The sequence below is a fragment of the Eleutherodactylus coqui genome, unplaced genomic scaffold (assembly GCF_035609145.1).
Source record: "Eleutherodactylus coqui strain aEleCoq1 unplaced genomic scaffold, aEleCoq1.hap1 HAP1_SCAFFOLD_580, whole genome shotgun sequence".
Classification (NCBI taxonomy): Eukaryota; Metazoa; Chordata; class Amphibia; order Anura; family Eleutherodactylidae; genus Eleutherodactylus; species Eleutherodactylus coqui.
Window position 1 is genome coordinate 1 of NW_027102573.1, and position 53196 is coordinate 53196.

The following is a 53196-nucleotide window of genomic DNA, read 5'->3' on the forward strand; positions in this document are numbered from 1 at the left end:
TAGAGACCCTACAGATTATGAAACGCTTGCTCCATAGGCAGCAATAGGATAGGGTGTGGTACTCCATAACATGCTGACTCCCTTGCACCAGTTGCTGGGGAGACAGTGTTGCAAATACAAGAAAGTAAGTCCTGCAATGGGGTTGCTATCCAGTACAGAACCAGCTTCCTGCATACATTTTTTCATAGGGAGCACCATCTGCCCTGTAATACTCCCTATGCCAACTGACACTCTCCACTAGGAAAAAAAGAGTCCCGTCCCCCCCTCAAAATCTGCTTTCTTCCAGAAATAGCACCTCTCTTGTTCATAGGCTGTATCGGGTATTGCAGCATTCAAATGAAGTGGAGTGAGCTGCAATACCAGACTCAGCCTACACACAAGAGTGGCACTGTTTCTTATACAACCCCTTTAAGTTACTGTTTTATTATTAGCATACATGTATGTGGGTTTTCACTGTATGACCTGATCTCGATTTTGGCTGCAGGTCTCAGAAGAAATTAAGCTTTGTGAAGGGGAGGAATGCGCTTTTCTCAGGAACTCCAGGAACAACATGTTAAAGAACATATTGGTAAGAATGTGAATGTGATGCCCACTTGTATTGGATCAAAATCTTTCATCCTGTTGCACACAAGACACATTATCAATAAGATCAATGGTTCGATCCAACCTATACGAAATACCCCAGAGACAGGCAATTACTGTACTTTCAAAGACAGCTCTAAATGGGGTTGTCTTGGGCTTACCAGAGGATCCAACAGTCATTATTCTTGGAGGAGGGACTGGTTTCTATTTTTTAATGTTTGTATTTTTATCTTTTTTTTACTTTTTTTTATTATTTTGCACATTTCACTTTTTTTAGTTACTTTTTTTTATTATGGTGCCACAGGTTACCAGGGAGCACATTGTCTATGTGTTCCCTGCTGTCCCCACATACAGATCATAGTGAGTAGAGGGAATCCCCTCCAACCCCCCCGGTCTTCACAGCAGGGACTGATCCTCCATGCACAAACATGTTGATAGCAGGCTTCCAGCATTTTCTGCAATCTGAAGTACTGCAGTATATGGTATATGCGATGAAATGATCGCAAGTTCAAATCCTTTTAGTGGACTAAAAAAAAAGAAAAATACATGAGAAAAAGTTTTTTCATTGTTGTAAAAGTTTTTTTTTATTGTATCATGGAGAATAAGGCATGCAATATCCACTGTGCCCACTGATCAGATAGCACATAGATGGGTGTCTGTGTGTTGTCTGATGTGAGTTGTGCCCAAAATTCTCGGATGCAACTTACATACAGCCGTGTGAATTTGTAGTTATAGGAAGAAAGCATAAAAGGAAGTTTAGAGAATGGTGAGTCCCAAAGGCAAACAACACTTACACTTAAACCCTACTTAAAGCATGACTATTATCAAAGCGCTATATAGTGACCCTCCGCCATCTTATTTTCTTGCAGGCTGATTTACTGGTGAGGCAGCTGCAGAAGAAGTGACGTTGTAACCGATGATGCTGCGCACTTCACCCAGGACTCCTGTGTTGTTTTGAAGCCATGCCTTGTTTAACATCCCCCTAGACCGGTCGATGCCTGGGTATCATTCACCCATCCTGGGCATTATTTCTGTATGGGTTTACGAGACATTCCTTACTCGCCATATTCTAGGATCCAGTATTTGTAACCAGGGAGAAGTTTTCCTTTTAGGCTTACTGTACCATGACTACTAGCATCAGATGTCCTGTGTTTCTCATACGTCGCCTTCTTCATATGTAGTATTTTGTATTTTACTGAGATTTTCGTAAATAATTTTATTGTATTTAGCTAGATGACGCTAGGGGGTTAAAAGTTGGACATCTTGAAATAAAATCCACGGGTCACAAAACCATTGTGTTCATTTTGAATACAATTCAGTATTTGCATACCATGGGGGAGGGGCACAATTGCAAGGAAAAGTAAGTGAATCTTTGAATCTAATAACCTGTATATCCCCTTTAACAGCAATCACCTCTACCAAATATTTCCTCTAGTTGCAAATAGGATTTGCACAACGTTGAGAAGAGATTTTGAACCATTCCTTCCAGCAAATGTTTTTCAGTTCATCAATATTTCTGGGATGCCTTGTGTGCACGGACCTGTTCAAGTCATGCCACAGCATTTCTATATAGTTAAAGGGATTGTCCAAGTGGTAGAATGTCTGCACATCCAGCTTCCCATATACTCACCTCTCCCTGCTCCTGGTGTGTCCCGCATTGGTGTCCGGTCCTCCATGGCTGTTGTTGTTTGTAGGCTGCAGTCCCGTCCGGTTTATGGGACGTCACATATGTTTGATTTGTTACGTTAAAGCATGGGGAGCTGGTTGTACAGATATTCTACAACTATGAAAGCCCCTTCAAGGTCAGGACTCTGACTTGTCTATTCTGAAACACAAATCTTTTTCTTCTACCACTCTTTAGTAGATTTTCTTGTGTGCTTTGGGTAATTGTCTTGTTGAACTACCCAACGTCTCTTCAACTTGAGGTCAAAGACAGCTACCTTGCTATTCTCCGAGTAAGGAATCTCTAAAGTTCTGATCCCCCTTAGAATTAACTGTTCCATCAATGATCACAAGATGTCTAGGCTCTGAGGCAGCAAAGCAGCCCCAAACCCTGATGTTCTCTTTATTACACTTCGTGGTTTGATAAGGTTTTGGTGTTGGTGTGTGGCATTCTTTTTTACTTTCAAACATAGTGTGGTGCATTTGTGTTGAAAAGCTCCACTTCGCAATGCTTTTGTAGTCTTCTCTATCCTCATGTATCTCTATAACACATCTTCTGAGGTCTTCTGAAAGTTGTTTGCATCAACGTCTTGTTGACACTAACCAATCTTTACTGAGAGGAACAGATCGGTCAGAAACCAGGCTTTGTGTGCCTTTATTTTATGGGCTAACCACCTGAGAAACTTGTACTTCCAATCTCATCTCCTTAACTGAAATGCTTAATTGTAAAAAGAAGAAAATTGTGGACCATGGGCGCAACCTTTGTAATGTAAAGCATGTAAAGGCAAGGGATTAACCCGATTTCTTCTTTATTAATTATCTGACAGCAGCACAAATAATGCATTTCGGGAAAGTAGATCCTTCTTCAGAAATGTCTGGAAAGCGTACACAGATGTTACTGGATATGCTTGTACTGTACTCCCAGGAAAGAAGAAATTCCGGGTTCTTCTCTTGGATCTTCCTAACTGAAACACTTTTTGCCATTTAGCTCTTAGAACTTAACACAAAGGTTCACTTACTTTTTCTCCCAGCACTGTGGCTGATTACTCAGTGTGCTCAATAAAAGACATGAACGATACAACTGTGTGTTATTAGTAACATTATGTTTGTCTATAATTGTGACTTACACAACAATCGGACCACATGAAATGCAGGTAATGCCAAAAGGGTTCACTTACTTTTTCTTGCAACTGTGTATTATTGGATGAGGGCTGAGAAGAGCACAACACAGATGTGGAAACATGTTCTATCCGATAAATATATGGACATCTCCTGCCCAACACTAGGGGGAGCTATGGAGCTTGCTGCATACAGTTGTATTCTTGAGCTCAATTTATTATTCAGTGGTGGGCACCCATTACATTATGGGGGCCTCGGGTACTGCTCTTAATTGTACATTCTACCCAGAAACATCTCCATGCACTAGTAAAAGTGATGTAGCTACTATACATGCCCCCAGGAAATGGTGCCGCCACATATCCCCAAGAAACACTACATCTCCTTGCCCACAAGGTATGACCTAGCTACAAAAGAAGATGCAGTTGCGGTGTCTCCCAACACACCACACAGATACAGATTCAAGCCCCCCAAAAAACGCACAGCTACATGCACACACAAAATTAGCAAAACCGCATGCCCCACAACAATCAGTAGAGGGTAGCATGCCCCCCAGAAACTGCCAAGCTACATATCCCCTAAGAAACATGACAGCTATGATTCTATGGGCCCCCTGCTTCCAAAAAAATTGCAAAAACATGAGCCTCTTATGAAACAGTATCGCTTCATGCCCACAAGGTATGGCACAGCTGCATGCCCTCAAAGAATGATGCAACCAAATGCCCTCAAGTAACAACAGTCATGTACCAATCCCGTCCCCCCCTAAAAAAAAAAAGAATACAGCAGCATGCCCCCTAAGAAGGAGTTAATTCACATGCCCCCATCCCTACATTGATGTATAGTACCCACTACGCTCTCCTTCTGCCAGATCCTCTGTGTGACACTGCCACCTGCAGTCTGCATTAATTATGTCTCAAGTAAAATTCTTGGCGTTTGCTGAGTTGAGTAGACAGGTCACTAGTTGCCCTCTACTAATATAGCTAGTATGCAGTAAGCTTATAGGCTCCCCCTAGTGGTGGCTGCAGTTAGCAAGACTTTTATCATTTTGAGTTAAAGTGTTTGCTTACTGCTTATTATTACTATTGGTTGGGACCACAAATGGGGGCAGTATTACTACTGTGGCCACTACTACTGTTAAGGTCACTGAGGGGGCACTATTACTATTGGAGCCATGGAGAGGGGACACTATTAATATTGGGGACACTACTATATGTTGCGGCCACAGACAGGGCACTATTACTAGTTTGGGCCACAGAGGTGAACACTATTACCAGTTGGGGCTCACTGTAAGGGGCACTACGGTTGGGACAAATTCTACCATGCGATAGCACAGAGCAGGAAATTACCTTATCTTAACCCATTAAAAGCTATTGTTCTCTTAACACAAAAAAACATTGTAAAGTAATGCAAAGTGTAAATAAACCACCCTGTAAAGATTCAGGCTAAAGAATAACCCATCTGCATTACTAGTTGGAGCTGCTAAAGGGGCACTATTACTAGTTAGGGTCATTGAGAGGGGCACTATTAGTAGTCGGGGCTACAGAGGGGGACACTATTATGAGTTGGAAGCACTATTAGTTGGGGGCCTTATCACTTTGTGGGGCCACTAATAATAGGGGGAGATTACTAAGAGGTTCACTGGGAGTAGAGGCAGGATAGAGAGGTACAAGTCCTGGCTGCAAGCAGTCTTCATGGTGTTAACGGGTAGTTTCCCAATATGGGAGTTGTTTACAGCTGACACCACATTCATTACAGGGCCATCTCCAGCGGGTATATGATACAGGCTGACTATGGCCTCTTGAACTAAGACTGGGACCTTAGTACATGAGGCCTTAGAGTGTGGGCACCACAATATAAGAAGGATACCAGCGAGGTGACAGTTTATCCATATGTTTCCAGGTGGAATAATGCAGCAATATCCTGATTAGTCATGCCTCTAAACCATGCCCATTTTACCTTGGCCGGTATTTTTTGCCAACAAAGGTGGTAACCCTACATTCAGGGCCAGCGCGTACCACAGCTATCACTTTCAGTTTTTTGCTGTCACACAAGTGCAAATGGGAATCAGTTTGGGTGATATCACGTTGACAATGAACTATGTTACACATTAAGGTAATCGTAGTTGAGGTTTGTGATGCCAAATTGTAGTACGCCAGAGTGAAGGGCAGCTTGGTACTCCCACCCGGTTAGATTACAAATAAAGTAATGGTGGTTGTTGTGGTTCTTGTTCGTGACGCCAGTTTCCTGCAGCATCCAGACACCCTGGTTGATATCGTGTTGGATGACTGAGGTGTTCAGCATAGGACCAGGAAGATAGTTGCTGCAATGAATAGCAAACCAGCAATGAACTAGTCCAATCACTGAGAGGAAACTCCTTTTAGGAGAAAAATATATCAGCAGTAAACTAAGCTTGTAAGCCCTAATAGTGATGGAGTGCAACAGTAAACCGATAGCGCCTCTGGCCTTGATGGTAGGTCGGAGGCTGTAATGTCAGATTGGAATTGCCCAAGCATTATAGCAGTCTAAGCCCGTCCACAAGATGGAGGTATAGTCAAAGGACCAATCGGACGTCTGCTGGAGTAGGCATCAATACAGGGCCGCGCCTACCATAGCGCCGAACCCTGAAGTCACCCCGCTCTCAGCACCATAACCACTCCTAATTAAAAGTCCATAGAATAATTAGAAAGCCCCCTCAGATACCAGGAAGCGATCGTTGTTTATCCCACACGATCATCCATAGAATAGCAGGACAAGCGCTTATGTACCGTATGCATATGATCTGCTAATGATGTCGACTCTTTTCTTCTTATGTTCCCCACATGACCCATGATGTGTCGGCGGAACTCTTGGATAGTCTTGCCCACGTAATTTCTTGGGCAGGGGCATGTGGCCATATAGACAATATTTTTGGTGTGGCAATTGATGAATTCACGATTCTGAAAAATCTGTTGAGTAGAGGCGCTGGTAGAAGAGCTACTCCTGTGTATGAAGATGCAAGCAACACATTAAGCGCATGGAAAGATGCTGGGCGGTCTACAAATTGGTAACCATGAGTCAGAACAAGAGATGGGATGTAGATGGCTCCTGACAAGATGATCCCTAAGATTCCACCCCCTTCTAAATGTAATAGAAGGTTCATCTGGGATGAATTCCTTTAGGTCAGCATCGTTCTTTAAAATATCCCAGAAACACATTACCACAAATCACATCTCCAATGTATATCTCTGTACGAGCCCGGGGAGCTCTTTGGTATATAGCGATTATCGCTCAAAAGATGGTTTTTCAACTAAATTTAAGTCGTTAACGCTCCAGGGCGAACATTTACATCCTGGGGGTTAGGTGTTTCTACAGAGGGGGAACGGGAGTCGATCCCGCGCCATACTATGCAGGTGCTGGCTTCTTCTTAGAGATAACATCTGCCCGCAACAGCTCTGATCAGCATGCCGCAATGAAATTACGGGGTGCCGTTCAGTTGCCATGGCAGCTGGGGGCCTTCTGAAAGCCCCTAGGGTTACCATTGCAGATTACCTATCAGGTTTGCCTGTCAGATTGCGGTATAATGTAACACTATGGTATTATATCGTACTGCAGGAGCGATCAAAGCCTCGCAAGTTCATATGGGGACTAAAAAAATGTCATAGTCAGTCTAAAAATTTTTTATTAATTATTTAAAAAAAAATAATAAAAGGTAATAAAAGCAAAAAAAAACAACACCTTTTTGCTATATCTATATATATAAAGACGAAAGCCCTCACTGACTCACTGACTGACTAGCCACTAATTCTCCAACTTCCCGATGTCGTAGAAACATGAAATTTGGCACAATAATAGATTATCTCCAAAATAGGAAAAGCTAATGGGTCCCAACTCGATTACTCATTTCTAGCGCAAAAGAATTAGCGCCCAAATTTTTCGTACGGAATCTAATTCTCTCACTTCCTGATGTCGTAGAAACATGAAATTGGGCACAAGCATTGATGATGTCCAAAATAGGAACAGTCCATAACAGTCCAATCTATCAGAGTAATGCCTCCATGAAAAAATGAAGCAAAAAGCAATCAAAAAGAATTCCAATGAACCCCCACGGAACTATGTCGACGCAAAGATAAAAAAGTCACGGCAGTCAGAAGGTGGCAGTAGAAAAAATAAATGTATTTTTTACCAAAGATATTTTAAAAGTAGTACAGCAAAAAAAAATAATAATAATAAATGATGTATGGTAGTAATCGTACGGACCGACAGAAGGACGCTACCGTGTCTGTATACTGCAGAAATAAGAGCCTCCCAAAGATGGCGGAATTGCGCTTTTTTTCCCATCTCACTCCGCTTGGAAGTTTTTCATTCCATTATATAGTACATTACATACTACCACAGAAAAATACATCTCGTCCCGCGAAACACAAGCGGCAGACAGCGACGGCGAACAACAGACTTATGGTTTGTAAAATGTGGCACGGAAAAACTGAAAATGAAAAAAAAAAGGGCCGTGTCCTTAAGGGGTTAATCTACAAGTGAATAAATATGATAACATGTCTCTCATATGCCCTCTGATAGTCCAGAAAGTGTCAGAATCTGCAGAGAACAGGAAATAATCGGGAATGTCACAAAAACCATATAAATGACCCAAAATAAAAGAACCTCTTTGTTGCCAATAACAACCAATTAGAGCTCATCTTTCATTTGTTTTCTGCCCATGACAAACAGAAGCTACGCTGTGATTGGTTGCTATTAGCAACTAATGCACAAAGACTAGAGACTCCTGAGAACACTGGGCATCATTAGTCAACATTTATTAAATGGTTTTGTTGGATGTTAGTGTGGTGCCATCTGGTGGCACACTTGCTGTGTAGAGCACCCTAATATATATTTTATTTTCTGCCTCTGTGATGCAATTTTAGGGCCCATATTTTCTAATTTTGTGTGAAAAAGCAAAACTGAACTTGTTGCCCATAGCAACGAATCACAGTGCAGCTTTCATTTTACCTCAGCAGTATAAGAAATAACAACCAATCACAGTGCAGCTTTCATGTTACCTCAGCAGTATAAGAAATAACAACCAATCAAAGCACAGCTTTCGTTTTACCTCAGCAGGTTCAGCAATAAAAGCTGAGCTGTGAGTGGTTGGTCTGGTCAGTAAGGATATCGCGGGATTGGAGGATCACTACTGACTGGCCCCTCCCACATTAGTTTGTAACATTCTTCTGGCTTCGCACTCACAGATTCAGCCTGCACTAAGGCTAGTCTTGTAGCTCCGCCCACTTACTGGCATGGTTCTATGTCCTCCCACTCGCTGGCACGACGCTGTGCTAGTTACGTCACGCCAGAGTCGAACACGCCTCCAGCTGTGTGACATTGCGTACGTCATCAATGTGCGCCGCCGGATTGCGTTTCTTCCCAGTGCATGGACAGGCGCTGATAGAGGAGAGCGGAGCTGGTATGTCTGCCTGCCTGCATAGACGGGGCCATTGCGCTGCTAGGTTACAGTATATACGGTTGAGGCTTCAGTCGGGTTATGCCTCCCATATAGCCGCCTGTAGAGGACGTGTGTGTCTATAGTCAAAGGGGCGTGTGTATAAAAACTGCCTATCATATAAAGACGTCTTGTTACCTCTAACAACCAATCAGAATACAGCTCTCATTTTCCCCTAGCGGCATTGGGAATAAAAGCTGGACTGTGATTGGTTGTTTAGGAGGAGGACTGTGATGGCTGCACAGTAGGAAGTGATACCAACCTGTTGTTATTATTGCACTTGTATTATAAGTAGAGCAGCCGGGACGCACGGCGTGAGATGGTGGAGCGTGCTGCTGTTCGCTGTGCGGAAAGCTATGGAATGAGTGCTGGCCTCAGGCTGGTGCCTTCTGGGAATTCTCTCTATGAAGGCTCATAACAAAAATTAAATTGCCTGATGAGCGATCTGCCTGTAATCTGCTTGTGCAGCAAAATAACGGCATACCGACGCCAGAACCAGGCTCATAGCAGAAATACAGCGCCAGCACCAGGCTCGTAGCAAAAATACAGCGCCAGCACCAGGCTCGTAGCAGAAATACGGCGCCAGCACCAGGCTCGTAGCAGAAATACGGCGCCAGCACCAGGCTCGTAGCAGAAATACGGCGCCAGAACCAGGCTCGTAGCAGAAATACGGCGCCAGAACCAGGCTCGTAGCAGAAATACGGCGCCAGAACCAGGCTCGTAGCAGAAATACGGCGCCAGCACCAGGCTCGTAGCAGAAATACGGCGCCAGAACCAGGCTCGTAGCAGAAATACGGCGCCAGAACCAGGCTCGTAGCAGAAATACGGCGCCAGAACCAGGCTCGTAGCAGAAGTACGGCGCCGGGACCAGGCTCATGGCAGAAGTGCGGCGCCGGGACCAGGCTCATGGCAGGAGTGCGGCGCCGGGACCAGGCTCATGGCAGGAGTGCGGCGCCGGGACCAGGCTCATGGCAGGAGTGCGGCGCCGGGACCAGGCTCATGGCAGGAGTGCGGCGCCGGGACCAGGCTCATGGCAGGAGTGCGGCGCCGGGACCAGGCTCATGGCAGGAGTGCGGCGCCGGGACCAGGCTCATGGCAGGAGTGCGGCGCCGGGACCAGGCTCATGGCAGGAGTGCGGCGCCGGGACCAGGCTCATGGCAGGAGTGCGGCGCCGGGACCAGGCTCATGGCAGGAGTGCGGCGCCGGGACCAGGCTCATGGCAGGAGTGCGGCGCCGGGACCAGGCTCATGGCAGGAATGCGGCGCCGGGACCAGGCTCATGGCAGGAGTGCGGCGCCGGGACCAGGCTCATGGCAGGAGTGCGGCGCCGGGACCAGGCTCATGGCAGGAGTGCGGCGCCGGGACCAGGCTCATGGCAGGAGTGCGGCGCCGGGACCAGGCTCATGGCAGGAGTGCGGCGCCGGGACCAGGCTCATGGCAGGAGTGCGGCGCCGGGACCAGGCTCATGGCAGGAGTGCGGCGCCGGGACCAGGCTCATGGCAGGAGTGCGGCGCCGGGACCAGGCTCATGGCAGGAGTGCGGCGCCGGGACCAGGCTCATGGCAGGAGTGCGGCGCCGGGACCAGGCTCATGGCAGGAGTGCGGCGCCGGGACCAGGCTCATGGCAGGAGTGCGGCGCCGGGACCAGGCTCATGGCAGGAGTGCGGCGCCGGGACCAGGCTCCAAACATAAAAATTACGCCAGAACCAAGCTCGTAATGTAAATGTAGCACAAGAACCAAACTCGGCACAATTATACAATGCCAGAATCTAGCTCATAACATGAATAGAGTAGCAGAACTAAATGATTGTGTTGTGGGGCGCCGGTGGACCTAAGGGGGATATCACCCCTGATGTACATACATCAACTTGATGTTCACTTACAAGCTGGTACCGGGCACCCTGTGGACACCACTCTTCGCTGCGGCTGGCCATGTGCATGAGGTTGTAATTTTAATATGCCAGTGTCCATATAATGTTTGCTACATCTGTAGACGCGGGCTCCAGTGATGGAAAAGTCCATTTGTGATTTCCCTGGCGCTCGTTAGTTACTATTGTGGTGTTGTGGGACATTACACGTTCTTAAAATATGACTCCTCCTATAAGTCCTTAAAGGGGTTTTTTGGGCAGAAATTATTAATGATGTATCCACATGATAGGTGATCAGTAGTTAACCACTCAGGATCCCCAGCGATCAGCCCATCCTTGGGGATCCCGAGCAGCGGCTCCCCAGCAATTAACTACCGATGACCTATCCTGTGGATCCTGGATAACGCAGTCTATGCCAGCAGCACCCCCTCCATAGTAAGCCAGGATCAATCATGCAGAGCCACCCAATGGTCCAGAACCCAAAGAACCAGAATAGCACTTTAAAAAAGGGACACGTGACAGCATAAAGGGGCAAAAATTGCAAAAGTTGGATTTATTCCTCCATCACCAAAAGGAATTTTTCAATCAGGTTATGCTGGACAAAGACCGATAGATCAAAAGGTTGTTGCTGGTGATGGAGGAAGAAGTCCAGCTTTTGCTATTTTTGCACCTCTATGCTGTCACATGTCCTTTTTTAAAGTGCTGTCCCATGGATACATCAGCAATAGTTTTTGAAAACCCCCTTTAAATGTTGATTCCCATCAGTGGGGTTCTGACTCTCAGCCCTCACATTACAGTGTTACAGCGCTGCAACCTTTTTATTGTATGCCAAGTGCGGCGCTCTGCCTGGTATTGCAACTTAGTAATATTCAGTTAAATGGGACTGCCTTGTGACCAAAGAAGAGGGCATCGCACCTGCCCAAGTGTTGTCAAGGGTGCCAGGAGGCGGCTCGACGCCAATCTAATATTGATGATCTTTGCTAAAGGTTATGAATATGTGAATGAGTCGGGAATATTAACCCTTTCCAATCCAGTTTGTATCCTGGTTTTCCTAGGGGGCTTACTCTTTTTCTGCCGTTATAAAACAGCGCTATCTGCTGGCTAAAGCCAGTACTGCATGAGGTGACACGTTGGATTGGCTCCGACTGCAGAGAGGCTGGCAATATACAGTAAGAGAACCCTGACAGATGTCTTCAAACATCGGAGCTGTACAACCTTAAATCATGTCTTTAGACGTCAGACAGTGGATTGGAAAGGGTTAAATGGTGGTGTGGTCTCTATGACTCCGGTCCTGGAAGTAGCTCTAGCAGCCACGTGCCGTTCATGGCAGTATCGCCGTCGAAGCCTATGGTTGGCTGAGCGGCCCCACGCACAATGAACGCTTGACCGCTGCAGCTTCTTCTGGGATCGGAGCAGCTAAGTACTGCTTATACTCGTGAGAACGGAACAATCCCCTGCATTGTCTCCCCAGTTACTATTTTTTTCCCCCTTTATCATGTATTTCTCTTTTTTACAATGGTTTTCTTGGAAGTGTAATTGACTATAAGTTTCCATTTAACGCCTTCTATCGTGAAGTGAATGGACACAAGCAGTCCGGAGTATGTTGAGCTTCTCTGCTGTAGCTTTCGATGGACTGTCATGCCCAGCTGCCTGTGTTTTTACTGCGCTTTTGGGCCTCTCTCTGTCTTGGCCCTTGTGGATATTTTTCATCTAATTGTGTTTTTGTGCATCGTTAATGATATCGCTGGAAGACACTTATCTTCGTTCTTCATCTGCCCTTTTTTCAGTACTTGACGACCCCTCCGATTTGATATCTCAAGAACCATGGCTACTGCACTATGTCGAGGATGGCAAAGAGGCGTTTTCCGTGCAGCTACATTTTCATCCCTTACTAGATGGACAAACACTAAAACTCCACGTACGTTTAGTACAACTAACGATGTGCTTGATTCTTATTTGAAGAAAGAAGATGGCGGTGCCGAAGAACTTCAAGATGCCAACAAACCTTCAGTATGTTCCAGAACCAACGACATCAAGAAGGGACGACCAGAACGTGACTGCAACCAGCAGTATTCCAAGCAGGACAAAAAGGAAACCATTCGGCCAAGAGTTAAAAAACTAATTAAACGTCTTCCAGAGCAATCAAAGAGGTTTTCAGAGGTTTATAAGAAACCCTCAGGCATGTACGATGATGTAGAATCCTACGATACCAAGATGGATCCAAGAATCTTCCAACAAAGTAGACCAGAGTACAAATCTCTATGCTACAACTTCCAAACTACTATGGAGATTTCCTTGGAGGAAGGCAAGACCCTTTTACAGAAAGTGGCTTGTAATGATGATCTAGCGCCCGCAGAAATTCCTAACTTTTTGGAGAAACTAAGTTGTCTACCCGAAGACCACATCAACAGACTAACATCAAGTGAAGAGTTTACAAGATTATGTAGCAGCAACATTAAATCCCTTCATGTTTACACCCATGAAGACTTAATTCGTGTCCTTGCTGCCTTTGTTCGACTCAACGTTCCCAAAGAGCACCCCATACTAAAAGCTTATGAACGAGAGTTGAGTCGTCGGGTGCGTTTCCTTTCTACCAATGAATTACTGCTGGTGGCAGATATGTTTAGGTGCCTGTCTTTTCGTACCGACAGATTTGTGGACACAATGTACATTTACATGGACTTGTGTTGTATGGATCTCAGTTTATCTCAGGCCGTCCAATTAATATACCTTATTGGTGAAAAAAGATATGCCCCTGAAGATTTGATGAGGAAACTTGAGGCAGTGGTATTGAGAGATGTCCAGACCATCACCCTCGATGAAATTGGTACAGTTTGTTTAGGCTTTTTCAAAAGTGGTCATGGATTATCACCGCACCTAATGAGAACATTTGGCGATATGATCATGGAAAACTCCGACAACATAAGCAACTTCTCTTTAGTGAGCGTTCTTAAAATGTTCCGGTTCACACGTGTTAACCATATAGACTTTTTTAGGCAGATTGGGCAGGAGGCCCATAAACGAATACCTAATATGGGCATTCAGGGGATCATGCATGTTACCCTTTGCTTCTCTTCCTTCCGTATTCTGAACGAAAACCTCATGAATGCGGTAGCATCGATTATTCCAGATCGAGTATCTTACTGTAGGAGCAAAGACATTGCCAAATTGCTATGGTCCTTTGGTAGGCTGAACTACGATCCACCGAATGCTGACATTTTTTACTCTGCCTTAATTACGGAAATTTCCAAAAATCTTGAGGAATTTCTGGACTTTCCTGAACATTTCCTGACTTGTCTAATGGGCCTTGCTTTCTGTCAGAGATTCCCACTAGATCTGATTGAGGTGGCTTTAAGTGAAGAATTTATCAGAAGTTCTTTAAAGAGAACCATGTTCGAACTTAAGAAGGACCTGTTCACTATAGCTGGTAGTGTAGAGATCGAATGCCCTGAGTACACCGGAGAAAACATATCACCCGAACTCCGCCAAGAAGTAACAGAAATGCTTGTGAGTTTTTCAAAACAGGACATTCATATAAGGGAGGAGGAACTCAACGCTGTCTCAACATTAGAAATCTTGTTGGGAGGACCAGAGTTTGTAAAGTACCACATGATTTTGCCTCATACTAGATCGAAAGATGTGGAAGTCCACTTGGATATTAACAATAAGCCTATCGCGCTAAATTCAAATATTGCTCAAGCCAAACAATCTAAGGAGGGACTCGTTGCCGTTCAAGTTACCGATGATCTCATCGGTCAATTACTCAATAAATCCCTAAACCAAACTCCTGAGGATGCTCACAATGGTCTGAAGGCCAGCCCCAAACCGAAGAGTTCTGCCAAAATCACCGAAGGCCTGTTGACCCAGCTGACCAATAAGAAACCTGCAACTGAGATTACTAAACTGGCTCTTCAGGTTACTAACCCTACTTACTATTCTGGACAGAATCGACTCTTGGGTCTTCCAAACCTAAAAAGAAGGCAACTGCAGAAGTTGGGTTATGTAGTGGTGGAGGTGCCGTACTGGGAGTGGTATCCATTATTAAACTCTTCACCATCGCAAAAACTTTCATATTTGCATGACAAAGTGTTTGGGACTCTGAAATGCGTGAGATGATTACCTGTTATGTGTTGCGTCTAGATGATGCGATTTAGTATCGGTTCATCGATGATCAACTAACGCATTAGACTGAATCGATTTGGGTCTACAAGAAATTTCCTGAGTTTTTTTTTTTTTTTTTTTTTTTTAAAGCCATGTTGCCACAAGCAAATTATACAATTACCTGGTTCCCTGATGCCATGTGAGTGGCTTTCAATGTGAATAAAAAGGCTACTGGATAGATTATATTTGTCTGCGTCGCATCACTTTTTTCATTTTTCAGGATATGAAATTATTACTGCCGGTTTTTAGGTGCATTTTAAGTTCAAATTTAAAAAAAGCTTATATGTTAAAGGGGTTTTCTGATATTTTTAAACACTTGTGGCAGTGGGTGGGGGGGTGACGTAGATATAAAAAAACCTCACCTCTCTGCTGCTCTCTTGCCGCCGCTGATCCTGTCCTCCAGTGCCTTGTTTACTTGCTGTGCAGCGGTCAGGTAGCTTTTTCACCCACGTAACTGCTGCAATGGATAGGAGGCCCGACAAAAACGTCATCAGTGACGTCCCGTAAACCTGCCGGGCTTCTACATTTGAGACCACATGACAGGTTTATGGGATGTCACCGGGTCTTCTGCTACAGTGACGTCTGGTTCTGTGGTGCCGCCCACAGTGTATTGATTTTATATAGTTTGGGGCATGGGGGGCACAAAACTATATGAAAAAAGTGGTAAACCCCTCAGATCAATTGCCTTCTGTGAGAAAGGGGGAGTAAAACTAGTTATAAACACTTGAATTTAATTCCTGCAGTGACTGATTTTTCAAATTTTCTGACTAAGGCCGGCCGCACACGACTGTATTTGAATTGCGGAATCCGCGGTATTCCGCGCACGTGGAAAGAATAGAGCGTTCGCATATCCGCTCACATAAGTGGCAGCACTAATTTGCACAGTGAAACCTTCTTCGTTGGGCTCGATGGGATTCCCAGAGGTCGAAACTCTACTTATTATAGAAGTAGCATATCCTAGTGTTATGCCATCACTTGACAAGATGGCAACAACACATGAAAGGAATTGCACTGTAATCCTAATTTCTTCCTTCAGATTTACACGTACAGCGGATGTTGTGTATCAATGTATGAGGTGGGCTCGGGAGCCTAGTCTGCTCCAGACGTGGCAAGTGTCTGCAGATGGTTGACGTGTGGCTGCAATGACCAGCGTCAGATAACCCCAATGTTGACTGTTTAGTTATTAAGATGTCCCTACTGAAAGCAGCATTTATTAAAGGGCCTGACAGAGGAAGGAGTCTCACAAATTACCACCCCATATGAGATCGCGGGGTTGTCTTCGGTTACCATAACAGCCTGTGGTCTTCTGAATTCCCCCAGGCCTGCCATACATGTCCCCCTATTAAACCCTGCCTGTGCCAGGGCTCAATAGGAAGACATTAACTGAACAATATACTGCAATACTTAACTATTTCAGTATATTGTACATGCTATTAGACAGATTCGCAGCTTATAAAGGTCTTCACGCTACAGACCAATGATTTTGAAGCTACTTCCAACATCCCAGCTTTCTGAGTGTATTGGCAGGGTGGAGCGTCATTGGACTTAAATATTGAAATTTTTGGTTTATGGTAGAGTTGCGCTTTAGTTTTAACAAATTTTGTATCTGTACCGTCTTTCGTTTATTTCTTTTCCGTGTATGACCTATCAATCTTTATACTAAATTAAAAAAAAGCAAAAATCCCCGCAACATTATTATCTGTTTAGGCTTGCGTGTCCTGATTTTAGAGGCTGCGAGTCGTTTAAATAAATGTGTACACCGTCGCCAGTGATATATATCTGCAAGCATCATCAATGTTTTTGATATTTTAGATTTTGCTGTAACTACTGTTGACCACCAGGTGGTGCTGCTGTTCTTCAGAACAGATCTTTGCTTCTTTTTTGCATCGATCAGTAGCGAGGTAGCAACAGGTCCCCTCGAATCGCAGCGGGAAATCTGTAGTTTAACTTTTTTGGTAAGTAATGGTATTTTGGCCAAACACCACCCGCCTTTTCCTCCATACACATACACCGCTGTACTTTCGTACAACTCCCGAGTATCACCAAGTGGCCAGTGTGCCTAGAGTCTTAATACTGCTTAACTTCAGTTATGTTGTATCCATATGTTTAAACGTTCTGGTTTGCTGGGCCAATAAAATAGATTAGCTCTTGGCGTGCCTCCGCCTGGCTCCTCGCTTTACTGTATACTTCCAGGCACCCAATGTGATGTAGGACTGCTCCGTAATAGGACCAAGGACATGGCCAATGTCCAAGACCTCCGACTTCAGTTTTTAAGCATTTTAATATATACCTTTGGTCTCCAGGTGTTTCTGCGTGGAAACCGAACAGGATATTCCGTCAGGATGGTTGTAAATCTCTGCCTTCCACAGTTCAAGCCGCGAGTCCTTTGTAACAAGGTAATTTTGGGGTTTCCTTTAATTGTTATAAAATGTTAATATTTGTCCTACAGGAATTTGTAATGATGAATACCTACTGCTCAGATAAATTTCGGGAGCACTTGATGGTCCTAGTATGTCACACTTCATGGTTTTCAATCTATCCAGTGAGGAAGCAGAAACTAATGGGAATAACTTGACCTACTTTAGTGCAAATGAAAGTGACACAAGACACCCCCAACAAGGCAATGAAGACTACTCCTCTCTCCTTCCTGACTGTTTCTTCTCTAGTTCTGTTTTGCTAGTGTCCTTGTCACTGCTGGTACCTGCAGCCCAATTGGGTCGTACAAGTAGTCCTGCTCCTCCAGGTTAGTACATCCATATGTGCTGTCGCAAGAAGTGTTGCTGTATCTCCCAGCAAAGTCTAAAGAGCATGGAGCAGATACCAGGACAAAGTCTATTACATGAGAAAAGGTGGACAGGGCGGTAGAAGGGCATCAACCCAACATCGGGACTGGAAGAACAAGAGGAGCTCTGCCAGAGGCCTATAAAATGACTTCCAGCAAGCTCACAAGCCTGAGGGCACGACACCCTATAGTAGAATCCAGCACTGTGCAACTCTGTTGGCATTCGCCAGAGAACATCAGAATTGGCAGGTCTGCCATTGGCGCCCCGTTGTTTTCACGGATGAGAGCAGGTTCTCACGGAGCACATGTAACACGTGAAGAGTCTGGAGATGTTGGGATGAGTTCTATCCAGAATAAAGGTGAAGAGGAAGGGGGTTGTGGCCCGCTCCTCTGCCGGTTGACTGTTAACCAAGCCAACCGTCAGATCATCAGGTAACTCTACAACAGCACACGCACCTATCCAGGAAGTTAGCATCTACCCTTTTACACATTTCAAGGCTGGACGGGCCTCTTTGTCAGGTTAGTCACCATGCTATGGTGGGTGGTGACTTACCGAAGAAAAGGCCCGTCCCATTTGTGTTGCCCCTGCTGTGAAAAAAAGTGTAGATACTTGGGTTGGTGTGTGTTGTTGTAGAGCTCAGGGACTTATCTGATGTGGTGAATGCTATGTTGCCTGTGATTTTAGCGTTCCCTAGTCTAGTTATGGCTTTAAAGTTTGGTAGCCAAAGGACTGATTCATGGCTAAAGCTGTCTTATAGATGGTATATGTGGGACATAGAAGCCCTTGACTGTAACCCATTGAAACCAAAGAAACCATCTCATCCGGAACACATTTGGATGTTGTACTTTGACAGACCACTATGCACTACAGTAGATTATATTTCTTTTCTTTAAGTTGCCTAAATATCTTTTTCTCTTTTTAGATTAGTGCTGATGGCTACGAAGTAGAGAATCTGGTCTCCGAAGACCTCGCTAAAAGGAATCGTGGTTTTCGCTGTGAATATTTCATTAAGCCTCCTATACACATCACCTTCTCTTTTCCATTTAATATAGATATATGTAGGATTAATATAGACACCTCCTCCGGGGGGCACCAGCACTTTTCAGGAATGGACATTTATACAGCTACCTCCACCAACAAAATGTCTTGGAATAACCACGAGGCGAACCAGCTGGGCGGCCAGGCACTGGACAAAGAAGTCTTTGCTTTGGTGGGGAAAGTTGTGCTAAAGAATCAAAGCAAGGCTACATTTAATAACAGAGGCTTCAAACCAAGACACCCATTCCATCAAACCGATAACGTAATGTCTTACCATGGGTCGTCTTGCCAAGATCTGTGGAATAAAGGGCAGCATTCTTTAAGTAACGTTACCCACCTGAAGATCTGTATAACGCATGTAGCTGGAGGTACGCCTTGTAATATAAAGAGGGTGGAGGTTTGGGGACAGCCTGCAAAGACTTGCCCTAAGGAAGTGGTGGATAATATTTACCAAATTGCTTGCTTAAGTCTTCCCCATGGCTTCGGGCAACAGCGTCCCGCGTCGCCTATGGAAAGTAACCACGTGTCTTATAGCAACTCAGAAAATACACAGCACAGCCTGAGCGAGCTTACAAATATCCTCCAAGATGTCCCAGAGGAGTTTCTGGACCCAATTACATTAGAGGTCATGACTTTACCCATAATCCTTCCATCGGGGAAAGTCATTGACCAAAGCACACTTGATAAATGCAACCAAAGTGAAGTATCATGGGGCAGGATGCCAAGTGACCCCTTTACGGGTGTTCCTTATACTCCACACTCCCAGCCTCTCCCTCATCCGTCCCTCAAAGCTAGGATAGACTACTTCCTTTTACAGCACAATATTCCTGGCTCCAACCTCTTGGGAAGAGCGCGAGTTGGTGCCACAGTGACTCCTTCTGCCATAGCTTTGTCCTCCATGAAGAGGAAAGTAGAATGGATGGAGGACTCGGCCAATGATGGCGATAATGTAGACACTTACTTTTCCGCAGTGACTGGTCTCTCGTCTACCTCAGAGTTGGGAACGAAGAAGATGAAAATGGAAAACGACGGTCACACGTCACAGATGGATTGCTCAAATTCAGGTATTCCCATCATTCTGTCTCCTACAAGCCAAACAGTATAAAATCAAGCACTACAAAAGTGGGACGGGAAGTTCCTGTGATTGGGGGCCCCTTATTCTACGGTTCAGAGAAACACTCGGTGGCATTCGTTTCTGTGGGAAACCAACAATACTATGGTTTTCTGCCAGGAAAAATTGCATTTATACTGTGGCTACCAATGACTTGGATCCACTTCAAATCTGCGCGATTGTTATTTGGTTATCCTGCCTACCGGGCTCAGTTCACGCTTAGCTTTTGTTTTCTATCGCAGGTACAGGTCAGGAGAAGGATGCAATGCATGCCACTCTATAGATAAAAACCACCCCTCAGGATCGGTGGGTCATTCATCTACAGGTGGGATGGTTATAGGGGCGCCATCACATAGCTTTGATATGCTGGGGCTGAGGGTGGCAGAGCAAACGCAGGTTGGAATTGTAGGCAACTCTGGGTGTAACATATTCACGAGACAGATCAGCAGACAACACTGTGATGCTGGCACACAAACTTTAAGATAAAAAGGAAAGTCCCCTGGTTCAAGCACCGAGTCGTGACCGACTCTGAGAGTGATGTCGTTTTACCGACCTCAGAAGGATGGAAGGCTGAGTCAACCTCGAGCCAGCTACCTGAACCTTTCGGGGATTGAACCCGCAACCTTCAGGTCAAGAGTGAGAGCTTAGGACTGCATTCTGCGAGGCTCTATACACAAACTTTACTGGTACACAATAGTAACAAGTCCTTTGGCAACTGTGGTACCACTTCCTGCTGAGCCAGAGAGGTTGTCGCTGCCGGGGATGAGGGCCTGATCCTTCCTCCAACTGCAGTGAGTGTGATCCTTGTCCCGTAGAAGCTGTGTCCTTCACTGGATGCTAAGACAGCAGATGTGCCTTTCCTGCCCACACTCCACTACACTCTGAGGGCTCGGGCTGTAAGTCCCTATATCCCCTCTTACCACGTGACTTCTCACATTGCGGGAACCACCAATGCGAGTGATTAAAGGAGCCAACTTGGAAAACTTTACATAGTAACTTCAGCGCCCTAACCTAAGTTTACTGAATCCCGTGACTGTCACGCTGCCGCGGGGACAGAACTCGTATCACTTTCACAATTTCATAATTGTGCATTACTGACGTGAATTAATCACTTGGTATTACCGATGAGATTTGACGGTAATAAAGCCAATCTAATCCTATGGGAACCAGTTCTGTTAAGAGAAATACTGAATTTGACACTGCTAGCGGTGCACGTCAATAGTCCCCTTTAATGTCGCCATGAATGATGACACTTATGACATCATCACCCAGGTTTTGCAACAGGAAAAGGCTCCCCTGGCTCATATTAAAGGGGTTTTCCAAGAAAATACTATTGATGACCTATCCTTGGCATAGGTCATCAATAGTTGATTGGCTGGGGTCCGTCGCTCGGGACCCTAACTGATTAGCTGAGCAGGCACCTGCCTTATACACTGGGGTCGGAGCAGAAGCTGCCGCTCCAACCCATGTGCCGACTGGCACTTGTATCCCATTGATTTCAATGAGAGTTGTGCCTGCAATTACAAGCTCCGTCCCCTACACGGGTCTGAGCCACGGCTTGCATTCCGAACCCGTATATTTGCAGCAGTGACAGCGGGCGCTCGCTCAGCTAATCAGTCAGGTTTAGCGTCAGACCACGGCCAATCAACTATTGATGATCTGTCCTGAGGATAGGTCATCAATAGTATTTTCCCCGGATAACCCCTTTAAGACATGACCTGCTAATACATTTCCTCCGCATACACACACACACAACTGCCATAGTCAGATAAGATAAACATATTGATACATTTGGTGATTTGTATCAAACTATGGTCTTCATGTTGACTGCATTTAAAGAAACTCTGTATGGGGCTGGACAACCAAGATGGCCAAACCCTACTACTTGATTGGCAGTCTAAGACACTGCAGGCTGCTCTGATTGGTTAGTGCTAATCATGGGAGCTGTGATGGTCAATCAGAGTAGCCTGTAGTGTCTTAAACTACCAATAGTGATGAGCGAGGATACTCGTTAAGGGTAATTGCTCAAGCGAGCATTGCCCTTAGCGAGTACCTGCCCACTCGAGAGAAAAGGTTCGGGTGCCGGCGGCGGGCAGGGAGCTGTGGAGAGGAACGGAGGGGAGATCTCTCTCTCCCCCCCGCTCCCCCCTGCTGACTGCTGCAACTCACCGCTCCCCCGCGCCGGCACGCGGACCTTCTCTCTCGAGCAGGCAGGTACTCGCTAAGGGCAATGCTCGCTCGAGCAATTGCCCTTAGTGAGTATGCTCGCTCATCTCTAACTACCAATACAAAGTGTGCATCAGGTAGTCAGAGAAGCGGTGCAGCATCTTGGTTTGTCTGGGATCGGAGGGCCACTTTAACAGAGATTAGAAACGGACATGTTCTGCTAATCTCTCAGTAGTGCAGCCCAAGGATTCAGGGTAGAAACTTCAAAGAGTTGTACACTATCCTACCAAAGTAATTAGACAGCTGAGCAAGAATCACAAGTAGTATTTATATCCATATGCTAATACTTAGTGGGGCTCCTTTGGCCCTAATGACATTGGGTACTCTCCATGCCACACTTTCTACTAACATCTGATACATTTCAGCTGGTATTTCCCTCTATTCAGCCTGAAAACGTCTGGTGAGATCTCTCAAGCAAGATGGACTCCGTTCTTATTTTCTGACCTGACGTTCCAGTTCGCCCCAAAGATCTTCCATAGGGTTCAGGTGCAGCCAGTCCAGTTGTGGAGCAGGCATATCCTCAAGCCAATGTAAAACAGTGTGAGATTTGTGACAAGGCGCATTGTCTTGTTGGAAGTATGGCCGACCATTCCCAGAGTATTGCCACAATGTCAACAGCACATTCTCATCTAGAATGTCAAAGTATACTTACAGATTCATGGAACTTGCCACTACGACCAATGGACTGAGACCATGCATGTAAAACATTCCCAGACCATTATACAGCCCTGCTGTAACTGTCGGCACAACACACTCAGGCCTCGGTCACACAGGCGGTTTTTCCTGCGATTTGCGGATCGTATAACGGATGCGCATCCGCAAATCGCGTGACCGGGGCCGACGATTCGTTGAAAAAGCTGCACCTAGCAGCGTTTTCAGTGAAACTGCCCCGCACTGCCCGCTATCGCAGAGGAGAACGATGTTCGCTCATGGAATTCAATGGAGCCGGCTCCATTGAAAGCAATGGGCTGCTGGCGAGCGCGGGATTAATTTTCGGGAAGGGCTTAAAAATATAAGCCCTTCCCTGAAAACCATCCTAAAATGTGTAAAAATAAAAAAAATGTATACTCACCTTTTCCCTGCAGCCGGAGTTCAGCCGCGTTTGGCCGGCAGTTCTCCTGAACTGCTCTGTGTAGTATTCAGTAGGCGGGGATTTAAAATCCCCACCTGCTGAATGGGCTGCTCACCAATCAGAGGCAGCTCTCACTCACTCATTCATGGGTGAGTGAGTGCTGCCTCTGATTTGGCTGAGCGCAGGGACCAATCAGAGGCAGCTCTCAGCTGTCATTCAATAGCCAAAAACTGGTCGTGTGACCGAGGCCTTAGGCAGAAGGAGTTCCCCAGGATCCTCTACACCCAGGTAGCTCCATCTGATGTGAAGATGGAGTAGTGTGGTTCATCACTACATAGTTCAACTGTCCAATGACGACATTTTTTGCATCACTGTAGATGAGCTGATGCGTCTTTGAGAGAACTCGACAGCCGTTTGCAGGATGAATGGAGGGAAATACCAGCTGGAGTGTATCAGACGTTAGTAGAAAGTATGTCAGGGAGAGTATATGAAAGAATAACATATGGAAATAAATACTACCTTTGATTCTTTCTCAGGTGTCCAATTACTTTTGTTATGATAGTATATCTTAGCATGGAGGTAAGACATTAAAGCAGTCCTTCGATCCTGGACAAAGATGGCCGAGCGCTGATCTGACAGTGCTTATTGGACTGGACAGGTTCCATTTAAAAATTTGGCTTTCACGTTTCATGTAGACCAAAGTGACTTTATGAAGATGTGGAAGATAACTGAGCAAGTGGGATGTGAAGCTGCTGCAGGGACCGGGGACAGTTAGTGTAGGAGTCTAGGAGACCCTTCTTGAGGTCGATTTTTGTTTTTGTACACAGAGTCCATATCCCATGAACAGAGACTGACACAAAGTCTGGACCAGGCGCTCACCACGGCCCTGGGCTCCATGCCCTCATACACAGCCAAGTTTATGAAAAGTCAACAGCAAGGCTTTCATATGGAGAGCGCCGGGAGCTCGCCCTGGACCACCGCTTCCACAGGTATGGTTGTAGTCAAGGTATTAAAGGGATATTCCGGGCACAGGCTAACACTAATGTACATGATCATGTCATTCTGTAATTGGTTCACTGGACCCGGTCTAGCTACTTTCTTCATTTTCTATCTATGTCGTGACCCTCAATATAAAAAATATCTCCACTTCCTCCGACACCTTGTCTACATTTGCTACTTCCTCCCCTCTCCATAGCCTCCATCATCCTGTGAGCAGTGCATGATGGGAGGACAGAGTGGTAAGCACTGCAGTGTTATGCTCATACAGTTCAGTGTGCTGGAAGCTCCTCTCTGCTTCATCAGGGTCTAAGTGGGAGGGAGGTTGGTAAGTTGTAGGACCCGTGAGCAATGATGCACATATTTAGATCTGCAAGAAGGACATACTGTATCTTCCCTGCATCTTTAGCACCTTGTATACCCTCCATATTTGACAGTTCTTGGTATGATGTTTACCCTTAAATGTATACATGTAGCAAAGTTTAAAGGGTTTTTCCAGTTAAATACTATTGATCTATCATCAGGTTAGGTCATCAATAGTTGATCAGCCGGGGTCCGTCGCTCAGCTGTGCGGGGGCATGCCGTTAGTGCCACAATAATATAGAGGTCAGAGCGGAAGTCTCTGCTGACCTATGCGTAATGGCCGACACTTGTAACTGCAGGCACGGCTCTCATTGAAATCAATGGGAGCCGTGCCTGCAGTTTCAAGCGCCGGCCACTACACAGAGGTCGGAGCAGAAACCTTCGAGCCAACCTCTCATGAAATGGCCAGTGCTTGTAACTGCAGGCACGCTCCCATTGATTTCAATGAGAGCTGTGCCTGCAGTTTCAAGCGCCGGCCACTACACAGAGGTCGGCGCAGAGGCTTACGTGACGACCTCTGTATTTGTATTATTCTGGCGCTGAAAGCACTGACCCCAACCAATCAAGTATTGATGACCCATCCTGATGAGAAGTCCTCAGTAGTATTTAACTGGAAAACCCCTTTAACTTGACTGTGGTGACTTTCTGCAACACGTCCCCTTACCCCAACCCCTTAGTGACTCTCTAATTTTAGACCCTAGTGACCAAACAATCTATTTTTTTTTTTCATCCCCACAGTTCTTAAGCCATAATTTTTACATCTTCCCACCAAGCTAGCCGTATGAGGGCGCCTTATTTTGAGGTTCCAGTTGTATTTTTTAAAGGCATCATTTTGGGGTACATATAGATTGTATAACTTTTATTAATTTAGTTTTTCGGGTGGATTGGAGAAAAAAACAAATTCCGCTGTAGTTTTTTACATTTCATCTTTGCGACGTTCAGCATGTATGATAAATAACATGCCATTATTTTGCGAGTCCCTCTGATCCCAGCAGCACCAAGCTTTTACAGGGTTCTTTATGCTCTGCTCTTATGCTTTTGAGTTGCTGCAGTCCAAGAGGCAGAACATTTTTTAACATTTTGCCTTGGTTTGCTACTTTTTTACGCTTTAAAAAAATTTTTTTTTTTTCTATCGCCGCATTCAGAGACCCATTTTTTCCCATCAATGGTGCTGTGTGAATTTTTGGGGTTTTGTTTTTTTTTTCAGCACTAGCTGTACTTTTTAATAGCATCACTTGGTGAGTCAAATGACTTTTGATCGCTTTCTATTTTCTGAGGCAAAATATGCAAAATTAGCCACTGTATTTTAACTAGGGTTTTTTTCATATATTTTTCTTCACAGCATTCAGTCCGCGAGTTATGTTACCTTTTTTACATGCGGCAATACCAAATTCAGGATTGTTTCTTTTTACATAGTAAGGGTGTTTTTTTTTGGGGGGGGGGGGGGGGGGGGGGGGTTAAACCTTTTTTAAAAAAAACAAAAAAAACTTTTTTTTAACTCATTTTTATCCCACTTAGGGACTTGAATTTAATTAAGAACGATTGTTCTTATAATATACTTCAATACTTTAGTATTGTCATGTATTACATGAGACCATGCCTCTGGTTGGCCTCAGGGGCCACCATAGATGGCAGACCTGGAGGCTACTGTCAAGTCACCGGGTGCCATAGCATTACATTGGCAAACTGCAATGACCTCACGGGAGTCCAATGGGTGACATAGAAAAGCCTATTGTAAAGCAATTGATGGGGCAAATTAAACTGTGGCACAGAAAATTGTCTTAGTGCGTTGAGTCCATCTAACCCTTACTACCTCTGTAGCTTCTTGCTGTACATTTCCCATAGCACTTTGGATAGGAGCCTGAGCCAATTAAATTTCTCCTTACTTGTGCCCCTCCCTTATATTTTCTGTAATATGCTAAATCTGATTCTTTGTAACCTATTGCGTAAGTTTCATACAGTCATGTCACAATTTCAGCTTGTCGTGCTTTCATATGGTGTTCCTAAATGTCGGATCTTCTATTGTAGAGCACACGCGGAGCGGCGCGCTTCAGGGTTGCATATCCTGTATGAGGACATTTTCAGTTTACTGTAAAACCGAACCCATTTACCAGCTGTCTTGCGGCCACCTCATGTGTCGCCCTTGCCTGGCCGAAACTCAAAAGTCGCTGTCTGTGGTCTGCAGAAGTTGCAATCGAACCATCGCTACCCGTGACGTGCTTAGAGTCCACCTGTAAATGGCGCAAACACCAGAGGAGCCAATCACGTTCAGCTTCCTTCCGGGACATAACGCTTCAACGGGACACAACCTTTGCTGCTAATCTCTAGAGACTTGTGCATATTTATTTAGGACGAAAAGGTCAAATTAGGAGTTATAACCGGTGCCGTAGCCTTGGCGTCTCTGCTCTCTCATAGCCGTGCTAGTGAAAAGCCCCCCCAAAAATGATGGGTTTTGTGTTTACAATGGGATTCCATTACTGTGTTACCTTAAACTAGTGTGGACGCCTGGTGGAACCTGATTTGGAATTAAGTGCAATTGTGTATCGTGCCCGTCATGCTTTCCTTCCTCGGTGCCTGGTATGTTTCCCGCGTGGTTTCAGTGCATTGATATGTTGGACAGCATTGTAACACCCTGTATTGTGCCCTGCTGGGCACCTGAACGTATCTGTAGTAAGATAATGGCCGGACTTGGGCTCCCCCTGTGCACAGACCTCCTTCGTCTTCCTTCAGTTGACTTTTGCGGATATGAAATAAACTGGCGCCAAACCTATTCGGAATAGAGCCCTAGTGAAGGGCCAATGTCCAATGCATATTGAGTTATCTTTACGCCTATTGTGTAAACTTCCTGTCACATGATATATTAGTTCACCAAGTTGCAATATGGCTGCTTCCATTCAATAATTGACCATCTCAGGTATCTGTTCAAGAATAGAGATCCATTTCCGGGGTCTTTGTTTTTTGTCAATTGCCAAAACTGTGCATCACCCACTACTCGTTTTCTCAATACTACTGGGGTCATTGCTGCACCTATGGTTAAGGGGAGTCGAATGGACTGATTTTTTTTTTGATTTTTTTTGATATGCCATGCAAATTTTGCATCTTTACCGAGTAGCCCGGATGGCTGCCACCGGTATAGAAGCTTGTGGGACTGAGACTTCCATAGGCTCATACAGCGAAGCTGCATTTACATGGACGATATTCACGCACAGCTTCTGTGTGATTGCAAGGCACACAAGACCAGTGCGTGAAAAGAACTTATTTTCTTCAATGGGTTAATTATACATGAGCAATTTTTTGCTCACACCGATTGGAAAAAATTTCAGCATGTCCTATTTTTGAGTGATTCGCGTCGAGGATCGCCCCTTCTTTCCTATGGGAGCATGAAAAAAAATCGCACTCATATACCATGCAGTTTGCATGAGAGTGCATTGCATTTTTTTTTGCATTTCAGCTATTGGAACAACATGCATTTTTTTTTTTTTTTCTTCACGCACTTGAAAAACGCATGTGCGGTAATGGGAATTGCACATTTTCGAAACAGCAATGCATTCAGAAGCCTGGGAATTGCTGTTTATGAGTGCAATAAAGGTCAGATTCTTTTGGCCCCTTTATTGCATGCATCGGTGTATAAACAGCCTAAGAGAAGTGGTATCTGTAGGGCGGGTACCCTCTTATATAACACTGTGTTAAATAGGTCTTACGGGTTTACAATAATGCTGGACTATTTTCGGACAGGCCATCCATGGCACTGGATTCCCATTGGAAGTAATGGAATGCAGGTGTGGCGTGGAATCGGTGCAGTTACCCTGAACATTCCCTTACGGGGCTTTCACACATAGTGGAAAAATCCATCACAGAAAATTTCACATGAAAATCCGCCTCTCTAATTCTGATTTTGAAATGGATTTGCAGCGTTATTTATGCGGGTGCTGAAGTTTGTGGTGGATTTTTCCACCATGTGTGAGGTCATCCTTACCGTATGTGCAGACACTCACCAATAAGTTGACTCAATGGGCTGCAGCGCTCTCTGGAGTGCTGCATCCTCTTCTTTGCTTATCAGGCACAGTGCCCAACTTTTGGTAGTGGCCGGGCCTGGTATTGCAGCTTACTGCATCTGAGTCACATTCATTCAAGTCCCGCAATTACTAAAATACAGGACTGTGCCTGGTATACAATGATGTGGCATTTGGTGTAGGGCCGTGGCCCTTTCGGTCAACTGATAGGAGGTTGGGAGTCAAGTCCCCACTGCTTTAACCCTTTCCAATCCAATTTTGGATTCAGGGTTTCCTAAAAGGCTTTCTCTTTTTTGCTGTCATACAACGGTGCCATCTGCTGGCTAAAGCCAGTGTGTGTGCGCGCCAGGGGGGCTCTGACAGCTGAGTGGCTGGCAATAGACTGTAAGAATACCCTGTTGGACGTCTTCTGACATTGGAGCTGTACAAGCTTCAATCAGAATGTAGGAAGACGTCAGACACTGGATTGGAAAGGGTTAATACTGATGGCATCTCCTAAGAGACTCTGGAAAGGGTTAATACTGATGGCATCTCCTAAGAGACTCTGGAAAGGGTTAATACTGATGGCCTCTCCTAAGAGACTCCTTTAAAGCAAACCTCAGATTTTGGGACATTATTCTGGCCTGGACTCAGAGGTCAGATACTAGTTCTGCCAGTTCCTGGTGCAGTTTTTGGGCAGCCAAGATGGCCGTTGCTGTTTTTTTGATTACACACTGTGATTGGCTTCCACTGATCACAGGACAGCCCTGGATAATCACAGTACAGGTATAGTGCATTAGTAGTCCTAACACTACCAACGCACTATTGACCATTTAGTAATATAAGGATACCTGTGGCTATCTTAGCTGCCTGAAAATGGGACCTCAAACCAGCGGAACCGAATAACATCCAAGAAAACCAACTACAGCTAATGTACCCCATCACCCCTCCAGATAGACTTTTGACCCAAAACCAAAGGGTCGCTTTAATACAACTACCATGGTTCCGTTTTTGTGGCTGTTTTGGAACAAATGCAATGTACTCGTTAAGGATCCCATAATCATAGGCGTCACTAGATTGTTGAAGGAAAACTGCAGTCAAAGCTGAAAATTGGGCTTGCACACAATGCAAATATGTCCTACTTGACATTACCTTGTAAAGGCCTCATGCTCCATGGATTCCCAGTTACAGTATGGTTTCTACATCACAACAGCTCTTAGTTCTTTCTATGACTCATATCTTCATTGCCAGCAAACATATCCATCAAACTCGTATGTTGTTCTCCTCTGCTGCCGTCAGTGCACACAGTTTTGTAACGAGCTCTGGCCATCTTGGGAAGACTCAAAAGAATTGCAATTGGAAATGATGCAACATAATAAACAATACGGTAAAAAAACAAGACTTCTACATATCCAGTCTACACATCTCAAGCCTGGCCATCCTCGGATTCCTGTAAGAGGTCATTAGTCTAAAAATCGTGATAAGTAGAGTTGTCCTTTTAATACGGACACTGGATTGGCAATTTCATTCTTCTGGTAACTTTTGAACACTGATACATGACCCGCACTGTGCTTTCTTTCTGAGACAATGGCTATGAATGTAAGACAATTATAAATATTTTTGCTTTCCATGAAATTTTTTGAAATACTTTGATTTTAATCAGTTGGCCATTTTGTAAATGTGGGTCCGTAGTGCCCATGGTCCTAACACTGTGCAGGCTGCTGTATTGTGAACTGATTTACTCTTCACTTAAGGAACTATGGGTGTCCACCTTTCAAGTGTTTTTTTTAAGTGTTTTTGTTGACTGTTGGCTAAAATTTGGCTGCTAAATTTTGGATGGAATAGATCGAATCTTGGTAAAGTGAAAAAAAGCATTGACTAATAATTGGTAATTTCTTAAACGGCCTGAAAAGAAGATCCAGATTTACCCCAAAAATCTGATCTAAACACAAACCTTTTGAGAAAATAATTTCCTTTAGGACGAACAGAAAATTTCTGGTGTCCCTTTTTGAAAGCGAGTAGTTTGCAGCCGCCTCCTCCATCCATTGATTTGCATACACATGTTCTGCCGAGATGAACATGCATGTTAATCACAAGCATCGTTACTTTTTTTTACAAATTGCGCCTGTAGCCAACTTGATCAAATAACATGACCTGCAATATTGAGTATCCCTTGTTGTAATGTGAATGTTTACAGATCTCGCCATGTTCTGATGGTCCTTTTTGAAACTTAAAGCCAAGCTTGATGAGTTACGTCAACGCAAGTTCGGCAAAGTTACCATGAGTGGTCTTAGTACAGTTACTAAATGTGTCTTTCAGGATATGTAACGGAACCGAAATTGCCTGTTTTTTTTTGTGCCTTTGTGTAAGTTTAAACTGTGTAAAAATATTAAGCCAACATTAAAAAACAAAAAAAACCACCGGCCAAATACTTTCACAAGCACCTTCTTGTCTTGCCGCAATCTTGAGTAATCCACTGATGGATGAATAATCTGTAGTGCGTTCTAGTTGGGTAACAGCTCATTGATGTAACGTATGCCGCATTAAAGGTTTGGTAATATTTCTGAATGGGGTGTGCTTTATTTACCTTCAAAAAAACTTTTCTGAAGTATATTCAAAAAATGTTTCTGCTTTGAAGATGGGACAAGTGCTAGCGCTGATGGCCTTTTTTTCTCCTTTTTTTTACCCATTACTGCATGTTTTACCTCTTTCTGCTCATGGCTTACCTGGCTGCTTGGTTGTTTTCCAATATTAGTAGTGATCAGTAAACTTTTGAAAACTTCGGTCTGGCCAGTGTGCTGAATTTTGGCCAAAACTTCTGTCCGATCCAAATTAGTTTGAACTGAACCGAAATTGTACCATCAAGGTTTGTTCACAGGGGGGACTTAATCGCACAAAAATTCTGCGTGTTTATAAAAATCGCAGATAACTGTACAAAAAACACGTGAATAGACGATTTTCCTCGGTCGAGTCCCGAGCTTCAGTCGTGTAAAAATCACCCATTTGCATGATCTGAATTTGCAGAAAAAATGCGCTGCTGTTCGGAATTGTTCGGAAACAGGAGGGAAGAAAAAAAGGAAGAGGACGAAGAAATTTTAGTGGGTTTGCTTGATATGAACCACTGGTCTCTGGCAGGTAGTGTCAGGGGCAGTACATCTAGAAGATGTGCCTAGCATGCAATATGTCTGCAAGATACAGATACACTGGAGTGTCACAGCATCCTTGGCAAGTTTTCGTGGCACACCAGCTGGGAATTGCTGTAGTAGTTGAAATATTGTTCATCAACTAGTCAGGTGGTGTGACGTTCTTGGGCGGGCACATTGACCCCTCCCCTAACATATGCTTTTTGGTTACCAAATTCAATGGACACGCATAAGTATATGCAAGTGCCCTTCAAATTAACGCTCATTGCTGCAAGAGGCTGCAGCATCAAGCTTTCTGTTGAAGGTCAAACCAGCGAGAGCCCACAACAGTAATCTTTAATATATCATTTAAGACCAAAACCGACTGGAGACTGTAATAGTGAGTGTTCTTTCAAAGACCAGTATTTGCGTGTCTTTGGGAGCCAATGAGCATTTAGTGGGAGGGCAAAATGTTCAAAAAAGGCTGGAGCCAATCAGCATTCGGTAAGAGGCACATGTTGAATAAGCACCTGCTTCCCAATTTTTTGGACAGTCAAAGAGCAATACTTATGGTACATTGTGTGACAGATCCATTTCTCCATCCATATCTATACACTTAAATGCTTTTATTTTAAATATGAGCACAAAATTGCTGGAATATACAAATTTTATGATCCATGTTGTACCATGAGATGGAAAAATATGCAAACTGGAGTCTCCGATACAGTTAGGAACCATACAGATAGTTTATATGATGCAATATAATAAGTTATTGATGCAAATCTGTTCCCAAGGTCAAAAAGAAGGAATTTTACAGACCAAAGAGGGACTTGGGTCACAAATAGGGACTGTCCCTCCAAAAAAGGGACCATTGTAACATATGCACACCTCCCTGCAAAGTTGTTGGCTCTTGGTGGAAAGAACAATTACCTGCTTACACCTTACTTAGGCTAAATGATGAATAATATGAAAACTATCCAGATACTTTTTGGGGACAACCCTTAGTGGAAATGGTCTAAAATTGGCAAATGGGCCCTCTGCCACCTCTTTTGTAATTTCAGTTCTCACAAAGTCATGATGCGAATCAACAGACTTTAAAGTTTTAATCCATGAATAACTTGAACTAAGGAACAGAAAACCCGTACTGAAAACCCAAATTAATTGGCCTTCAGATGGCCGGCAAGACTTCTAGCCGGGGAAGCATTCTTGAAAGTCTTACTGGTCTCAAGGCTTTTGGGTAAGAATTCTTTACCAGAGGAATGGACGTTAAGCTGGGATGCGTCTCACCACAAAGGGACTATTTATGGTGGTATCTACAATTCTGTATCCACTTGCATTGGTCTTCGTTAAAGGTGAAGCAGACACCTTTACAAAAGCCAAGCAAAGTAGTGGCAGAAGACTGCATTTAAAATTATACGTTGGCCTTCCAGAGAGCATTAAGCTCAACCAGAGGCCATCACCCTTGACACGCCATTTAATACTCAGATAAACTGCTCGTCATCTACATTTTTATTGGACTTTGTGGCAAACTCCTGCTGACGGTAATAAGGACAGCAGTTCCACAAATTCACCTCTCCATGTTTTTTTTTTAACTCTTACGGGACCAAGTCACACATCAGCGCCTCCTTCCTACACACCTGCCCAACACCTGCACTCCTCTCTAAACTGAGTCTAACAGAAACAGGTTCCCAGGCTGGACCTGAACCTCCATTTGACCGCCTAGAAACAGTAGATGTACTGGTTGTTACCCTAGCCCCACTCCCTGCATTTCCTAGCAGGCCATAGTCCATGTGATGTGACAGGAGCGGCAGCCTGCTGTGGTCAGCTTGGCTTCCTGCGGACAGCATTGTGGTAAGAAGCGCCTCTGTTATCTCCTGGATCTCTTTTCAGCACGGTCGCTGCAGATATCATCTACTTCTGGTTCCAGGTCACCAACCTCTGCGACATCCTCGCGCTTTCTAGTTTCAGTTCTGATGCTTTCCTGCAGAGGAAGTGGGGTGCTGCTAAGCACCGTTTCAGCCATTCTTAACCACCAGCTTCATCAGTGCAGATGATCAGCTACTGGAGGAGGTTCTCCATCGCAGTGTAAGACGTCTGGTCTTCAATCAGTATCTGGATGCTGGGGTCCCACTTCTCCTTTTCTTATAGGTTCCAGATCTTCCCATCAGCCGCTGGACAGCCAATCCAGCGCTCACACCAAGCCACCTGATTCGCCAGGAAAATGATGTGGAAAGTGCTCCTCAGCTGACCCTGAAATGTCCTCTCACCATAGGTGAGTTACACAAGCACCATCTTAAGAGAAGGAAACGCCAACCATATTAACTATTTATCGCCGGATCCCATGGGGCCTGTTGACTTGTTTTTTTCCTAGCTACCGAAGTTGGGAGGCGAAACCGCACTACTTGCATGACGAGTGACCGTACAAAAAAGGACTTCAGTTTACATAAGGTGCCCAGACACCCCGATTAAGGTGGGACAGTTCTGCTTTGGGACCCTGTGTCCCACTTTCCCCAGGGTCTCTAAGCGGGACAGCCTTTTGTCCCATTTTCGGGACTTTTGGTCACCATGAAGGTCATTACCAACCGTGGTGCCACGGCTTACAATCTACTTATTTACGATGCTGCGGGATGCACATACTGATGTCCATGTGTGTACCCGGGATCCTCCTCCCCTGATCTCTCCTCCTGCGGAACCAAGGAGGAGAGGAGAATGGAGGAAGCATTTGGACGCACACACTTCTGCCCGCAGCAGCATCAAGCAAAGGAGCAGCAGCACTTTGAAGACAAGGAGTGGGTAAGTATATCATTCTCAGGGGGGAAACTGTGGGAGTCACTATTAATACTATGGCTGATATAGGGGACACTATTACTAATGAGGCCACTGTGGGGGCCAACTATTACTACTGGGGCCACTATAGGGGACACTATTACTACTGAGGCCAATTTGGGGGGCAACTGTTACTAATGGGCAGAGGTGTAACTTGAAGCTTCTGGGCCCCAATGCAAAATCTGTAACGGGGCCCCCAACTATAATGCTTTAGTCATAGTACTAAGCTCCCTATTTGGAAAAGAGAAGCCTTATGGGCCCCCTAAGGCTCATGCGCCCAGGTGCAATCGCATCCTCTGCATCCCGTATAGTTATGCCCCTGCTACTGGGCCAATATAGGGGATACTATTTCTACTGAGGCCACTGTGGGGGACACTTGCTACTGGAGCTAATATAGGGGACACTTACTACTGAGGCCACTGTGGGGGACACGATTACTACTGAGTCCACTGTAGGGGTCACTATTGCTACTGAGGCTAATATAGGGGACACTATGAGGTCATTATGGGGACACTAGTATAGGAGACACTATTACTGAGGTCACTGTGGAGGTCACTATTAGTACTGGGGTCGATATAGGGGACACTATTACTACTGAGGCCACCCTGCACATGGCAGCATACCTCAAGTTGACTTAGGGTATGTTTACATGTGGTGGAAATGCTGCAGAAGTTTTCAAGGTAAATTACGCAGCATTTCTGCATCCAAAAACCTGTCAACATATGCACCATTGCTCCAGGGGTGTGGCTGGATATCCCATATGGCCCAATAAAAATTAAGTCAGGAGAGTTATTGCCATCTTACATCCAGCAGGGCCCCTACCCATTATTCTAGAGGAGTGGCGTCAAATTCTTCTTACCTGAGTGCCACATTAGCATTATGGTTGCCTTCAAAGGGCTGATTGTAATTGTGAGACTGTTTAGTAATAGTGACCCCACCATAGTGGCCGCGGCTATAATAATGACCCCCATAGTGGCCACAGTAGTAATATTGACCCCAGAAATAATAGTGACCTCAGTAGTAATAGTGTCCCCCATAGTGATTCCAGTAGTAGTAGTGCCCATATAGTGGCTACAGTAGTAAAAATGGCCATTGTAGTGACTCCAGTAATAATAGTAACACCCATAGTTAATCCAGTAGTAATAGTGACCCCCATAGTGTCCTTTGAAATAATAGTGACCCAGTAGTAATAGTGACCCCGATAGTGTCCCTAGAAATAATAGTGACCCAGTAGTGATAGTGACCCCCATAGTGTCCCTAGAAATAATAGTGACGCAGTAGTAATAGTGACCCCCATAGTGTCCCTAGAAATAATAGTGACCCAGTAGTAATAGTGACTCCCATAGTGATCCCAGCAGTAGTAGTTGTGATATAGAAAAAAGTAGGCTGTCAGCCATTTTGCGTGTGTCAGGCCTTAGGCCTATCTTAGCTTTCATTTTTTATCAGTCCATTCAGGCCTGGCTATATTGTCATCCATTTTGTGTGTAGTTAGATTGCATGTGTAGCTTTCAGTTGACCCTTCACCCATTTACTCATTCCTGACTGTTGATATTCGCATTAAGAAAGGCCATTGTCTCACCTTTCCCTGTACAAGAGTTGTGATGTGAGTAATTAACTTTCTTTCTCCTCCCACCTGTATCTGTTGGTGTAGAATTAGCATGAGTAAACCAGATTAGGAGCTGGCTTCTCGCGAACACCCCAGAGCCGAAATTCAAATTAGGGAAAAATCTTTTAACAAGGGTTATTGGTCGTGTGTAGGTCCTAGCCCGCTATGAATTATATTTTCATAATTGGGCGGGGCAGCTGAACAAAACGCGCAGAACACCCCCAAATGGCGTATCTACGTATATGGTTATAATTTACGTGTCATGCTTGATATCACTGAATGGATAAAATCATGACCGGAAATATGACAGGCATATATTCCTGATTGGAGGATTTCCTGTGAAGATATGGCCGAAATGCAGAATTGTGGTTTTTCCACAGGCCCATAAGCATTTACCCCACCCTTTTCTGAATGACCTCCGGGGGAAAGTGTGTTCTGGGAAAACTTTAAAACTAAGGGTCTCAGAAAGCCCCAGTGTCAGATCTTTGGAGATACGCCCAACGTAAGGACTTTCCCATTGCTACAGTGGCTCTGCATAATCAGTGTTTTGTTTTAAAAATACTGTCTTGTTATGCTGTTATACTCCAGTGTAACAACCTTTTTGTATATCCTTTGTATGTATATATATAATATATATATATATATATATATATATATATATATATACACTGCTAGTCTTTTTTGGAATAGATCTGCAATTTATTAGTTAAGCCTTGTCCGTTTTAAAACGAGCCATAACTCCGAAGTTTTTGTGCATAATTCATAAGTCTAGGTTCCAGCTTACCTTTAAAACTTGATGGGGGCAGCATGTGTGTGAGCGGCATTATGGAGTGCTGGGGTGCATGTGGCAGGCCCCCGTGAAAGCTGGTTACAAATCCACCTGTAGTCTGGCGACTCCACACTCACAATCTCGCTAGAGTGATTGGACTTTGCCATGACAAACTGGATGCAATGATTAGAGCGATAATTTCTCCCCTCCCTATCAGTGACAGTATTGCCCCATAGTTACCCCAGTACAAAATGACAAAGTGTATCAGCAGCACCATAAAAACCCAATCTGGGTAGGGCCACCAAATGCAACAGCCAGATAAGAGTCCAAACCGCACTTCCACAGAAGTCCACGTAATGTAGAAGAAAATCCTGGCAGCATGTAGAGGTGCTATATAAAATGTACCCTTTATTCGGCTGGATTCGGCCCGCAGTCCTTAACTTTAACTCGTGTGTTCTAGATTGTCCTCATTCCACCTGGGGAAACCCTCCTCATTGGGAGCCGTTACCTGATGGTGGCCGCTCCCTTCAATAGTATTATATATGTGGAGTGTGACAGATTTTAGGGAAACGTTTTCGTATTTTTGCTCCTTTCAAATTAGCGCATCATGTAATGACTGCATGAATAATGACTCCATTGTGCAAGCGTTGCATTACGGAGAACGAGAGGTGAGAATGGACTTTGAAGAATCCTCATCCTTTGTGTTAGCCCCTTCTGCTTTCTTTGTCTGCGACTCCAAGTCTTGGGCCGTCGGGAGATTTGCCTTTGAAGTAATCAATAGATCTGAAAACCCTGTAATAATTGCATTACTCTAATAGCCTGCCTTGTGACTGGCGGCTTTATTCCCATGCGAGGTCCTTCACTTTTCTTCCACCGCGGCGGCCCTCACCTCATCTGCTGTGCGTTTGTACACAGAGAATGGAGGGAAGTAATAATCGTATAGTCATATTGATCCAGGAGGTAATTTACAAGATGCATGAAAATGAGTGATTCTAATAGCATATTACTGACAGCAGCTTCCCACTCCCGACTTCTCAAAGATCTCCTCAAGGAATAGACCACATAAAGCGGACACTGTGGATTTCTTGATGTGGAAACACGATTTTTTGCATCGGAATTCCACAGGCAGATTTTGCCCACTGATAGGGCGAATTCCGTATGTAGACTTGAGCAAATAACTGTGCCAGAACGACGAGAATTTTGATGCTTTTTTTGAAACTTTTGCGCTGGATTTGGCCATGTGAACACACCCATCTTATGCACCTGGATGAGAAAAAAATCCACATAGAAACTGCAGCATAATTGACATACCGTGCAGATTTTAAATCTGCAGCGCGTCAATTTATGCCGTAGATTGAGCATATGAAATCTGAATTAATATCCATACCAAAATGCGTTAAAAATCCACATATTAAGGTATATTCACACAGGCTTTTTTTTTCTGTGTGCTATTTTCACGCAATTTTTTTTTTTTTGCATTTCTTGGATTTTTCTGCATGATTTTTATCCATTTTGCATCCAATTTCTATGCACATTAAAAAGTGCACGATGGGCGAAATGATGTATTAAAAAAAATAATAATTTTTTTTTGGACAGTGTATTTCAGTCTCTGAAGAGGACTTGAAGTGGGATGTTTTGATTACTCGGATAGTACACCGCATTACTTATGTACTGCATTCTACAATGCCTATGATATCAGCCTATTAGAGTCTACCAAAGGCAGGGTCTATCAGGGTCAGTTACAAGGCAAACACGGAAGCCTTTGTCAGGCCTCCAGCTGCCTTGGGAACCCAATGGTACTTTGCATTTACATTGCAGGGTGCCGATTGGGTGATAAAATGAGCTCCCTCCCCTTGCCATTTGTTATCATGCTGCAGTTGCTATAGATTATGGCATGTAAGGGGTTAAACTGCCAAGATCTTTGGTTTCTCCTTTCCTGGTGGCTAGAGCAGAAGTCTGGCTGTCAGTACTTAGGCAAGCCATTGCCTTAAAAAGATATATGTGTGGGTTTAACCCTTTCCAATCCACTGTCTGACGTCTAAAGACATTCTGATTGAAGGCTGTACAGCTCCGATGTCGGAAGACGCCCGATAGGGTATTCTTACTGTAGATTACTGGCCGCTCTGTTGTCGGGGGCCTCTCCAGCATGTCCCATACAGCAGTACTTGCTCTAGCCAGCAGATAGCGCCATTGTATAATGGCAGAAAGAGAAAGCCCCCTAGGAACCCCTGAATCCAAAATTGGATTGCAAAGGGTTAAAGCCTATTAGTGACTGCTGTAAAAGGCGTATTGGCAGACACTAAGGGGTTAAGGTTTGTCTTATAAGGATCTTTTTAGTACAAGCTGGAATGCTTTATGGTATGAAGGTGCTTAATTATTGTCATTATCACCAGGCCCGTCAGTATTATCAACCTGCCTGCCCCTGAAATTAAATGTTTGTCGCATAAACACGACCCGTCTCCACAGTTGAAAGGTGAAGACAGAAGGATTTATACACAATGAGTACATAAGCCGCACTGAAGGGGACCTACTGCCTCTGGGAAATGACTTATTACAATGCAGGCAAGCGGGTGCAGTCATCACAAATTAGTGCATTTAATGACAAACTGGATTCCGGTCTGATAATTGTATTAAAAAATGCTAATTATGCAAAAACATCTCCGTTGTCAAAAGGAGAGAAAATGTAAAATGACTTACTAGAAAATAAATCTGTGCATACCGTTTGTGTCCGCAATTAATGCTTGCAAAAGTATTCAGCCTCCTAAAAAAGTGGACAGCCCTGTCTGGGTTACACCTGCAATTCATAAAAAATAGAAAACTGTGTGCCACAAGAACTGTTTCAGAGGGGATCTGTGGAAATAAACTTACCTGAATCTACTTCAGGTCCAGTGGTACCAGCACTTCCCTTTTTCGGCCTGGTTTTGACACCAGGTCACGTGGTGCAGTGTAGTGCTTCCTTTTTTTCCCTGGTGGCACGGGGGGCAGTTATTGCGGGGGCTGGGAGAAGGGGGCTTGGTTCTGGCTCATTTCAATAACTAAGTCATCCACCTGCTCAGTCTCTGCATCAACCCTGATAGAGAAGGGTCTGGCTTAATTATTGAAAGTCAGCCGGTCGCTGATATGAGGAGGAGTAGGAAGCTCTATGTCATGTGGTCTGGTGTCAGAACCAAGCTGGAAGTGCAGGTACCAACAGATTTGGACAGGATTCAGGTAAGTTTATTTCTCTGGACAATCCCTTTAATGCCATACTGACTGACATCTTACTGAGATTTATGTTGGATTAGTGCTTATACAAGACCGTCTACCTGAACAGGTGAGGTGGCAGGGTAGAGCATGCAAAGCAGAAATCTACTATGGCAGGCATGTCAAGAGAAGGGACAGATGCTCTATAATTCCAAATACTCACAGGTGACATCTCTGAATGTTTTTTTCCTTTTCTTCTCCATTTGGTCCAGACCAATGTGACAACTTCTCTTGACAACTGCGTAATTTACTGCTGAGGCATATTTGGCAACTCCATTTTGCAACCACTCCCAGCCTTTATAGCAATGCAAATAAATTCAGATCAGAATTTTAAATAAAATCATGCCGCAAAACAGAGCTCTAAATTAATTCAAACTTCAAATGAGATCCTAATATTAATTCTGGGGAAGGCAATGATAAACCACCCCACCAAAATAGTCTGCCTAGAAAATGTCACGACGTGACATTACCCGAGGAGTCAGTCATGACTCGGTTCTTGCACCAGGGGGTCAGTCCCCTAAATTAATTAATCCAGGCCCCTATTTTGACCTATGATTAAAAATGTATTTATTTTCCCCAAAAGTTAACTTACATTGTATCTTGTGGAAGGGGCAAACTGTAATAAGCTCAAATTCTAGGTGTTTATATGGTGGGTGCGACACTGGATCTTTGCCTCAGATGAAATAAAGCCTGACTGTGGTTCTGTTCCCTGCCATATCTATAAGGATGTAGTAGCCCAGTACATCTATTCCTGGCCCCCTCCATAAATGTCATACATGTAATGTCTTATGTGGATACTCTGTGTAAACGTGTCTTGTCATTCTGTTATGTGTATTGCACAGCTGCAGCAAGTGAGGGGTTAAGTGTTTGCATGAGGCTGGGAGATGCTTGCAATGTATCAACTTGTCTTGTCACGTGGTATGAGTGAGCATATAAATGGGAGTGTGTGAGACTGAGAAAGGGTCCATTCTTAGTCCATTCTTCTGTTCTTCTGGGTTCCCGAAAGAGAGTGCTATCCACATGGGGGTACCTTCAACTCACATGTGGTGAAGAATGGAGGAAGAAGAGGGGTTCCCAACAACCTGTGTAACAGCAACCATGGCAGAGTGAGTCCCTTAAGAGAGAGCAGGAGCAAGAGAAGGTGTATACAGCCAGGTCTAGTGCAGAGGTACTACGTGATTATTTTTTTAATGCCGCTGTTCTGAAGTCTGGGATCACCGCGCAGAGGTACACCCATTTGTTTTCACTTCCGGCCATCCTGAAATCTGGGATCACCGTGTGGAGATACTCTCAAGTCTGCTTCTTTACCTGCACTGCCAATATGTGTAAACTATACCATCTTTTGGAACAAATGTTAAGTAAAGTTTTGCCAGGCCCTGACTGTTTGCAGAGACTTGAGGTACATTACTTTTGTCTGTGGCTCCATTATTTACCGCCGAGGGTTATACCAGTGGGTAATGGAACGATGGCGTCACCCATGACATCTGCTATCCCTGTCCTCCAGTTTATTAGGCATCCCTGTCCTAGGGGTGTCCAGAAGAAGCCCAGCACTTTTCTGCCCATGTGTCCCCCTGGGAGGGAGCCTGGTAAGAGCCACCGTGACAAGTGAGCACTCTACCCTCCCAGCTCCTCAACGTGTGCCTTGTGTCTGGGGTAACCCTACGGGACGCTGCAAGGACATATGAAGGGGTCTTCTATTTGAGGCCCTTCCCCCACCTTCCCCATTGTTGTGCTCAGTACTGGCATTACTTGGTAATGCTAACATTCAAGAGAAACTGGGCCACATATATACGAGGGTGTGCTGATAAGTCTTTGGTTTTACCCAGAAAGAAACGAGATAGGAAGATAAAACTTTACATTTATTCCACATACTCTCCACTGATGCCAACACACTTCTTACATCGGTATTCCAAGTTCTGTAAGCCTTGCAAAAAGAAGGATTTCGGTTGTGCGTCAAAACAAGTCATCCGTAGCACCCATGGCATCAGAAATGGTGTGAAATTTGGTTCCCTTGAGGTGTTTCTTCAGGTTTGGAAACAGATGATAGTCGGAGGGAGCTAGATCTGGTGAATAAGGTGGGTGGTCAACCAGCTGGAAGCCTAGCTCCACCAGTTTTGCCGTGGTCGTTTGTGCAGTGTGCATTGTCTTGGAGGAACAAGATTCCTTTGGACAGCTTGCCGCGCCTTTTGTCCTTCAGAGCTGCCTTCAATTGGTCCAAAAGTTCAATGTAATACCTTGCATTGATGGTGGAACCATTTTGAAGGCCGTCCACTAGCAGCACGCCCTCCTTATCCCAGAACACAGACGCCATCACCTTAGTGGCTGATTTTTGCACCCTGAACTTCTTTGAGCGAGGAGAACCACTGTGCCTCCACCCTTTTGACTGTTCGTTGGTTTCAGGGTCATACAAATAAATCCAGGTCTCATCCATAGTGACCAGTCGATCCAGGAAGTTCTTATCAGTCCAGAAACGCTGACAAATGGACCAGGAAGTTTTCACTCGCATGCTTTTCTGATCTGTTGTCAAACCTTTGGGGACCCACTTTGCAGATCGCTTCTTCATGTACAAATGTTCATGGATAATGACACAAACATGTCCACGAGAAATCCCCATGATGTCTGCTATTCCTTTAGCTGAAATCCGCAGATTCTCCGGTATGAGGTTGTGCACAGCATCAACGATCTCTGGAACAACAACCTCTCTCGGTCGTCCAGAACGTTCCTCACCATTGGTGCTGAAGTGGCCCGTTTTAAATTTGGCAACCCAGTTCTTACCTGTAGAATATGAAGGACATTGATCCCCCAATGTCTGCGACATATCAACATGAATATCCTTCGTGGACTTTCCTTGCAGAAACAAGAATTTTATCACTCCTCTGCTCTCATTTGCAGTGAATATTGCCTTAGACTCCGCCATTTTGTTTTCCCGCGTGCCTAGATCACTGTTGCCATAAGCTACAAACACAAAATTTTGAAAACATATATTAGACACATAAGGCTTTCATGTGATGTAACATTCGTTAGCATAGAAACAAAAGAAGAACACAAAGCCAAAGACTTATCAGCAGCCCCTCGTATATTGCTGTATTTGGTTATGTGTTTATCTCTGCCTGCCCTGGGGAATCCTCTGTAGTCAACCAACTCTTCTGGTTACCTCAGCCATGATTCTGGTTACAACAGCTATCAGTGGAGCTAGAGAGAGGGGTTGGAGCTAGAATATTCTAAATATTCTAAAAGGGAAGGAGATATAAGGAGCATGCACTTCCTGTTTGTATATAGTGAGTTGTGTAGAGAATGGCTTGGTCTATCTTCCCCTGCTCCTCACATTCAGCATACAGCACCCTAAGTTGGTGTGAGCCAGGAAAAGAGCATCAGCTCATGTGTGGGGACCAGCAGTAGGCAAGCAGACTTGAACTGAACCCAGAAGTGAACCCTAAGGTTTGGATAAGGTATAAGCAGTATTGTAGATAGATACTGGCTAGTGGAAGCCATAAGAGAAGATCTGGGACCACCTAAATTACTTCTACTGGAGGCATATACCCTAAATAAGCTGGTGGTATGTTGTCAGAAACTCCATGTTCTTGGGCAGATGCATTGGAGACACTCCGAGTCTTGCACGAACTGTGATTACCTGCTGGGGCTGTGATTAAAATTGACTCTAACTTGCTGCTGAATCTTTAGTAAACTTCTAGCTATTGTTCCAATTTCCTTGCCTCTGACCTGTCTTTCCAGCTCTGAACATTTCGGCCAACTTAAAAAATGCCTGCCAGGGTATCTGGATTATGGACTGAAATGTCATTCTGAAGATTGTAACATATATAAGTCATATGCAAAATAGAAGAACATTTTTTAACATAAAGAGGAAGCACAAAAAGTTTCTTCATCGTCCTGGTTCTATCTGCTTGATTCTGGTGAGTGTTATCCTTTTGAGATATTGCAGAGAACTGAAGTAAAGTCAGCCTTCAACTCACTCTGAGAATCAACTTTATTCCCTCCCCTATACGCCTAAAATGTCATCTGCTGCTGCGGGTATTGTACTATAACTTTTTGTCAAAGTTTCTGTTTCACTCTGACATTTCAAAGTAATACCATTGAAGCCTTGATACTTTGCCGCACCATTCCCTGCACCCCTCTCGACTGATAGTGAATTTCCCTTGGCTGGTTACCTTTTAAGATATCATTTTACACTTTGTAGTTGGATTAAAGGGAGTCAACTTTAAAAATATCCTCTGAAATGGCACAGTGGCATGGCAGCAGAAGGCACGGGGGGTGGAAAATTTCCTACTGTTTTGAGTATATAGCTCCGATGCAGACAACAAACAAATCCTGTATAGTCTGATTCTGCAGGCATTTGTTACTCCACTACCTCTGCCCTCTCTTCTGCAGACAGTAGAAGAGGCAAATGAAAGAAATGGAATCAACCTTTCATCTTCAAACACCTGGACCGCTTGTTCTACAGTCACCTAATCGACTATCTCTGTACAAATTCTCTTTTCAACCCCTTACAATCTGGTTTTTGTACTGTATGTTCTACAGAAACTGAGTGTCACATTCATCCTGGGCGCAATGCACACCTCGCCCAGGACAGGCGCAAGACTGTGTCAACACTGGACAAATGGGAAATGCAGTGCTGCAGTAAAAACCCTATTCAATAAAGGAAAACAGAAAATAAGAAGGAAAACTGATCCTGCTCCCAACTGAGAAAGGTTCCTATCTAAAAGCAGATTGACCGCTCTGATAAGTGCGAACCTGCTGAACATCTCTCGTCCTGCTACCTGACCCTAACAGGAGACAAGGGAGAAGACCGAACCACAGTACGAATAACCAAGAGTGAGGGAAATAAACCACACCTTAACTTAAAGATGCACATCTAACTCCAGGAGGACTTGGACAGCTCCAACCACCACGACCAACTGAACTGCAATAAACAGCAATTAGCTAAGGGAGGAGTAGGAATATAAGGCCTCCCTACTAGTGATGAGCGAGTATACTCGCTAAGGCATATTACTCGAGCGAGTAGTGCCTTAGCCGAGTATCTCCCCGCTTGTCTCTAAAGATTTGGAGGCCGGCGCCGGTGACAGGTGAGTTGCGGTGGGGAGCAGGGGGGGTAGTGGCGGGGGGGGGAGAGGGAGAGAGAGGTCTTCCCTCCATTCCTCCCCGCTCTCCCCCACCGCTCCCCGCCGGCCCCCGAATCTTTAGAGACGAGCAGGGAGATACTCGGATAAGGCACTACTCGCTCGAGTAATGTGCCTTAGCAAGTATACTCGCTCATCTCTACTCCCTACCTGCTGATAGGTAGACCAGAGAAGAAACCAAAGAAACCACAACTAAAAAAACCTCTCTCAGATGTGGTGGACTCTGATGGAAATACCAACATGCAACTATATGGTTACAGATAGAAGCAGGCAACCCCCACAAAAATGTGTCAACCAGCAACCTGTATAGGAGCAGAACAACTAGTCTGCTTCTGCATCATGGTTAACATACTACAACACCGTCGCAACTAATAAGCCATGACACCGCCCTTACTACCATCTAAATCTAGATGATCTCCTAACATCTTAATCTAATGGTGACCACTCTGTAGGGATTCTTCTGGATCTCTCTGCAGCATCTGACTCTGTAGATCATCAGCTCCTCCTCAGTATGCTCCATTCCAGGGACATAGCTAAAGGCTCATGGGCCTGGGTGCAAAAGTTTATCTTGGGGCCTCCCAACTTCTCTTAACCCCTTAACACAGAGGCGTAACTTGAAGCTCCTGGGCCCCCATGCAAAACCTGTAACAAAGCCCCCAACTACAATGCCTTATTCATAGTACTGGGCTCCCTATATGGGGAAGAGAGGCATTATAGGCCCCCTAAGGCTTCTGGGCCCCAGTGCAACTACATCCCCTGCATCCCCTATAGCTATGCCAGTGCTCTAATTGATTATGAGGGGGCATTACCTTAGGTGACGGTTTGGGAACATTCTTGTGAGCGAAGTTGAACACTGTCCAGCGTGCTCATGGCAAGGCAATGTGAATTATTGGAGTTTGAACGATGCGTGATAATGAGCACCGGATGGATGGGAGATTCCATTTATGAAGATGTGCTGGCATTTAGCTTTCTTTCATCCACAATATCTCGTGTGTACTGAGAATACAGTGGCCATCCATAAGTACTTATTGATTGCAGCCAGTGGTGTCTGGCTTGAATTGTCCATGCGAAGAGATATCACATTCATATTCAATACAGCAGACCCTACACATATATCTCACAGGCCAATAAAGCATTTCTTAGTTTCCATGGGATATGGGAGGAGAAAACTAACCATAGTTCCTTTGTTAATACCACAAAACTGGACACAGTGCCACACCTGGGCTCATGAGGTTGCTAACTGGACCCTATAAGACAGGCAGCATGTGCCATGGTCGGATGATTCACAATACCAATTGTTTTGGGCTGATGGAGGGGTTCATGTGTGGTGAAGACCCCATGAAGCTATGAATGACAGCTGTCAACAAGGCACTGTGCAGATTGGTGGTGGTTGATGTGTGGGGTGTTCTCATGGCATGGGTTGGATCCATTGGTCCACCTAAACACATCATTGACTGGTGCCCACTACATTTCACTGCTTGCTGACCATTCACATCACTTCGTTGACTTCATTACCCCCACAATGATAGGATATTCCAACAGGATAATGCTCTGTGCCATCGGGCCCAAGTTGTTCAGAAATGGTTTGAGGAGCATTCTGGAGAGTTCCTACAAATGGTGTGACTTGCACATTCTCCCATCAAGAGCCCAATTGAGCATTTATGTGATGTGATGGTGAAGACCATTCACACCTGAGATACTGCACCTAGAAATGCCACGGAGCTGTGGGTGACTATCCAGACCACATGCCTTAACGACCCCTCCAGACATCTTCTATCCACTTGAAGAATAAATGCTACATTGAATAGCTGTACTTCTTTGGGTTAGAGGGGCCTCTACATGATATTACCGTGTTTCCCCGAAAATAAGGCACCCCCGAAAATAAGACACATTAAGAACTTTGCAGAAATCGCTAATGTAAGACACATCCCGATAATAAGGCATACTAAAGTGTGCAGGCAAGTCGAGAGGCCTGTCCCCTGCTGCCATCCCCATTGTCTCCTACCTCCTCCTGTGCTGTACGAGTGTGCTGTTGTTGTAAGCTCCCCTTGCTAGCTGGAAAACTCCATAGTATCATCCTGTTGCTGCTGCACACGTCTGCTGTGATGAGCTCCCTCTGGTGGCCGGAAGCTGCAATACCATCCCTGCTTACAAGTGGTACAGGAACTTCTGTCTGCAGGTATGTTACTTTTTTTATGGCTCTGTGTGTGAGTCAGGCAACCATATGTGTGATTCTTAAGGCTGGGTTCTCACAGAGTGTATTTCCAGCCTTAGGGGGTGAGCATTACAGTCTCCAGACAGTGTGTGGGAGCCAGGTAAACAGTGTGTCATTTTGATTCAATAGGGGGTGTCTGATTTTTTGCTGAAGAGTCTAAAGTACAAGAAATAAACAGTGTTGCTACCGTATATTTTTACCTCTAGACATGAGCTCAAAAAGAAAGAGCTATTCCGTTGAGTACAAGAAAGGAATCGTGGAAGATTCTTGGGGCAAAAACCTTCCTGCTTTGGCCCGAAGATTTTACAAGAAATGGAGTGTCAAGAAATTCAGCAGGAGATTCCGGGTTCAGATGTTTATGATGATGTGCCAGAAAATGATGACATGACTGTCATTGAGTAATTTTTGCTTTGTTTTCACAGTTTGTCTAGCTACATTGGTTTGTGGTGACAACTACGGTACTGTGCAGTATATACGGTAATAAATGTTCATTTTTTTTGTTAAACAATAAATGTGAATTCTTCTTCATTGAAAAATAAGACACCCCCTGAAAATAAGACGTAGCGCATATTTGGGAGCAAAAATTAATATAAGACGCGTCTTATTTTCGGGGAAACAGGGTAGTTCCTGTTACATGTCTTTTGGCATGTCTGTGTAAATCTTTCAAAAACAGAACTTCTTGTGTGTCCACTATCTATCTACTAACCAACCTAAATCTGATATTTCCCCCTCAGTTTATGGTACCACCATATCTCCAAGGCATCATGCCCACTGTTTTGGGGTTAATATTTGACTTCGCTCTTTCCTTTACTCCTATATTCAGTCACTTGCAGGCTCATATCATCTGCACCTCAAAGACCTCTTCTAAATCTGTTCTTTTTACTTTACTGTGGGAACAGTAACAACTCTTATTGTCATCCTTATCCACTCTGCTGTTGACTACTGTAATTCACTACTGATTGGTCTTCCACTCAGTAAACTTTTCTCTCTCCAATTCATCCTGAATGGCTCATCTTTCTGTCCAACTGCGTTGCTGCATGTTGAATGTATCTATCTTTCTGTGTCATGTGGTACAAGTGAGGAGATAAATGAGAGTGTATGAGAGCAGGAAGGAGGTTGATGATCTTCCATCTCACCATGCTGTTGGAGGACCCACAGCAATGCAGGGGAGCACCTACAGCTTCCCTGTATCGAAAATGGCGAAGAAAGAGAGGCTCCCTAGTAGGATCTGAGGATCTTCCCTCTTTCCTGATCAGCTGGAGAAACCACAGGGTCACAGGGAGACATCTCTGGTTCCTTTGCACCTAATATGGAGGAGACGGAGACACCGCCTAACCGTATGTAAAGCGCATGGGAGTGAGTGAGCCAAAAGTCCTATTACAAGAGAGCCTTTGTAAGTAACTACCTCTTCTAGTGACTATACGTTTCTACGACTTATAGCAGTGCAGGAGTCTACCAAACCTCTAAAAATAATCTTAAATCTTTTTATGATTCCTATGCGGCCATCTGAAGTCTGGATCACCGTATAGTGGTACACCTTTAACTGACACCCAAGTCTATGAGAGCGGGCTGATCATTACTGCCATTCTGTGGCCACTGACTTTCATGTCAAGTTGTTTGAATAATACTAATTTGCCTGCACTGTAACTCGGCCTGCTGAAGTTTGTTGTACCGTGTTTGAAAGTCACTAGTAAAGTTTTACCGGGCCTCAACTGTTCCTGAGGACCCGAGGTATGATACACTTGTCCAGTGTTTGTTAATCCGCCATGTATGAATGCCAGTGTGTGGAACGGTGGCGTCACAAACTTGACAACTACTACCCCCCTCATCCTGAGGACTACTGGACCTATCCTTTGCTGTGGTAATTCCCTCTGGGACCAGGAGCTGGTAAGTGCCACTGTGACAGGTCCATGCACTACACCCTCCCAACTCCAACCATAGATTCGGATAGAGAGCCACATCCTTTCCTCCAGTAACTCCCTCCGGGAATGTTACAGGTGGCCTCACGAACGCTCTACCACTAAAGTTGGCGTCTCTTTCAGGACACGACATAGGCACAAAATAGTAAGTTATTTGTAAATAAAGACTTTTTGCAAAGATACTTTATACTTTATTTTAAGAGCGCCGGAGCAATTTCTCGGTTGCCAAGTGTACATATTCCTTGCAAACCCATAATCCTAAACTCGATAACAAGCCTGAACGCAATGATTCAGAGTAGTGGTGTTGCCAAGCTTCTTACTCTGACCATCACTGAGTTGCTTCATGGAGATGATTAAAAGTCTCTGTTCATCAGTCATATATGGTAACATTTAGATTACCTGCCACTAACTGGTCTGGAAATTTCAGTCGTTTGGCAAATGTGAGACACGTGTCTGATAATCTGGTGTCACATGATATTTTGAAAGTCGAAAAATGGGAAAGTTAAAAAAAGTGAAACAATTGAAGATCAAAAAGTTTAGACACTTGAAGAACTCTAGACAATACTACATGACAACATACATCATCCATACAACACAGACAGGGTAATGAGGGAGGAACAATGAAAGTAGGAGAACAAAGCCAATGACGAACCGATTGTAGAAAAGACAAAGTTCTTTGATATCTTGTATCATTATGTACATAGAATAAAGAACAATCCTGAGTAATTTGGATAATTACAGTGCACTGCACCTAGAAGCAAGAGGACTAAAGTAAGAAAAAATGTTTTATGGTGTCCAGAAGGGTTGTCAATTCCCTTCCCAACACAAAATGGTTGGAAATATGGATTTTAGCCCATCTGTGCTAAGGAATAATGAGTTGAGCTTTTTTTGCATACATTAACTGGAGCACCAGCATTGTATTCTTCTGCAGCTTGCTTGGCTGTGCAGCGCCTGTTCATGAGAATGATTCCTAACATCCTCCTCTGACCCCTTTCCTCAGCAAGTTGTTTATGTCCACGGGATCCCCTTTCACGTGATGTTTTTCCTTGCTCACACCATTCTCTGCATACTGTCTACATCTTATACATGAGATAACCCCACAAGGTTGGCAGTGATACCCTGGGCCTGGCTAGTCTGATGAACAGGTCTTGTTGAAAGTTGCTCAGATTGCTGGATTTTCCCATCTAATGTGGATTCACACTGATACGGATCTACGGGAAACTTGTCACGTGATTTAATGCTGGACTTCGGGGTCACGGTGGGCATTCAGTGAATGTGACAGGGTACTAGTGTGAGTATAGGAGTAGGAGCACAGTGTACTTTAGGATATATTGAATGATGGCTCTAGGATTGTCAACTGGTCAGTCTGCCTGGCCAAGATATTCAGATGCAAGGTTAGCAGACCAGTTTTATAGTAAATCTGGCCTTATGCAACAAGGCCCAAAAGTAGCGCAGAGTCCTCACTTAATATCTATATATATAAAGACAAAAGCCCTCACTGACTCACTGACTCACTCACTGACTCACTGACTGACTGACTGACTGACTCGCCAAAAGTCTTCCCGATGTCGTAGAAACATGAATTTTGGCACAAGCATAGATTATTTCCAAAATAGGAAAAGTAATTGGGTTCCAACTCGATTATTCAATTCTAGCGCAAAAGAATTGGCGTCGAAATTTTACGTACATAATCTAAATTTCTCACTTCCCAATGTCATAGAAACTTAAAATTTGGCAGGAGCATTGATTATGACATAAATAGGAAAACCTAATGGGTCCCAACCCGATTGTTCAATTCTATGTGCAAAAGAATTAGCGTCCAAATTTTACGTACGGAATGTAATTTTCTCACTTTCCGGTGTCACAGAAACGGGAAATTTTGCATGAGCATTGATTATGTCATAAATAGGAAAAGCTAATGGGTCCCAACTCGATTATTCAATTCTATGCGCAAAAGAATTAGTGTCCAAATTTTACATACAGAATGTAATTTTCTCACTTTCCGGTGTCATAGAAACTTAAAATTTGGCACGCGCATTGATTATGTCATAAATAGGAAAAGTTAATGGGTCCCAACTCGATTGTTCAATTCTATGTGCAAAAGAATTAGCGTCCAAATTTTACGTACGAAATGTAATTTTCTCACTTTCCGGTGTCATAGAAATGTGAAATTTGGCACGGGCATTGATTATGTCATAAATAGGAAAAGCTAATGGGTCACAACTCGATTATTCAATTCTATGCGCAAAAGAATTAGCGTCCAAATTTTACGTACGGAATGTAATTTTCTCACTTTCCGGTGTCATAGAAACGGGAAATTTTGCATGAGCATTGATTATGTCATAAATAGGAAAAGCTAAGGGGTCTCAACTCGATTATTCAATTCTATGCGCAAAAGAATTAGCGTCCAAACTTTACATAAGGAATGTAATTTTCTCACTTTCCGGTGTCGTAGAAACTTAAAATTTGGCACGCGCATCGATTATGTCATAAATAGGAAAAGCTAATCGGTCCCAACTCGATTATTCAATTCTATGCGCAAAAGAATTAGCGTCCAAATTTTACGTACGGAATGTAATTTTCTCACTTTCCGGTGTCATAGAAATGTGAAATTTGGCACGGGCATTGATTATGTCATAAATAGGAAAAGTTAATGGGTCACAACTCGATTATTCAATTCTATGCGCAAAAGAATTAGCGTCCAAATTTTACGTACGGAATGTAATTTTCTCACTTTCCGGTGTCATAGAAACGGGAAATTTTGCATGAGCATTGATTATGTCATAAATAGGAAAAGCTAAGGGGTCTCAACTCGATTATTCAATTCTATGCGCAAAAGAATTAGCGTCCAAACTTTCCGTGCGGAATGTAATTTTTTCACTTTCCGGTGTCATAGAAACTGGAAATTTTGTACGAGCATTGATTGTGTCATAAATAGGAAAAGCTAATGGGTCCCAACTCGATTATTTAATTCTATGCGCAAAAGAATTAGTGTAGAAATTTTACGCACATAATCTAAATCTGTCACTTTCCAATGTCATAGAAACATGAAATTTGGCACGATCATTGATTATGTCATAAATAGGAAAAGTTAATGGGTCCCCAACTCGATTATTCAATTCTACGTGCAAAAGAATTAGCGTCCAAATTTTACGTATGGAATCACTTTCCAATGTCATAGAAACATGAAATTTGCCATAAGCATTGAATATGTCATAAATAGGGAAAGTTAATGGGTCCCAACTCGATTATTCAATTCTAGCGCAAAATAACTAGCGTCCAAATTTTATGTACGGAATCTAATCCTTTCACTTCTTGGTGTCATAGCAACATGAAATTTGGAACCGGCATTGATTATGTCATAAATAGGAAAAGTTAATGGGTCCCACCTCGATTGTTCAATTCTAAGCGCAAAAGAATTTGCGTCCACATTTCACGTACGAAATCTAATTCTCTCACTTCCCGATGTCATAGAAACATGAAATTTGGAACGGGATTGATTATGTCATAAATAGGAAAAGTTAATGGGTCACACTCGATTATTCAATTCTACGTGCAAAAGAATTAGCGTCCAAATCTTACGTATGGAATCTAATTCTCTCACTTCCCGATGTCATTTTATATAAAGGAAACGTTGCATGGTTACCTCCCCGTGGTGTTTCTTGGGTAACGCAGAGAATTATGCAAAATGGTGAACATATGTTTTTCCGGTATCTCTAAAGTAACCACGACTTCATAAGATTTTCCATGTGAACACCAGATATATACCAGTACCAAATTAACTTGGGCGCAGCCGGGTATATCAGCTAGTTTTTTATAAAAGTCTTTTGAAAAATGACATATAAAACACATATACACTATTCTACCAAAAGTATTTAGTCCCCACTATCAGTAGAATGGATGGTGTATTATTAGCATGTCCT

General features: G+C 44.2%; 2 protein-coding genes across 2 annotated transcripts; both read left to right on the forward strand.

The window, feature by feature from the left end:
• Positions 1 to 8722: 8722 nt before the first annotated feature.
• LOC136604841 (RING finger protein 37-like) lies at positions 8723 to 31006 on the forward strand. Its single transcript, XM_066588938.1, has 5 exons — positions 8723 to 8794; positions 17161 to 17253; positions 18563 to 19742; positions 23915 to 24076; positions 26475 to 31006. The coding sequence occupies exons 2-5, from the start codon at positions 17200 to 17202 to the stop codon at positions 26681 to 26683; spliced, it is 1605 nt and encodes a 534-aa protein (XP_066445035.1). The 5' UTR covers positions 8723 to 8794; positions 17161 to 17199; the 3' UTR covers positions 26684 to 31006.
• LOC136604840 (FAST kinase domain-containing protein 5, mitochondrial-like) lies at positions 8725 to 15038 on the forward strand. The gene is made up of 2 exons (XM_066588937.1): positions 8725 to 8794; positions 12484 to 15038. Exon 2 carries the CDS (start codon positions 12521 to 12523, stop codon positions 14810 to 14812), a length of 2292 nt encoding a protein of 763 aa, XP_066445034.1. The 5' UTR covers positions 8725 to 8794; positions 12484 to 12520; the 3' UTR covers positions 14813 to 15038.
• Positions 31007 to 53196: the final 22190 nt, after the last annotated feature.

What these genes read in the sequence shown, in the direction of transcription:
- LOC136604840 (XM_066588937.1), top strand. Translation starts at nt 12,521, where the DNA reads ATGGCTACTGCACTATGTCGAGGATGGCAAAGAGGCGTTTTCCGTGCA.
- LOC136604841 (XM_066588938.1), top strand. Translation starts at nt 17,200, where the DNA reads ATGGTTGTAAATCTCTGCCTTCCACAGTTCAAGCCGCGAGTCCTTTGT. An exon ending in CGCGAGTCCTTTGTAACAAG is followed by an intron (nt 17,254 to 18,562) that starts GTAATTTTGGGG and finishes TTCTCTTTTTAG; the next exon opens with ATTAGTGCTGATGGCTACGA. An exon ending in GATGGATTGCTCAAATTCAG is followed by an intron (nt 19,743 to 23,914) that starts GTATTCCCATCA and finishes TTTTGTACACAG; the next exon opens with AGTCCATATCCCATGAACAG.